Source organism: Caloenas nicobarica, chromosome 33 (assembly GCF_036013445.1).
Source record: "Caloenas nicobarica isolate bCalNic1 chromosome 33, bCalNic1.hap1, whole genome shotgun sequence".
NCBI lineage: Eukaryota > Metazoa > Chordata > Aves > Columbiformes > Columbidae > Caloenas > Caloenas nicobarica.
Genome location: NC_088277.1, coordinates 1,122,496 through 1,192,904, shown reverse-complemented (window position 1 = coordinate 1,192,904; position 70,409 = coordinate 1,122,496). Strand labels below are relative to the sequence as shown.

At 47.0% G+C, this 70,409-nt stretch overlaps 3 protein-coding genes across 4 annotated transcripts; all 3 read right to left on the bottom strand.

Moving 5' to 3' along the window:
• Positions 1-30,812: 30,812 nt before the first annotated feature.
• On the bottom strand, positions 30,813-32,412 carry HOXC4 (homeobox C4). Its single transcript, XM_065654407.1, has 2 exons — positions 31,863-32,412; positions 30,813-31,165 (listed from the first exon to the last, which is right to left on the bottom strand). Exons 1-2 carry the CDS (start codon positions 32,410-32,412, stop codon positions 30,813-30,815), a joined length of 903 nt encoding a protein of 300 aa, XP_065510479.1.
• Positions 32,413-49,584: 17,172 nt separating this feature from the next.
• Positions 49,585-50,982, bottom strand: HOXC5 (homeobox C5). The gene is made up of 2 exons (XM_065654417.1): positions 50,517-50,982; positions 49,585-49,799 (listed from the first exon to the last, which is right to left on the bottom strand). The coding sequence occupies exons 1-2, from the start codon at positions 50,980-50,982 to the stop codon at positions 49,585-49,587; spliced, it is 681 nt and encodes a 226-aa protein (XP_065510489.1).
• A 3,275-nt stretch (positions 50,983-54,257) lies between these two features.
• Positions 54,258-56,123, bottom strand: HOXC6 (homeobox C6). Of its 2 annotated transcripts, none has more exons than XM_065654411.1 (2): positions 55,366-56,123; positions 54,258-54,655 (listed from the first exon to the last, which is right to left on the bottom strand). In XM_065654411.1, exons 1-2 carry the CDS (start codon positions 55,763-55,765, stop codon positions 54,318-54,320), a joined length of 738 nt encoding a protein of 245 aa, XP_065510483.1. In that variant the 5' UTR covers positions 55,766-56,123; the 3' UTR covers positions 54,258-54,317. The 2 variants fall into 2 exon arrangements, with proteins under 2 accessions (XP_065510483.1, XP_065510485.1); XM_065654413.1 differs by having other exon boundaries at positions 54,258-54,631.
• Between the last annotated feature and the right edge of the window lie 14,286 nt (positions 56,124-70,409).

Here is a 70,409-nt window from a genome sequence, read left to right as displayed (position 1 = left end):
CAGTTCCCTGACCACGTTCCTGCTCCCAACCTTGACCCCAAGCTCCCAGGTTGTTGTCAAGGTCCAGGGTTTATAACACATCAAATCCCCGCCAAATCACTTTTTTTTTCCTTCCCCTGAGCTCTGCACCAGAGATGCTGGGCCAGCCCCAGGGCGATCTCATCCACCCCACTGAGAACATCAGCTGGGAAATATTTCACCGGTGGGTGGCAGGGGGCTCTGCAGCTCCCCCCTCCCGAGCCGCAGTTCTTCATCCTGATCGGAGAAACACACAAAGAACAATTCAGGTGGAGTTACCGTAAGGAGATTTACTGCGGTCGGGGAAGCACATGTGATTCGATACCGAAGCATGAATCACGGCGGGACAGCCGGGATGTATTTACATTTGTACCCTGCGCGCATGAATATTGCAAGGAGAATACAAAGTCACGGAGGTGACGACTCTCGGCGGGTAGGGCTGGGGGGGCTGGGTAAGTTATGGGAGGGGGCGGCTGTAAATTTGTGGGTGCACAGGGAATAAAAGGGGTGATCGTGAGTGTAAGGTTGAGCTGTATTTGTGCTGCAGGGATTCTCTTCTCCTCTCCTCTCCTCTCCTCTCCTCTCCTCTTCTCTTCTCTTCTCTTCTCTCCTCTCCTCTCCTCTTCTCTTCTCTTCTCTTCTCTTCTCTTCTCTTCTCTTCTCTTCTCTTCTCTTCTCTTCTCTTCTCTTCTCTTCCCTTCCCTTCCCTTCCCTTCTCTTCTCTTCTCTTCTCTTCTCCTCTCTTCTCTTCTCTTCTCTTCTCTTCTCTTCCCTTCTCTTCTCTTCTCTTCTCTTCCCTTCTCCTCTCCTCTCCTCTCCTCTTCTCTTCTCTTCTCTTCTCTTCTCTTCTCTTCTCTTCTCTTCTCTTCTCTTCTCTTCTCTTCTCTTCTCTTCCCTTCCCTTCCCTTCCCTTCCCTTCTCTTCTCTTCTCCTCTCTTCTCCTCTCTTCTCTTCTCTTCTCTTCTCTTCTCTTCTCTTCTCTTCTCTTCTCTTCTCTTCTCTTCTCTTCCCTTCTCCTCTCCTCTCCTCTCCTCTCCTCTCCTCTCCTCTTCTCTTCTCTTCTCTTCTCTTCATTCTCTTCTCTTCTCCTCTCCTCTCTTCTCCTCTCTTCTCCTCTCTTCTCCTCTTCTCACTTCGCTTCGCTTCTCTCTTCTTTCTCTTCTTCTTCTTCTTCTCTCCTCTTTCCCTCTTCTCCTCAAAAGTGTTTGGATTTAATAGTTGCTGTGGATGGAGAGTTCATTGCAAGGGCCGGTTGCATGTGTTGATAGAGATCTTTTCTCTGGTCCTCCCTAAATCTCAATGCAAAACCCGACACCGTTTCAGGCCCTGCCACACCGGCCCGATCGCCTGGCTTTGCTCCTTGTCACCCAGCTCTTCTCCATGGTGAGTGTGGTCCTTCTCCGTGGCCTGTGCTCAAGTGGACACCCAACGGTGGCCTCGGCCACCAGCTTGTCCCCATCAGTAGCTCCACACCATCTCATTGTGGAGGGACCATGGGGGCTGAGTGTCTTGATAGGGGAATGGTTTGGGGGTGTCCAGCTCAAAGAGGGGGCGTGGGAGAAGGAAAAGGGTCCAGGGTATGGGTCAGACCACCAGAGCCAAGAGCATCCATGGTGCACGGGTGGAGGGTGGTCTCACCATCGCCTCTCACTGATTTTGGGCCCGTTCTGCCAATAAATGGTCCATTCCTGCATGGAAACGGCCAAACCACGACCATGACCTAGCACGGATGCTTTCGTTCTCCATCAGGGCTTCATGGACTCATCGCCCACTTGTGATGAATTAACTTTTAATGGAGAAAAATAGATCACCCTATTTTAAGTGGGACGTTTAAGTGAAGCTGATGATTTAAGCAACTTAAAGCCTATTAAACAAAGGGGGAACCGGGATCTTAGAGTCCCATTCATTTGGAGAAGCGTCTGGCCTGGGATAAACATGACGTTAAGTGGCCACCTGAGCATTGCTAAAACAGACATTTGCCTTCCTAATAAAGTGTTTCTAAGATCTAGTAATGGTTATCCGGAGAGCGGTTCATGTTAAAATCCCTCTGCTGAGATACTTCAGTAGCTGCCCATCAACTAATGGAAATGAGTCATTTAGATGTGAAGACACCGGGAATATTTTGGCCGTATTTAGAGGAGAAGGGGGATGATACAAGGAGCTGGGTCTCTTCCAACCCTCAGACCTTCCTCTTTTGGTCACGGGGGGATGAGATGGAGTAGTGGTACATGGACAGAGGGATGGATGGATGGATGGATGGATGGATGGATGGATGGATGGAGATCAAAACCAGTTGTGCCATAAGAAAGAGCTGATCAGAGATGTTTAGCAGATCCAGTGAGGTCCAGGTCCAGATGTTTAGCATCCAGTGAGGACTTTGCTTTTCTGTCACTGACAAGCGATAGGACAGAGGCTGGACTGGAGATCACTGGGTTTCCATCAACCACATCTGAAGCTGGTCCGTCTAAGTTAGTGGAGATGCTGAGTTAGCTCTAAGGTTAATACTAAAATGCTCATAACTCCTCCCAAATTCAATATTTTGGGGCTTCTTGACACGTTATGAGGAGCCTTGTGATAAAGGCACCAGGTCCTGCCTAGACACAGGGCAGGAGCCTCAGTTTTCCCTCCTCTCATCTGCAGAAAACCCACCTCCGAATCCTCCAAACCAAAGACCCTCTGGAGGCACCAGGAAATTCATCTCCGGAATTTAAAGCAAACCTTTGGATTTTAATGTCTGGGCTCAGCAGAGCGTGGAAATATTTGCTTAACTTTAAGCACGTGCTCATCACCCGTGGGAGCTCGGCACTGCCAGGCGGTTTTTTTCCTCCCCGGTTTGTCCATCGTGGGAGCGGAGCTGGGAAGCGGCATGAGCCAAGGGTCGGACAAACAGGGCTCTGACACCACCGCGAGGTTCATGGGAGGGGAAGGGATCTGCTTGCTTTTCCATAATTAATAAGGAGAAGACAAGAAACCTCCTCAAAGCCTTGGTGGAGGCATTTCCCTTCCTGGTGCCCAGCTTGATGGGGTCATTTGCAGCCAAATTCCAGTGCTATCTCCACTACAGATATGGTTTCCTCGGAGGATTGGAATGTCCCATCCTGCTCGTGGTTTCTTGTGCCTGGAGTGGTCCAAATCCCACCCCAATGGCCACATCTCAGTGGCCGCAGGAGACACCCAGGCTGGGAAACTCTTCTCCGTCCAGCCTGATCCAAACTTTGGTGACCCTGCCGAGATCTTGGGGGGGATCAGGCTGGAGATGGAGGTGGTGAAATCATAGAATCACAGAATAATTTTATTTGGAAGAGACCCTCAAGATCATCAAGTCCAACCATAAACCCAACCCTGGCACTGACCCATGTCCTTGAGAACCTCATCTCTGCGGCTTTTAGACATGAATGGCTGGTGAGGAAGCCCATGAAATCAGGGTCTGACCTCTGGAAAGGACCTGGGGGACGGTTGGTGTCTGCAGACAGGGTGTAGATACCTGGAGATCCATCCTCCAGGGCTGTTGGATCCTCTACTCACCCCTGCCAAGTGATGGCAACCACGGCCAAATGTCCCATCAACGTGTGACCCCAACCTCTCCAAACATCTCCCCATTTCTCAGGGCTGGAAAATCCATCCAAAGGATGGGATTTTCTCCCTCACGCAGACCAAAAGTCCCTCAGGATCCCATTTATTACCACCAGGACCTCCTCCCCTCCATGCACGGGGTGCGTGATGGTCCCAGTTGCCATCAGAGAGACGCGGATGCTCCAAGAATGACTTTCCACGTTGCTCCTCCTGGAGCTGCATCACTCGCAGCCCCATCCTTGCGTCTCATCTGGTCTCGCATCGCACTGCTGGACGTGACGTGAAGGACCTCATGGAGCGGCCACAACTCAGGCGGGCGGCAGCCCAACGTGTGGCTGTGACAGCGAAAGGACAATTCGCCGAGAGTGAGCGCAGCAAAAAGCCCTAACGAAGACAAGACGCTGTAATTTTTACCCTGAGGTTACCCACCAAGCCGCTTTCCCCGGGGACCTATAGATCAACTGAGGGTGTGAATTTAAAGCTGGGCCAGATAAATTACATTAAACCCGCACGCAGACCTTCTCATTCGAAATGCAGCCAGGCTTAATTCAGTTTAGCTTTGCGAATTAAGCTAAACTGAATTAAACCAACTGTAATTCTGAATAAGTGTCCAGTAAGGGGCTTCATGTGCTCCAGCTAATCCACTTTAGGAGTTGATTTGGATTAATGCTGATGAATGTCCCCTCATAGATACATCTTGGTGCCGCTGGGCTCTGCCAACATGCCGTGTGGCGAGGATTTACGGCGTACCAGCTCCCTCGTAACCACCTCCCTCATGGACCTGTTCCAAAATCCTGCTCTTTCCTCCTTCCAGGAGAGGCTGAGGTTGGGGTTCAACTGCCTTCTCCAAAACCAGGATGCATCCAGCTTCACCAGCTCACTGGCACTGGGTTTAGCTGGGTGTTTGATTCCTGTCCGGCCAATGGAAGGAGGGAAAACACTTATTTGGGCGTCTTTTGGGATATTCCTGGTGGATTTGCAGTCAATTTAGCCCTTCTTTAAGACCTGAAGGTGCTGCTCTCTCTGCATTGACCACACAGAGCCTGGGCGTGAAGCTCCTCATTTAGGCACATCTACATAACTAACATTATGCAGACAAAAAAAGTGTCTCTGCAACTAATTAATACCACAGAATCACAGCCCCTGACCCAAAATGAACACAGGCACAGCAAGGAGCCAACCTTTGCAATCCACAGCTCCTTGTGCAAGGAGGCACCGAGAGGAACCTGCAAAAATTCCCACCCTGACAGTGTCGTTCACCCACATCCCACTGCCCATGGAGGCACCAGACCCCAAACATCTTCACCTCTTTCCAAGACGACCTTGGCAAAGTCCCAGCGTCACAGAGGAAAAGCGTTATCTCCTTGACTTTGTCCTTTCTTTAGAGTCTGCTGACGCGTTAACTGCTAATACCGCGGCTGTCGGCTTCATTTCTCTTGCAGAATGGCCAATTGGCAACGGATCAATACAGGGGAAAGTTAGTAGGACGGGAGCAAAATAAATTATTTCTCTTTGGGAGGCAACGTGGAGACAACAGAGCAGAGCACCTCGCGGACCCACCGATGGGTCCGGTCTAGAGCAGCTTTTTGGATGGCGGATCCTGCTAAGATGCATTCGCACCCCATGGCTTTGGCATGTGGCTGTGTGGTGAGTAAATTGGGGGAAAAACTCCGAAATTAGCTCAGAAAATCCCTGTCCTATGAAGGGTTTGCTGGATCCTCTCCATCACCACGTCCTTGTCTTCTGCACCGCCTTGTGCAGGTTGGACCAGCTCTGTGTCCCTCCTTGAAGGGAAGAAAAGCCTGGGGAGGGCTGAATGGCTTATTCCAGCACTAGTTGTGGGGTTTAACTTATTTAAATAGAAAATGTTGGTCTGGGTGGCTTATCTCAGCTCCTTCCAGGGTCAATGGAGAAAGGTGGAGGACTAGATGTGGGTCATCTCTCCAGTCCTGCTCATCCCTTTGGAGGATAGAATCACAGAATCATGGAATAATTTGGGTTGAAGGGCCCTTCCCAGCTCCCCCAGTGCCCCCCCTGCCATGAGCAGGGACATCTGCACCAGCTCAGGTTGCTCAGAGCCCCGTCCAGCCTGGCCTGGGATGTCTCCAGGGATGGTCCATCCACCACCTCTCTGGCCAACCTGGGCCAGGCTCTCACCACCCTCAGGGCCAACAATTCCTTCCTCATGTTCTGAATCTCTCCTCCGTTGGTTTAAAACCATCACCCCTTGTCCTATCGTAACGTAACAGGATGAAGATATGGGCGTGCATCTCTCTCCAGGGATAGAAGAAGGAGATCAGACCCAACACAATGTTTTCGGTCATGGGACAGGAGACGACGCCAACTTGAAGGCCCTTCTTGCAGCTTCAAAGGGCACTGGATTGGATCCTGCAGCGGGGACGTGTCTGCACGGGAACACTCAGGCAGGCGAGTCTGAATTAACTAAGGGTTTGAGTTGAAAGTGCATTAATATAAGTGCATCTGAAGAGCATGCAAAATGCATGCAAAGTGCACTTTGGTCCAAATGAAAGTGATCCTCCGTCAGCGGGAGGTAATTTACGGCCTGTCCCTTGACGTTTCGGTCAGGATCCATCTCTCTTTACCGTAGACGCCCACAGGTTCATTAGCGAAGACGGGCTTCTCAGCTCAGCTCCTCCTGCAGAGCATCTCCCCCGACACGGGTGATTCCCTGCCCGTCAACCGCCGCTTACGGGACGCGGCAAATCGCTTCCCGCAGTTGCCCGTCTTTCCCGGTCGGGGTTGGGAAGAGGTTGGACAACATGTTTTGGGTTATGGTTGGACTCGATGATCTTGAGGGGCTTTTCCAACCCGAACTGACTCTCTGATTCTATAATTCTATGAGTTGCAGCCCTGCGCATCCCGCTTTCCGACGCCAACTGCACCCCTCCCACGTGGGCGATGAGCTGCTGAACATCAAGAGATGCTTGAACCGCTGCCCTCGACCCGGCGGCTCTGCCGGCACCGCTGCCTTATTTACAGCAACAAAATCAACAACTCGCCAGCTCGGGAAGAAAAAGCCCAGCATCTTCCCTCCCTCCTTTCCTCCAGCCTCTCCTCCGCAAAGCAGCCGGCAACGGCTTTGTTTAGAAAAGAAAACTGATGTTTTTATGGGTCCCATGAATCTTACTGGGAAGGCAACAACCCCGGACAGGCGGCTCCAAGAAGCTGAGCCGGAGCCGTGAAGCAAAAGAAAGGTCAACGCAAGGCACTGAACAACCATTAAAGCCAAGGGCTGGATGCCAAAGTCCAGGCTTTTAAGCCCAAAGAGCTGAGCTTAAAGCAAATTCTCTCCTAAAAGCTCGGAGCGAGCTGAAATCCCACAGCTCAGGGATGTTTTTATAGGAAATCAGGATGAAAATGCCTCTTTCTATTTTTTTCCCTAGGGATTTTCGAGAGAAATTCGGTTCTTTGAAGGCGAAAGCCAGGAATACTGCAGGAGCATCCCAAATATTCCGGCAAAGCCCTGGCGTTGACATGCAAAGCCAACGGGCTTTAAAATGATGAGCAAAACCCAGGGTGCGAGCGGGGAAATCAGCAGGGAAAGATGCTTCCCGCAGCGATGTAACCGAAACTCCCGCTTTTCCAGGGCGAGAAAAAGGGCGGAAAATAGTTGAGCTCTTCCTAAACCCCAGCAGGTTTAACGGGAAGTTTAGCGTGAAACTCAATAATCCTCCAGCAGGGCCGAGCCCTCCAAGGAGCTGCAGGGATGAGTCGCGGTCTTGCAAACGAAGCGAGCAAAACCAATTATCCCAACGAGCGGCGGCGCGGTTTTATTTAGGGAGGATTTTCGGGTCCAAGTTCCAGTTTTTAAACGAATCTCTTCCTAGTAAAGGCCGAACAGGCGATTCTCTGTGGTACCCGCTCCCAGTGATGATTTAAGTGCGGTGATGGGTGATGGGGACAACCGTGTCCGTGGCGATAAGCCTGCCCGCGTGGTTAAGCCTCGCTTATCAAAAAGTTAGGCCAGTTCCCAGAATGGGAAGGGACTGGGCGGCTTTGGGGTGTTTTTCTCTCTTTCCCTAATTCGTGCCAATTCTCTCCACTGACTCCAGAGGGAGCCCGGACTAGTGATGCCGACGGGTTTATATCCCAAGTGGGAAAAGCCACACGAATTAAGCTGCTCCACCCAAGCCAGGACTAAACTTCCCCGGGACGCACAGGGTTTCCTCCATCAGCGCCGCAAACCGCAGCTTAACTCGGGATTTACCAGCAGTTCATATACCCCATCCCCAACCAAGTTTAATTACAAGTCCCGACCTCGTTAGCAGGACAAATCCACCTCCTCGGGATGCTGATTGGCCCCCACCCCTGTATCATTGGGGATTTTATCCCAGACAAGAGCTCACGGACCAAGGGGGTGACAGGACCACGAGCACCCACGTCCCCACCTTGAGCCCCCCAAATCTCTTCATTACTCGCAGCGATTAATAAGCGAAAAATAATAAAGGGGGGGGCCAGGAGGGGCATCGCTCCTGCCTGTTGCTAATTAGGCTGCAGGGAGCTCGTTTGCCCACGATGCTTAATGAAAGCAGCACAACCCTGCGCGTTATTTAATTTAATCGGAGAATTAATATCAGGACGGAGGACGATCGCCTCCGTGCCACAAGCCGGGGGAAGATGCTCCATCCATCTTGTTTTATCCTGAAAAGCGTCTCTGATTTCAGGGTAATAAGTGGGGTTTGGGGGTTTTTTTTGTGCTTTTTTTGCGCCTTATTTTTATTTTATTTCCAGTTCAACGGGGTGAAAGGCTCCATCGCTCCACCGGCGACAAATGGAACCCGCGCGTCACCCTTCACCCGGCTCCCTCCGCTGATAAAGTCGCCCCAATCTTAATTCAATCTGTAAAGATTAAGGCAGCAATAAGGAGCATCGGAGGGGCCGACGGCCGCCGAGTCTCCCCGGGGCGGGTGACAAATGACTTTGTGACAGTAATCGCCAAATTAGAATCTGCACGGCGAGCCCCGGCGCAGCCGCCGCGCGGGCTCCTCCCCGGCACCGGGTGCAAGGAAAGGTCACGCAGCGGCTCCGAGCGCCCGACGCCTTGCATGCTAATGCCAGGCGTGATTTCCCATTAAAAATATTCCAAAATATTTTCGAAAATTTAAAAAAAAAAATTTAAAACGGGGCGTTTAGCTATTTAACGTCCATTTTTCGCTCGGCAGCGTCGGGAGAGGGTGCCTGGCGTGCTGCAAAAAATTGGGGCAAACGTCCGTTGTGTGAAGGAAAATATCTGCTGCAGCCAAAGGTTTCCCAAATTTCCCACTTTTTCCCAAATTTTCCCCAAATTTCCCAAATTTTCCCCAAATTTCCCAAATTTCCCAAGTCCCCAGCGCGAAAGGTGGGGGACGCCGAGCCCCGCGTCTCTGCCTGCAGCGTTTCTAATTAAATTAAATTAATAAGGCAAATGTCGCACGTTGGTGTGACGTATATCCCTCTCTATACGGGTCCACCTAGATGCTGCAGGGGGCGGGCTGGTGCGTGTGCAAAGGGACGTGACGCTTTTGCACCGACACCCGGGCCGTGCCAAATCCGTGCGAAGCCACGTGGCCTTCACCTTGCACGTGTCCTCGTCTTGCACGTGCGCTTTGTCCTGCACGTGTCCTCATCTTGCACGTGTGCTTCATCTTGCATGTGTCCTGTATCTTGCACATGCCCTTGTCTTGCACGTGGGCTTTGCTTTGCACGTCCTCGTCTTGCACATGTCCTGTATCTTGCACGTGTGCTTCATCTTGCACATAGGCTTTGTCCTGTACATGTCCTTGTCTTGCACGTGTGCTTCATCTTGCACGTGGCCATCATCTTGCACGTGTCTTCATCTTGCACATGGGCTTTGCTTTGCATGTGGCCATCGTCTTGCATGTGGCCATCGTCTTGCATGTGTCCTGTATCTTGCACATGTCCTGTATCTTGCATGTGTCCTCGTCTTGCACGTGGGCTTTGCTTTGCACGTGGCTGTCGTCTTGCACATGTCCTCGTCTTGCACGTGTCCTGTATCTTGCCCGTGTGCTTCATCTTGCCCGTGGGCTTTGTCCTGCACGTGTCCTCGTCTTGCACGTGGGCTTCATCTTGCACGTGGCCATCATCTTGCACGTGTCCTCGTCTTGCACGTGTGCTTCATCTTGCACGTGGGCTTTGTCCTGCACGTGTCCTCGTCTTGCACGTGTGCTTCATCTTGCACGTGGCCATCATCTTGCACGTGGCCATCATCTTGCACGTGTCTTCGTCTTGCACGTGGGCTTTGCTTTGCACATGGCCATCGTCTTGCACGTGTCCTTGTCTTGCACGTGGGCTTTGCTTTGCACGTGGCCGTAGTCTTGCACTTGTCCTCGTCTTGCACGTGTCCTGTATCTTGCACGTGTGCTTCATCTTGCACGTGGCCGTCATCTTGCACGTGTCTTCATCTTGCACATGGGCTTTGCTTTGCATGTGGTCATCGTCTTGCACGTGTCCTGTATCTTGCACATGTCCTGTATCTTGCATGTGTCCTCGTCTTGCACGTGGGCTTTGCTTTGCACGTGGCCGTCATCTTGCACGTGTCCTCGTCTTGCACGTGGGCTTTGCTTTGCACGTGGCTGTCGTCTTGCACGTGTCCTCGTCTTGCACGTGTCCTGTATCTTGCCCGTGTGCTTCATCTTGCCCGTGGGCTTAGTCCTGCACGTGTCCTCGTCTTGCACGTGTGCTTCATCTTGCACGTGGCCATCATCTTGCACGTGTCCTCGTCTTGCACGTGTGCTTCATCTTGCACGTGGGCTTTGTCCTGCACGTGTCCTCGTCTTGCACGTGTGCTTCATCTTGCACGTGGCCATCATCTTGCACGTGGCCATCATCTTGCACGTTGTCTTCGTCTTGCACGTGGGCTTTGCTTTGCACGTGGCCATCGTCTTGCACGTGTCCTTGTCTTGCACGTGGGCTTTGCTTTGCACGTGGCCGTAGTCTTGCACTTGTCCTCGTCTTGCACGTGTCCTGTATCTTGCACGTGTGCTTCATCTTGCCCGTGGGCTTTGTCCTGCACGTGTCCTTGTCTTGCACGTGTGCTTCGTCTTGCACGTGTGCTTCATCTTGCACGTGGCCATCATCTTGCACGTGTCTTCATCTTGCACATGGGCTTTGCTTTGCATGTGGCCATCGTCTTGCATGTGTCCTGTATCTTGCACATGTCCTGTATCTTGCATGTGTCCTCGTCTTGCACGTGGCCTTTGTCCTGCACGTGTCCTTCGTCTTGCATGTGGTTTTCTCCCTTTTTTCCCCCTTTTTTGCTCTTTTTCCTCCTTTTCCTTATATTCCTCCTTTTCCTTATTTTCCTCCTTTCCTCCTTCTTCTCCTTTTTCTCCTTTTTCCTCCTTTTTCTTCCTTTTCCTCCTCTTCCTCCTCTTCCTCCTTTTCCTTATATTCCTCCTTTTCCTTATTTTCCTCCTTTCCTTCTTCTTCTCCTTTTTCTCCTTTTTCCTCCTTTTTCTTCCTTTTCCTCCTCTTCCTCCTCTTCCTCCTTTTCCTTATATTCCTCCTTTTCCTCTTCTGCTCCTTTTTCTCCTTTTTCCTCCTCTTCCTCCTCTTCCTCCTCACTCCCCCCTCGCCTCGACTTTTATTATTCACCGCGGGCGCCTCTCAACAAACCCCCCCGGCCCAGCTCTCGGACCGCGCACCCAAAGGCACCGCTCCCCAGGCAACGAAACACAAATTATTTAATCGCGACGGGGAGACTGAATTCGGAAGGAGTGTAGACGTCGAATACGTATTTATACCAATATCTATTATAAACGTGTATTAAAAATAGATATGAAGAATAGAAGAAGAGAGCTCGAGGAGGGTTTTGCTCGGCCCAACGCCCAGGGGAGGGTCCCCCGTCCGGCAGCCGCTCGCCGGGGAGGGACCCGCGGTGACGGCGGCACCGGCGTCATTGTGCGGTGGCACCGGCGTCATTGTGCGGTGGCGCGGGGGGGGGGACGGGGACAAGCGGGAGATGAAAAGGGGCCGAGAGGCCTCGGCGACCGAGGGGCTGTCGGGGTGATGAATGGGGGTGAGCGCGGGGTGAGGCCCCTCCCCGGAGCCGCTGCGAGAACAAGGGAGCACTGTTCGCCCTGGAAGCAACCAAAAATAATAATAATAATAATAATAATAATTTAAAAAAAAAAAAGAAAAGACACTTTATTCCCGGTAACCTGCAGAGCACAGGGCTCCTCTCCTCCTTGGCTTGTTGAGGGTTTTTTCCACTTTTTTTTCTCTTCTTTTTCTTCTTCTTTTTTTAATTCCTTTTTTTATTCCTTTTTTCTTCCTTTTTTTCCTTTTTTTCCTTTTTTCTTCCTTTATTCTTCCTTTTTTCCTCCTTTTTTCTTCCTTTTTTCCTCCTTTTTTCCTCCTTTTTTCTTCCTGTTTTTTCTTCCTTTTTTCCTTTATCCTTCCTTTCTTCCTTTTTCCTTCCTCTTTCTTCCTGTTTTTTCTTCCTTTTTTCCTTCCTTTTTTCTTCTTCCATCTTTCTTCCTTTTTCCTTCCTTTTTCTTCCTGTTTTTTTCTTCCTTTTTTCCTTTTTCCTTCTTTTTTTCTTCCTTTTTTCCTTCTTTTATTCTTCCTTTTTTCCTTCCTTTTTTCTTCCTTTTTTTTTTTCTTCCTTTTTCCTTTTTCCTTCCTTTTTTCTTCCTGGTTTTTTCTTCCTTTTTCCTTCTTCCTTTTTCCTTCCTGGTTTTTTCCTTTCTTTTTTCCTTCTTTTTTTCTTCCTTTTTTTGTCCTTTTTTCCTTCCTTTTTCCTCCCTTTTTTTCCCCCCTTTCTTAAGCTATTTCGCCACAACTAAAGAAGCGCGCCGCGGACGCGTCCATGGCAGCGAGACTCGCCGGCTCAGAGCCGCCTGGGAGCTGCCGTCTATTTATTCATAATCTCAATTTACTTTAAAAGAAAAGAACCCGCGGGGAGGAATTAGGGAGCGGTTTTTGGGGACACCCAATTAAAACCAAACCCCGAGATCCGGTGGAATTTTTTTACCAAATTCCCCTTTTTTTGCTAAATTTGTACATATATAACGCCACCTTTGCACGTATATAATGCTGCTTTTGCACGCATATAACGCTACCTCTCCACGTATATAACGCTCCCTCTCCACGTATATAACGCTCCCTTTGCACATATACAACGCGACCTTTGCACATATATAATGCTACATTTGGACATACATAACGCTGCCTCTCCACACATACAATGCTACCTTTGTATGTATATAATGTTACCTCTCCATGTATATAATGCTACCTCTGCACATATATAACACTGCCTTTGCACGTATGTAACACTACTTTTGCACATATATAACGCTACCTCTGCACATATATAACGCTGCCTTTGCACGTATGTAACACTACTTTTGCACATATATAATGCTACTTTTGAACATATAGAATGCTACCTTTGCATGTATATAATGCCACCTCTCCACATATATAACGCTACCTCTGCACATATATAACGCTACCTCTGCACATATATAACACTACGTTTACATGTATGTAACACTACTTTTCATATATATAACGCTACCTTTGGACATATATAGTGCTGCTTCTCCATATATATAATGCTACCTCTCCATGTATATAATGCCACCCTTGCACATATATAACGCCACCTCTCCATCTAAGGACAATCTATAGGGGCCAGCATGTGCCTCTCACTGCCCAGGCCTATATATATATATAATATATATCCCCATCTATACGTATAGAGCCACATCTATAGGGAGCACAAACCCAGCTGTTGCACCGGGGCCTCATCCCGCCCACCTGAACGCCTGCAGCTCGTCAGCTTAATTACCCCCGAGCATTAATTAGGTGCACGCACACACACGCACACGCACCGGCCCAGAAAGCGATTAGCCGCCGCGCTAATTTGCATCTCATTAACATGCCCACAAGGGTTCATTTGCCAGCCAAGGGCGGGCGAGCGCTCGGTGGAGAGTTGAAAAAAAATCATTAAAAAAATGAAGATTTTGGGTGCGGGAGGAGGATGGGGGGGGGGGTGGGGGTGCTGGGGACACGAGGGGGATAAAGGGGACATGGGGGACACAGGGGACATGGGGGGACACGGGGATATGGGGGCACAGGGGACATGGGGGACATGGGGGGACACAGGGATATGGGGCGCACGGGGGACACGGGGGACACAGGGACACGGGGGCGACATGGGGGACATGGGGGACACAGGGGACACGGGGGACACAGGGACATGTGGGACACGGGGATATGGGGGACATGGGGGGACACGGGGATATGGGGGCACAGGGGATATGGGCGACATGGGGGGACACAGGGATATGGGGCGCACAGGGGACACAGGGACACGGGGGGGACATGGGGGACATGGGGGACACGGGGGACACAGGGACATGGGGGACACGGGGACACAGGGGACATGGGGGGACATGGGGGACATGGGGGACACGGGGACATGGGGGACACGGGGGGGAAACAGGGACACGGGGGACACGGGGGGGACACAGGGGACATGGGAGACACAGGGACATGGGGGACATGGGGGGACATGGGGGACACAGGGACACGGGGGGGACACAGGGACATGGGGGGCACATGGGGGGACATGGGGGACACAGGGACATGGGGGACATGGGGGGACATGGGGGACACAGGGACATGGGGGACATGGGGGGACATGGGGGACATAGGGGACACAGGGGACATGGGGGACACAGGGACATGGGGGACATGGGGGACACAGGGACATGGGGACACGCGTTGGGAACCGAGTCACGTTGGGTAATTTACGGGCGACGCTTCTGCGGGTGCCGTCCGGAAACCGTCGGATTCGGGTCCGAACCCGCCGGGAGGGACCTGGGTGGGATTTTTTGTATTTTCTTTATATTTCATTTACAGTTTTATTTGCGTCTTATGTGCATTTGATTTGTAATTTTGAGGGAGATTTGTTTTGGTTTTTTTCGGGGGTGCGTTTTATTTGTATTTTATTTGGGGTTTTTTTTAATATTATATTTGTATTTTTTGTATTTTTTTATTATTATTGTATTTGGGGGGGTTGTATTTTATTTGGGGATTTTTTTTGCATTTGGGAGGTGTGTATTTTTTAAAATATTTTTTTAAATTATTATTAGGGGGTTGTATTTTTTTGTACTTTATTTGGGGGGGGTTGCATATCTTTCCCACATTTTTGTATTTTTTATCATTTTTTTAATTTTTAAAAATATTATTGGGGAGGGGCGTATTTTTTAAATTTCATTCGGAGTTTTGTATTTTTTCTTTTTTTATGTATATTTTTTCCTTTTTTATATATATTTTTTCCTTTTTTATATATACTTTTTCTTTTTTATATAGATTTTTTCCTTTTATATATAGATTTTTTTCTCTTTTTATATATTTTTTTCCTTTTTTTATATATATTTTTTCCCTTCCCCCCCCCCCTCTATCTTATTCCTATTTTATTTGCATTTCCCTCGGGAATTCGGGAGGGGGTTGGGGGGGGTGGTTGGTTCTCCCATCCCCACCCCCACCCCTGAGCATCCCCCTCCACCCCCAAGTGCATTTTTTAGGGTGCTGAACCCCCATAACACCTGAAGCTCAAACCAAAGCGGGGGGGGGCGCAACCCCCCCAGTTTCATTCTCAATTAAAAAACCTTTTACTCTCTGGCGAGGCAGCGGTTGAGGGAGCGGGAGAAGCATTTCCAATAGTCACACTTGTCAAGTGAGACCATCTTTTAGCCCTCAGGAACAGCAAATCCCCGTGAACTCTGGGTGAACCAAGATTGAAGTCATAAATCAGCCCTACAAAAGCCGGCTGGTGGATGGCGGGCTCCTACCTTTAACGCTTTCGCGGGCGCACAAGGAAAAGAGGGGAAAAGATGGGGGAAAAGAAGAGATGTTGGGGAAAAATAGCGAAAAATCAGATATCTGCAGCGTGGAGAAAAGAAAAAAGACAAACGTCAAAAAGTCACGTTGTGTGCATGCTGGGGGAAAATAAAAGATATATGAAAGAAATCAGAAATTCACATTATCCGCGCCCTGCAAAAAAAAAAAATATATTAAAAATATATCCAAACCTCACGCTATCTGTATCCTGCAAAGCAGAAGATGTATGCAAAGAAATATTGAAAATTCACATTATCTGCATCGTGCAAAAAGTAAAGTATGTGGGAATAAAATATCAAAAATTCAAATTATCTGCACCCTGAATAAAATGATTTTTTTTTTTTTTTAGTGGAAATTTCACGTTGTCTGCATGCTGCAAAAAATGAAATAGATTGGAAAAAAAGAGCAAAAAATTCCCATTATCTGCATCCTGCCTGAGGGTGAGGATGAGGAGGGAGGGGGACGCTGGGGCTTTCTGGGGTGAAATGATGGGGTTTTGCTTCTTTTCGATGGATTTGGGTTTTTTTGGGGTGCTGGGGTGGGAAATGGGGTCACTGAGGGGTGATGATGGGGGGGAGGAAGGAAAAGGAGAGAGCGAAAAAGAATTGATTAGCGAAAAGGAAATAGCTGGTGTAATGGATGTGGAGGAGAGGGGCTGGTTGGGCATCGATCCGCTAATGGGAGAAAGAAAATGGGAGGAAAAAAAAAAAAAAAATATATATATATATATAAAAAGCCTATTAAGAAATAGCGTGAGCCGCATATATATGGGCAGGGGACATATGGGCGTATGTGCGTCCCCTGCCCGTACCAGCCTCCCGCTTTATTCTATTTATTTTTATTCTTTTTGTCATTATGTTATTTATTCGTATTTATTTATTTTTATAATGTCTCTGTTGTATTTATTTTTAATTATTTTCTTTCTCATTATTTCTTTGGTGGTTTTGTTTATTTTGATAATTTTTATTACTTTATTTTCTTTATTATTCTAATTTTTATCTTTTATATCTTATCGTTATTTCTTTTTATTATTTGATTTAGCATTACGTTTATTACCTTATTCATTATCATTTTTACTATTTTATTTATTATTTATTTCATTTTCTAATTATTACTTTATTTATTTTTATTAATTTTAATAATTTTATTTATCCTCATTTACTCACATCATTCATTTTTTATCGCATTATTCATTTTTATCACATCATTCATTTTTTTTTTCCTTATCTCGTTCGCTCTCATTTCTCATTTTCTTTCCTTCCACCCTTTTCATTCATTTTTTAACCGCCGCCCCCCCTCCAACCCCCCTCACCCTCCTCATCCCTTCACCTCACAGAGCGCCCAAAAAAAGAAAAAACCCCAAAAATAAAAAAAAAAAAAATTTAAAAAAAACACCCCTCGGGGGAAGGAGGGGGAAACTTCCCCCTGCCCGCGTCCCTTTTTTTTTTTTTTCTTAGCTAATCTAACCTGACAAACAATATGATGGATTTAGTTTCTGTTAATTCGCGCTGCCCTTTTCCTGCAGAATTTAAGTGTAAGTTAATGTACAGCGGAAACTCGGGCCCGGCCGCGCCGCTAATGGGCTGCGGGACGAGCTGCGCGCAGCGCCGCATACAAATGCGCTTGTCTCCGCGGGCTGCCCGAGATTTATGACTTTTTTGCCTTCTGGAGCTGTAAACAAGCGAGCAAAAAAAATAAAAACCCAGTCCCGGCACCGCTCGCTACCTGAAGGAGCCTGGAAAAAAAAGAGGAAGGGGAAAAACTTGATCTGGGGGGATTTTTTTTTTTAATTTCTTAGCGCCTTTGCGGGCTGAAAATTGGGGGGTTTGCAGCGCTTGGATTTGCAGCCGTGGGGGGGGGGGTGGATTCGTCCATCCCCCCCATCGGCAGCACCCGCGCAGCCCCGCGGGGTCCGGGGGTGTCCCCAGGGGGGGACCTGGGGGTGGGGAGGGGGGGACAATGCGCGGAGCTGCGCGGATGAGGGCGGGGGAGGGTTTAGCGCAGCTCAGTGCGGCGCTGAGATTGGATTTTTACTATTTAAATTTGGGGGTTTTAATATTTTATTTGGAGTTTTAATATTTTCTTTTGAATATCTTCTTTTTCTCTTTTAACATTTTATTTTCTTTTTAATATTTTCTTTTTAACATTTTCTTTTTAATATTTTCATTTTTATCTTTTCAATCTTTTCTTTTTTATCTTTTTTATCTTTTCAATCTTTTTTATCTTTTTTATCTTTTCAATCTTTTCTTTTTGATCTTTTCTTTTTTACCTTTTCTTTTCCATCTTTTCTTTTTTATCTTTTCTTTTTTACCTTTCCTTTTCTACCTTTCCTTTTCTATCTTTTCTTTTTTATCTTCCCTTTTCAATATTCTCTTTTCAACATTTCCTTTCAAATATTCTCTTCGGAATACTCTCTTTTGAATATTTTCCTTTTCATGTGGTTTTTTTCTAGAAAGGGCCGGTTCCTCCTCCAGCCGGACCCGCTGCCCCCGGAAGAAATCACAGCTTGAAAAAAAAAAAAAAAAAAAAGAAGAAGAAGAAAGGAGGGGGGAAAAAAAATCCGAAATGCAGCCAAAAAAAAGAGCAATTTCGGTTAAATCTCCGCGTTTTTCCTCCGGAGGCGCCGCGTTTGCAGCAAACGGAGCAGAGCGAAGATGCCGGAGTTTGGGTGGAAATTGAAAAGATTTGGGAAGAGTTTGCAAAACTAAAAAAAATGTGGTTTTTTGAGCGCTGCGGGCTGGTAGGTGAAAACTGCGGCCGTGTCGGGGGCTTGGGGACTCCGGGAGGCCCTAAAAATGCATTTTAGGGGGGGGAAAAAGCCAACTGGAGGAGGGAGGGATGTGAAGAGGAATTTACACCTCGTTTAAGTTTCTAGTTGGTTTTGGTTTGGGGGATTTTTTTTGGGAAATAAAGTTAAATTTTTTGGCAGAGTTGTGGTTGGAAAGTGGTTTTCAGTAGCGGGACTTGCGGCCATCTCTGCGGATGGATTATATGATACATATATATAATATATATTGTATTTATTTTAGATATTATAGATAATATATATTTTTAATATATTATGTTTTATATAGTTTATATTTATATATATACACACACGTGGTTTTTATATCTATATATCTATAATTAGCTGCTCGCGTTGCATCAAGGACAAAAATAAAAATAATAATTAAAAAGCCACAACCAACCAAAAAACTCACCAAAATACTCCAAGGAGAGGTGGAAAATCGCATTTTTTACCCATTTTAGAACCCGGGGCTTCCAGCAAAGTTCACAAACCCTTTCTCTCTTCGTGATTAATATATATATTTTTAAAAAGGCCGCTCCAGCCGTTCCCTCCTTTTATTTTAAAAGCCCCAAATGGGTGATTTTGGGGGGTTGTGCAGAACACGCCTCCTGCTCATTCATATGGTGCCAATTGAAAGGGATCGTTCTTTACGGCCACTTTTATTATTTAGGAGAGAGAAAGGGAATTTTAAAAAAATATGGGGGGGGGAGGAAGAGAGGAAAAAGTTTTAAAAATTAGAGGAAAACAAATAAAATGAGAAAAAAAAAAAGATATGAACATCTTTTAAAAATATAGGGGGGAAAAAAAGAAAAAATAATTAAAAAAAAAAAGAAAAGTTGGCCGGGTGAAGGAAGACGAGTCCGTGTGATGGGTCGGAGCCACATGGTGCTACTTAAAACGTTCACTTGGAGATTCATAAAATATTTAAAGCCCCGAGTCATGCCTCTTTTTTTTTTTTTTTTTTCCCCCCTATTTATTGCGGCGTATAATTCAAAATTATCGTGTATTAATAAGCCGATAATGATAATCTCGGTCGGAGCCGCGCTGGTTGTGCTGGTTTTATGGGCGCCCTTCTCCTGGCTCGTCACCTCTGCGAGCGCCGGGCAATAACTCACCGCCAACGAGCAGCTGCCTGGAGGCTCTTAAATATCTCCCGGGTTTGGCACCGGCCGGACCCCCCCTCGCCCCCCGCCCAGGGCGCCCACGTCATCTCAGCTCCGGCCGGCCGCGGGTTCGAGTCCCCGCTCCGCCCGCTCGGCTGCAGCGCGGGGGCGGGAGGAGGTTTTGGCTTCAAAGTCCTATTTTTTTTTTTACCTTCCCCCTCTTTATTTTATATTATTAATTTTCTATTATTATTACTATTAGCCTAAAAGTCCTTTTTACTTCTTCCCTTTACATATTATCCAGTTCGTATTATTGATGTTCTATTATGAATTTATTGTTACATTATTATCATAGAATCACAGAATAGTTTGGGTCGGAAGGGACTTTCAAAGGGAATCTAGTCCAACTCCTCCCTCAATTAGTTAATAATAATAATGATAATAATGGTAATGATGATAATAAAAATGATAATGATAATAATAATAATAATAAACACGTGTCTATAATATAATATAATATAATATAATATAATATAATATAACATAACATAACATAACATAACATAAAAATTAATACTAATATGTCTATTATTATTATTATTATTATTATTATTATTATTATTATTATTATTATTATTATTATTATTATTATTATTATTTAGACATGTGCACATACATGTGAACATACACTAGGCCTGTGCACAGCACATGTGCACACACGTGTGCACACGCTCCAGGCCCGTGCACAGCACATATGTGTGCACGTACATGTGCACACTTGCAGGCACATGTGCGCACACGCTCTAGGCCCACACGCAGCCCATACGCACACATGTGCACATATATGTGCACGCTTGCAGGCACATATGTGTGCACACACACTAGGCTCATGCACATCACATGTGCACACACCAGACACACTCACAGCATATGTGCATGCACACGTGCACATATACGTGTGCACACACAGTAGGTGTGAGCACAGCACGTATGCACACACGTGTGCACACACACGTGCACACTTGCAGGTAGATGCGTGGGGCACCGAGCTCAGCACCGCCGCATGTGTGTGCACACGCGTGTGCAAAAACCGGGGGGTTTGGCTATGGGACACGTGTCGCACGGGCACACACATGTAGGGGACACGTGAGTGTGCACAAAGGGTCACGCGTGCACACTCGTGTGCGCTCCGGGCGTGTGCAGAGGTGTCGTGTGCAGGCCTGTGTGTGAATACACACGTGCACAGGTGTCACACTCGTGTGCAAACACACATGTGTCACACTCATGTGCACAGGTACCACGCTCATGTGCACGGGTGTCACACGCATGTGCAACCCCCTGCAGGCACACTCATGCACAAGTGGCACACTCCTCTGTGCAAGCACACCCGTGCACAGGTACCGCACACATGTGCAAACACCTGTGCACACCCGTGCACAGGCATCGCACACGTATCATATGTGCACACGCATCCCATTCACATGCACAGGAATCACACTCGTGTGCAAACACGAGTGCACGGACACACGCAGGCGTCCCTTGTGCGCACACATGCACAGGTATCACACACATGTGCAGACACGCATGTTCACAGGTATCACACACGTGTGCAACCGCACGTGCGCTCACATCACACACGACTCCCTCCCCGTGCCCCCCCACACCCAATTATCACAATAATTAAATCAAATTGGTTCTCTCATCCCTCCCCACCCCGACGTCCCCCCCGCACCGCAGAGGTGACACGTCCCAAAAAAAATAACTTTAAATTAAATTAAAACGGGCCCTAAACGAAGCACCCGGGGGGGTGACGGTATTTTGGTGTCACATGTGGGCGTGAAGCCCTTCCGAGTAATAAATTCCCTTTTCTGCTTTATTTCCCCCCAAAACGATGGTGTTTTAGCAAAACCAGGTGTCTCTATGGTGCACGTCCCCAAATATTCCATTTTTTTGCCAGGGCTGGCCCAGGGAAGGTCTCAAATCACCTTTATTTTGGGAGCAAAAGATGAATAATCTTAATTAAGAGCAGCCACACATTGATGTGCCCTCCCTGGCTGGGAGATTTGGGTGGCGGAGCGATGGGGAGGGGGTGGGAAGGGACTTTTTTTCCTTTTAGTTGCATTCGGGCCAGGGAAAAAAAAGTAAAAAATATAAAAAATAATAAGAAAATCATTAAAACCAAATATATATGCAAGGACCAATCTCTCCTTCAGCAGCAGCGCAATCTGGGAGGTGAGCGTTCGGTTAATCAAGATAAATACGGTTTGCATGGCACAGGCCCCGCTAACGAGGAGCCGGGTGCTGGGATGCTCCAGCTCCCCCGTTGCCATGGTTACCGTGCTGGCAGCTGCATCCCCCCCAAAAAACCAACCTTTCTCCCCCAAAAAAACCAACCTCCCCCCCAAAAAACAACCTCTCCCCACCAAAAAACCTCCCCAGGCTCGGCCACAACTCCACGACATCCCACCCATAACGAGGCGGTGCGGGGGGGAAGGCAAAATTCAAGCTTTAACAATATATAGAAATATTTTTTTTCTCCCTTGGGGTGTTTTCAGGGTTTTCTAAAACGGAAAAATATATATATGTATGTATATATTTTTCGTTTTTTGGGGGGAAATGATGGATTCGACCCCAGCGAATCACGTCTAGCCTTTGCACACGAGAATGCGCATTATACGCATCATAATTATAGATATTATATTAAACTTATATGCGTCATAATTATGTTATCGGGGGGTGGACTAAATTATCTTTAAGGTCCCTTCTGACCCAAACTGAGTTCTGATTAAAAAGAAGTGACACACACAATTGGGTGCAGAGGGTGACGTGTCCCCCCCCCTCGAGGGGACACCCCAAGCAGCACCCAAGGTGGCACCCCACATCTGGACAGCACCCCAGGGTGACACCCCACATCTGGCCACCCTCAAACAGCAGCACCCCACACCTGGACACCCCCCCGTATCAACACCCAGACTGTGACCCGCCCCCCCCCACTCGTGTCACCACTGTCACCGTGACACCCCCCCCGAGCACCCCCCTCCCCACATCTGGCCGCCGTCCCATCACATCCCCCCACATCTGGCCGCCCCCCCACGCCCCCTCCTCCCTCCCCGTCCACCCCCACGCGTGTCCCCGTCCCCACGCCCCCCCCGGGGGCTCCCTCTGCCCTTGACCTTTGCACGGACCTTCCCCCCCCACTTATCTCCCCAGATTAGGTGAAAAATGTCCCAAAAAAATCCCTTTTTCTGCCGGGCAGATGATGTTTAGATTAGTGCTGGGAAAAGCCTGAAACCCTAAAGAAAAAAAAGGGGGGGGGGTGGTTTGGGGCTCTGCCCTGACTTCCCCCCCCCAAATCCCTCAGCCCCCCAAATTTGCGATGTGACCCCCCCGCTCACTCTAATTCTCCCTCTATTGATTTCCATCCTGCGTTTCTTTCCCCATTTCAAACCTGGGATGGTTTGATGAAGGCGGGGAGGGGGTTTTATTGGTGAAAAAAAGTGAAAAACCAAGGGAAAAAATCAAGTAAACTCATAAGTTTTCCTAAAGGGATAAATATATGAAGAATTAACTGAATATTCGCCTTTTCCCCCTTGTGGGGCAGCTGGATGCAGAGTCCGAGTGTGGAAAAAACAAGGTTTTTTCCGTATATATCGGCAGATATCGCGACATAAAGACAAGAGCACGGAGGCAAAAGCCACTTTATAGCTGCGCAAATTACCCATATGCCTGTCTAATTAGGGCTCGGCGCAATTAGAGCTCTGGTCCCCATTAGCGCTAAATGCCCCGCGTTATTATCGCTAATAAATATTTCTAATAATTAAAGATGCTCCTGAAAGTGCTGAAGCGCCTTTTCTTTTTTTGGTTTAACCCCAAATCGGGAAAATATGGAAAGTCTCCACACCACCCCCCCAGGCGTTAAACCCACTATTATTATTATTATTATTATTATTATTATTATTATTATTATTATTATTATTATTATTATTATTATTAAGGCCCGTCCTGAAGTGTTTGGGTATTTTTTCCTAATCCAAATGGGGTTAAATAAAACTTTTTAGCATCTCCCCCAAACTAAGTTTGCAAATAAGGTGGAAAATCAAGTCAAAAGAGGTGGAGGGGGTGGAAAAGGGCGCCGGGGGGGACAAAACCCCCTCTGGGAAGGGTAATAAACCCATTTCCAGGTGCAATTAAAATTCCCCCCGAGCCTGGAGAAGCCACTTTTCCTCTTCTGAAATTCACCTTATTTTTTCTTTTTAAGGGGGAAATATTAAAATATAATTTTTAAAAAATTATAAAATTAGAAGAAAATGCGATCGAGGCATAATAGACATATAATAAAAACGTAATTAACTAGAATAAAATATAATTAAATAGAATAAAAATAATAAAAATTCCAAGCACCTCCTCCCTCCCCCCAAAAAAGCCGCTTTTGTCCGTCTGTCCAGAGCTGGGGTCGTGACCCAGTTAATGCAGAGTCAACCTGGACGTAAACACTTTGGGGGCTCTTCTTTAAATATTTAGAAACACTTCAAGGAACCCGGGATGGGGCTGAATTTCAGAGTATTTGAGGGGTTTGGTGTGTTGGGGTTTTTTTATCTCGCATCCTCCTTTGCAAAAGGAGCCCAAAATAAACCCGGGAGCGGGGATAAATAGGAATAAAATAGGAATAAATGAGAGATGAAATAGGGATATCATAAGAATGAATTAGGGATATAATAGGGAAAGTGCAAGGGGGGTGTGTTTAAACTTTGGGGGTGTCGTGGGGTTTTAAGCGAGGGTGAAGCTTGGAGGTATTTTAATTAATAGCAATAAATAAAAGAGTTCTAGCTGTTAATCCCGTGGGTGGGTACCTGGGTGGGTGTCCCAGCTCGGATCCCTCCGGCTGCGCTTCTCTGATTGTCCCTATAAAAACGGGGGGAACCATTAGAAATTCTCATTATAAACGCATCTCGCCGGGTCCCTCTGCCTGCCCATCTCTAAATAAATCCATATGTGCATGGCTGGGCATGGTCAAGCGGAAAAAACACCTTTTTTTTTAGTTAAAAGTGCCCACTCGGGGAAGGAATAAATGTGTATTTGGAGAATTTGCCTGAATTTGCAGTTTTATTTCCAGGGAGCGGGGGGACAGGTGGGAGCGGGAGGGTTTGATCAGCCCGTTTATTCGCGGAAAAAAGAGTAAAATTAATAATCATCATAAGCAAAGCTCCTGGAATTCCCGGCTCGCAAAGCACTTTCAGCTTGTTTAAGTTTCTGATTGCATAATCAGGGAATTAATTGGGGGGAAATGGAGAGCGGAGGGATGGAGCTTGGGGGGGGGAAGGGGGAGTCGCAGCATCTTGGAGAAGGATTTTGGGGAGGGGAGAAGGAATTTGGGAAACGGGGGGTGCCCTGGCTATAAATTACCTCTTGTTTCCCAGCCTTTTCCGTGCTAAAAATTGATATTTTATGGTCGCGGGGGGGCGGGATTTGCTCCTGACCGCTTTTTATTGGAGGTGCTGCTGCTTCTCTTTCGGGATATTTTGGTGGTTTTCACCCAAATCGACAGGATTTGCCAAGCAAAAGGGGAATTTTTTTTTTTCCCCCTCCTTTTTGCCTTTAATTTCCTTGGAATAAGGCGGGGAGGGGGCAGCAAATGTGTCCCCCCTAAAAGGATGGGGTGACCTTTGAGTGACAGCTGTCACCAAAAGCAGCCAGACCCCATGCTCACCGAGGAAATTAATGCAAAATACATAATAAAACCAGATAAACTTGCAGAAATCCTTGGCCTAAAACCTCCTGACATTCCCGGCGGGAGAAATAACAGTTTCTTCCCCAGCAACATTCTATTTTTCTGAGAGGGGGAAGCTCCATCCTCTTCCTCGGACGAAGGGTAAGGGATCAAAAAGTGTCATTTGGGGCAGCAAAGTCCTCGGAAAAAAAGGCAAAACCGAGAGAAAAAGATTTTAAAAGCAACTTTTCTTTGGGGGATATAGATAAATATTCCCACCTCTCCCCTCTGCTGCATCCCAGCTTGGCCATTACACGGCTCGGGAAATTATGCGATACATATGTTGGATTAGAGAGCAAGGGAAAAAAATGTTAATTAAGACATGGGAGGAAAAAGTTAATCATTTGCAAAGCAGTATTTAATTCCCGCCGCAGAAAGAGATGATTTATTTATTTACCTATTATTTATTTTACTCCAGAAGGCTGGAACTTGTCCCATGCACTTCTATTCTTTTTGGGGGGGGGTGGGAGGCGGGAATCCCCCCCCCCAAAATGCCACTAAGACGCCTCTTTACCCCGGAAAAAAAGAAAATAAAATAAATAAAAGAGAGAAGAATCCGGTTGCACTGAAGCAAACACCCAAACAAGCAAGAAAAAGGTGCTATTTGAAAATTACTAACAGCATCCCCACGGCGGTTTGGGAAGGAAATCTGAGTCTTTCACTAGAAAAAAAAATTTTTTAAAAAAATCCCCAAATGTTTAGTTTGGTACCTTGCCCATCAAAATTAATCACAGCGACAGATTAGGAAGTGCATTAAACTATATCTCTGGATAATGATATAGGAGAGCACAATAAATAAAAGTTGCACGTTGGAGGTGCTGGCAGGTCTGGGGCGACCCAGTAACTCACTCGTTTAACCCCGGGTGAGTGTTTGGGCTTTTAATTCCAATTAACGCCAGAGTTTCGAGCTACGAGGGAGTTGAAGGAAATTGCTGGAAGGGCCCGTGATGCCGTGTTAACTGCGGCTCAATGGGAGAGCGAGCCCTGGGGCAAAAAAAAAAAAAAATCAAAATAAAATAAAATAAATACATTTTAAAAGTCTTCCCGCTGCATTGAAACAATAAAATTAAAAAGTTCTCATAACCCCGAGGCTGCTGAGGACCCTCGTCCGCCTGCAGTTATCTCCCCAGAGCATCTCTGGAGCTGTAATTCGCTTTTTCCCCCCTCCTTTTCTAACAGGCAATACAGGAAGCTGATGTAAATTGAAGAGGGGTTACCGCTCTGGATACAAAGACTTCCTCACCTTTTTTTTTTTTCTTTTCCTTTTTTTTTTTTCTTTTTTATTGCCAGTTAAGCCCCACGTAAAGCGACTTTGCGACCCTCTTAAAACCCGAGTCCTTAGCGAAGAGAAGAAGGGCAAAGAAAATAAAGACCGAGCTGCAAAGGGAACCGGTACAAACTTATCTGGGAACTTCAAAACAAATTGGACTCGAAGGACATAAAAGGGATAAAAAAGTGGGGGGAAACAACAAAAAAAAAGCCCTGGCCTCAGATGTTCATTTGAGGCTCCAGAAACACGTTGTTGTTGGGAGTTTTATAGCCCAATAATCAAAGTAAAGCGAATTATCCGAGCGCTGAACAATGCAGCACCCGGGGGGGACACACATCTATAGGTGCCAGGTCTGGGACATACAGCCCAGGGATGAGCAAACCCTGATGCCTCGGGGGGAACATTTACTCCTTTAAACCCTCCATCCGCGGCTGTCTGTCCGTCCGTCCCGCAGCTTCTTTCCACTGGAGAAATTTTTTCTTTTCCATCCACAACCCGCCCCCCGCCCCATCACCGCTCCCATTTACACCCTGGTTTTCATCCCCAAACTTTCAAAGTCTCCTTTTTATTTTTTATATTTTTTTTTTCCTCTCTGCTTGGGCTGATTTATTCTTATTCTTTTCCTTTTTGAATTTTAAAATATCTGTCTTCCAGGTCTTAATAATTTTTATCTTTTTTCCTGGGAGGGGGGGTTACTTACGTGGCTGGGAGCGCCCTGGACCAGCCGGGAGGCAGAACATCTCTGGAGGAAAAGAGGGGAAGAGAAGTTTGGCCGCCACTTCACCCTCCTCTCCCCTTTTTTTTTTCCTCTTATTTTGGCCAGAAAACAATCAAACACAACAAGCATCACATCTCCCCCCCCCCCCCCCTCCCTCGCATACACCCCCATTAAAACGGTAAAAACCTACAAAAGCCTCGAAACAGCGATGGTGCCTCTAAATGTGTGTCCGGGGACACGGAGGGGACAAGGTTGGGAGAGGCAGCGGGTCAGGAGGGCTCGGGGTCAGATGCTGCACAGAAAAGTTGCCCTTTCCATGAACCCGCGCTTTTTTTTTGCCGTTTTCCCCCAACTTCAATAAAGTTCGGATTGGGTTGGTTGGGGGTTTTTTTTCAGCCTCTCTACATGGAGGCGTCAAGAGGCTGAAAAAGGGACCGTGGCTCGGGCTGTTTGCAGCAGGAACAGCGTTTTATCCCCCTGTTTTATCATCTTTTTTCCCTCTTTTTACGTCTTTTTCCCTCTTTTTTCCCTTTTCCCCCCTTTTTTCCTTTTTTTCTCTCCCCGTTTCCCTTTTTTCTTTTTTCCTTCCCCCTTTCTTCCTTCTCCCCCCTTTATTTCTCCCTCTTTTCCACTTCCCCCCTTTCCTCTCTTTTCTTCTCTCTTTTCTCTTTATTCTTTTTCCTTTATCCCGTTTTCCTTCTCCCCTCTTTTCCCCCTTTACTTCCCCCCTTTTTTCCACTTCCCCTTCCCTTTCTTCCTTTTTTTCTCTTTTCTCTTTTCCCTTTATCCCCTTCTCCCCTTCCCCCTTTTTTCCTATTTTCTTTTTTTCTCCCCCCCCCTTTTTTTCTTTTTTTCCTTTTTCCTTCTTTTCTTTTTCCTTCCCCTCCTTTCTTCCTTGCCCTCCCTCCCGCTTTATTTCCCCCTTTTTCCTTCTTCCACCTGCCTTTTTTCCCCGTTTTTTCTCTCTCCCCACTTTCTTCCCCGGGTATCTCGTACATTCACACTCTCCATAGCCCCACTTGTGCCACGGCCAAGGCTGGGGACCCTTTTGGGGACAAGAACCTCCCCCCTGGTTGGTGTCCCTGGCACCCAAGGGACCTGCCACCTATGGGTGTCACCCCCCCACGGGATACACCCAGCCGGGGGGTGGGGGGCACAGCACCTCCCAGCAACCAAAACCACTCAAAAAACCCCCAAAGTCCAACATCCCCCATTATGGAAAATAAAAAACAAGGAGAAATCCAGCTTGGAGTGATGCTCCTTCCTCCCCACCCTCCTCCTCCTCCCGAGGAGCTTTGGGTGCTGCTCTGCCTCCACTTTGGGGTGCTCTGGGCTTGCACCTGGGGCTGCATTTTCCCTGCAGATTTTCCGCTTTTTCCTGCATTAAACCTCCTTTTCTCCCCTCCCTGGTCCCTTTCCCCCCTCTATTTTTCCCTTTTCTGCTTGGATTTCTTGCTTATAGAAGAGGATATGACACATTCCCAAGCCCCCAGGGGATAGGCCGAGCCTTGGGTGCTGTTTACTGACCATCTTTTGATTTTATTTAATTTTTAGGGGTGGGTTTTATGTGGCTTCCCGGCCTCAGCTGTGCGGGCCGGGATCTTCCTTGGAAAAAAAGCCCAAATCCCAGCTGGTTCCCAACACCTTTCCCTGTTCTGTGGAGGAAACATTTAAAGAGGAATAATGGTTACGTGTCCTGTCCATAGGTTTTAACTTTCCAGCCTCGTCCTTATATTAATATCACTAAAGCAGGATGTGAAATTAAAAAAATAAATTAAAATAAAGCTGATGAGCTCTACGTATAAACTCCCTAGGATAAATTAAACCTCATCCCTCCCAGATCCGCATCCCTCACAAAGGGGTTTGAGACTACGATTTGTTTAATGGCAGCTTAAATCGATGTTGGAGGGGGGAAGGGGGTGGGGGGGGAACAACACAAATAAATAGAATAAAACCTAAAGAAAGATGCTTGCAAAGCCTATTCTGTGTCCCAGGGCTGGGGGCTGGAATTCCAACAGGCCTCCCCCTCCCAGCTCCCTGCACTGGGGGTTTTAAGCAGCAAACTTCCCCAAACCAAGGCCTAAAAAATAAAAAAAGGGGGTTCAGCCCCAACCCCCCCCATGCACCCACTTCCCTGCCCTGCCAGGGAAGCACAGACACCCTGAACCAGGCGGGGGGGACACTTAAAATCCTAAAATTTCCCTAAAATCCCCCCGCTGCTGCCAATTCTCAGGCTGCCTGCAAAGGCCAGGAGCGATGAATTACAGTTATTAGCGCTATTACTACCATTATTCTCATTATTGTTATTATTATTATTATTATTATTATTTAACAGCCTTTTCATTGCCTGGCCAAATTCGATACGACCTCTTGGCTCCCACAAGTCAACGCGAGCGCGCCACAACAGTAAGAGAAAATAACGACAATAACAATAATAATTAATAATAATTAATAAAAAGCACCACCAGCAAAGTGCCAAGTGGGGAGAGGAGCTAAAACCGGACAATTTTCTGCGGGATAAAAAGAAAATAAAGAGACGCGCCTGGAAGCTACATCCAAATCCACAGCACTTGTCTGAAACCCCAAATTTCTCTTCCCCCCCCAATATTTACAGGTTGGGAGGGGCTGAGATTTAAAGTCACTGGTCACGTCGTGATGTCATAAAAAATCTGGAGTTGAGAGTTGCCTTTAGTTTGGCTTAAACTTAACTTAAGCAGTAACTGGTGCACATGGGATCCATTGCACATCGTCCCAGCATTTTATTACCCTTCTTATTATTATTTTGGGGCGAGTTTGCGGGGAGATGTGGGGATAAAATAAGTCACCAGACATAAAAGTAAAACTAATTCACACTGACTGGTTTATTGAACACTGGGACTTTCACATACACACTAAAACTCTTTATTGCAAGTTTACAATGATCATGTAAAATCAGTCCAAAAACACAAATAACCACGACAGAAAACCCTATCTACTGACTTTTTAAAACCTCCTTCTGCTTTTATTTTTAAATAAGTCACTCTTTCTCTCTCTCGCTCCCCCTTTTCTTCTCAATTTCTCAGCAAAGACTCGTCCACCCTCGTGTGCTGTTTCGTAGCTGCTTTTTGTTTTTGGGGTTTTTTTTTCCCTCTTTCTAAATCGTGATTTTTTTAGCTTCCCCCCCCCCCCCAATTCCTACAAAAGAACTTAATAACTCAAATTGTGCATTTGTAAGAGGAGGGGGAAAATACCTTAATTCGCCTTTTTTTTTGGTTGTTCGTTTGGTTGGGTTATTTTTTTGCCGTCAATATTCTCATCATTTCTTCATTAAATTCACCCAACAGAACATTTCCCTCTTCCTCCCCCCACCCCGCCCTCCCTCCCCACCCCCCCAGCTTTAAAAAATAAATAAACCCCTGAAATGGCATAAAAACCCCCACCCTGCAGGTACAGACACCTGGCCTCATGCTATCTGACATGCATCTAAAGCCCGTGGTCCTGGGGGAGACCCATTGTTTGTTTTTTTTTTTTTTTTTAATATACGCACAGGAGAAAAAAAATAATAATTATTATTATAATAATTATAATAATAAAACTACGAGGAAAAGGGAGAAAGGACGGGAAGAAAGAACCAAAATATATATATATATATTAGATTCTATAAATAATCCAGAGTCATTTGTGTGCGGGTGTGGGGAGGCGAGGAGGGGGGGGGGCGTTTATAACCTGGTGATATCCTCCGTGCGCGGGTCCTGCGCGGGTGCGGAGGGCAGATCCTCACCCGCGGCCGTGCTGGGGGCCGGGGGGGCGCTGGAGCCGCCGGTCCCCGCGGCCGCCGCCGCCCGTACTTTGGTGTTTGGCAGCCTGTGGTCTTTTTTCCATTTCATCCTCCGGTTCTGAAACCAGATTTTGATCTGCCGCTCGGAGAGGCAAAGGGAATGAGCGATCTCGATGCGTCGCCGCCGGGTCAGGTACCTGTTATAGTGAAATTCTTTTTCCAGCTCCAAAACTTGCTGCCTGGTGTAGGCTGTCCTGGATCTCTTGGGTTCGCCTCCATTGTAATTGGGATTCACTGGAAAGGAGGGGAAGGAAAACAAAAAGGAAAAAACAAAACCAAAAACAAACCAAAAAAAACCACCAAAAAAACCCCAAACCAAACCAAACACAAACCAAACAAAACACAAACCAAACCAAACCAAATCATAAAAATAAAGGAATAAAAGGAAAGGGAAAAAAACCCTCAAAAACAACAACACGGGGGGAAAAAAATAAAATAAAAATAAATTAAAAAAAAAAAAAGAAAGAAAGAAAAAACACACAAGGAAAATCAGCGTGGATGGAGAGAGGGTCGGCAGAGGTGACTGGAGGAGCCGGGGGGGGGAAGTAATAGGCTAAATAGGTAATAAAGAACTTTGGGCAGCTCAAGAGTTTCTATTCTAATAGGAAGGGGTTTCCCTGGCTCAAAAGACTGAATTATTTATGCACCCCTTACAAAGCTTTCGGAGTTTCACACATACATAACAGAACGAGCCACATGGCTAAGGCTGCCCACAGTAGCTCGGCTATAAAATTTATGGTGGGTGTAATTACCCATTCGGAGTCGTAAATCCAGTTCAATTGTGCTAACCCAAAGACTCTCATGGAAGGGAAGGAAATAAAAAAAAAAAAAAAAAAAAAAAAAGGAGAGAGAGAGAGAGAGAGGCGAGAGGGGAGCATGGTGTGAAAATAAGAGAGTGGAGAGACAGAAGAGGAAAATAAAAGTTGCATACCAGTACTGACGTGGATTTTTTTCATCCAGGGATAGACTATGGGCTGTTTGGATGCTGTGCTGGTGGGATGCTCGGGGTTTGGCTGGTTGCAGGCTGGAGGGGCTGGGGAAGGAGGAGTGGTGGAGGTGGTGGGTAGAGCAGCCTGCTCGCAGAGCTGCGGGGGTTTCTCTGAGAGGTGGTGGTGGCCTCCTGGAGTTTGCCCCGGTCCCCTTTGGAGCGTGTTCGGGTTCCCCGGTGCCTGGAGCCCCCCGCAGCCGAACGGGCGGTCGGGGAAGGAGGGTCGTGGCACTGGGTACAGCTCCTGGTGGTGATGCTGGTAGCTGGACTCCCTTGTCCGGCTATAATATTCCGGACTGTGGTCTGGGATGTAATTATTTTGCGAATATTCCTCGCATGGAGGAAATTTCGGATCGATGTAGTTAGAGTCCATCAAATAAGAGCTCATGATCATTAATTTCTGGAGTGGAAAATAATTTTTCTCGCTTTGTCGTTTTTCTGCTCCATAAAGCCCTCCTACTAGCTGGCGACCCCGTAAAGTTACTTTCACCATGTGACATCCCCGGCCAATCACACCCGCCAGCCCAGTCCCCGGATAAGGAACCAAAAGCTTCTGCAAAATGTACCCAAATTGGGGGGGGGGGCGTGGATGGGGAAGGGGGGAGCGTGGGAGTGGGTGCGCGGGGAGATGCGCTTGGGTGCGGGGCGCTGGGACTTGGGGTCCATCCCCAGCACCCCGTGGGTGATGGGGGGGGGACACACAATAGGGGACCCCGCTTTGGGTTGGGGGGGATGTAAGGGGGAGGGTGTACGGGGGAGTTTGGGGGGCACCGGGCATCCCCCCCCCCCCCCGCTTCCCACCGTGATCCGAGCTGGGAACAATGAGCCCCCCCCGCCCTCGGTGTGTGAGTGTGAGCGTGACCCCCCCCCGAGCTGCACTGACCCTTCGGACCCCCCCAAACTCTACCCCCGGCAGCCCCCCCCATCTCCTCCCAAGGCTGGGGAGGGGACAGGGCAGCTTGGGGACATCACCGGGCGGGGGGGGTTCCCTCCACCCCCTCAGCCCGCACTCCCCCATCCCGGACGGGAGAGGGTTAAACACCGTCAGCACCTATTTGGCGGGGGGACACACAGTTACCTGAAGGTGGAGGCGGGGGTGCAAATCCGTTCTTGACCCTGCCTTAAATCCCAGGCGGGGACATTTGTGTGTCCCCCCCCTTGTAACGGGCAGGGCCAGGCTGGGATGTCCTCCCCGCCCCCAGGCAGCGGGGACCCCCCCTTTGCTCCCCAAGCTGCCCCCGCTTTGCTTAGTCCCGGCCTTGGGGAGCAGAGCGGGGTGGGTTGGTGTTGGTTTTTTTTTGGGGGGGGGGCAGCACCCTGCGTGTCCCTCGGCCCTGGGTGCTGCAGGTGACGCACCCACGGGTGTCCCCCCCCCTCCCAGAGCAGCACCCCCGGGTGTCCCCCCCTCCCAGGCCGCTTGGCTCCCCCTTTAAGCAATGACCTCCCCACGCTCAACCTCTGGTGTATATATCTCAAATATATACATATATGTATATAATTTTGGGGGCAAATCTAGCCGGATGCGTTAAAAATGGCTCCCACCACCCCGGCGCAGGTCGGGGAGCTGCAAATGGGTGTCAGCATTTTGGGAGGGTTTTACCTCATTCAATTAAAGCGCTTTTTTAACATTTATTTTTAATCTCCATCTCGCCCTAAAGAGAGGGGCAGAGGAGGGAGGTGGGGTATTCCCTCCTTGTACTTGATAACAATTATAGTTGAAAATCATAGCTTGCAGGGCATTGCCATATTTTACTTGATAACAATAAAAGTGACACATAAAGTTAACTGTTTATGTTTTATTTATTAGACTAAATGTGCCAGCGGTGTCGAAGGCTTTTGGCTGGTTGTTACAGCTTTTTATGGGGTTGTAAAACGCCATAAATCAGTCACTGCGAAATGGTCGGGGCTCTTTGTGCTCTTGGCTCAGAGTTGTGTTTGCGGTGGCTGCTGTTTCTTCTGGAGATGAAAAGTCATAATGGGATTTTATTTTGATTATTATCACCCCTCCACACACCCCAATCATCGCGGTGATTTTGCTTTTTACCTTTTTTTTTTTTTTTTTAATCATCATTATTATTAATTATTATTAACAAGCCCTGGCTTTCGCACTTTGAATAAACTACCTTTAGCAAATGACATCAGCGGGGCTGGAGGATTTAATTAGCAGCGCTGCAATTAAAGGAAAGCAGAACTTTCCAAGGCTCTGGCATCGCCCATATATTCCCCTAGAGACGAATTTGTGACTGGGAGACGCTCACACAAATTCGAGTCTACAGGGTACATATAGGAGACGGGGAGGGTTGGGGGGGGGCTGAGCCCCCCTCGGACACCAGCTCCGCATCTATTTGGCCACCAGGACATGGAATAAGTTGGGGTTTTTTTCTCGTTTTATTTGGCTTTTTTTAGTAGGGGGGGGTGGTTTATTGGCGGGTGATTCGCGGGGCTTCGCCAATTGCTGGCCCGGTGCATCAGCCGCGCCTGCTCCTTCCTAAAGTTGTAAATCGCGGAATCACAGCTAGAAACGCTTAAATATCCACCTATGGAAGGGAAAATCCTTCCTCTTCCCAGCAAGGTTTTGGGGATGGGAGCTGCGAGGTTGGGGAGGAAAAAAAAAAAAAAAAATACATGAATAGAAATGTATTCCGGAACCCAAAACATTGATTTAAATATATCCAATAAATTCCTTTTCTCCAGCTATACTTCATTCTGCCCAAACACCTCAGACTCATGCAGGGCTTTGACATTTATAGTTCAGACTGATGCAACAACTTTATTCCAAGGCTGAGGGAATATTGAATAAAGATGGAGAGTTAATAAAGTAATTTTTACCTACGCACATCCTTCCCCCCCACCCCAGCTCTGAATATATGGTTTGCAATAAGCGTCAGTAGAATAAATAAATATCCACAGGTAGTTCTCTTAAGGCTATGCTGGATTTAAAAAAATAAAATAAAATAAAAATTAAAAAAAATAAGCCGGCAGCAATCAAAGCATTAAAAAATTCAAGGCGTGAAGGTCACAAACTGGGCGGTTCTGGACTCTCCCGCTTTCTCGAGGTGGGGGGAAATGCAACTTTATTTGCACCGTCTGCGGGTCCCCCCTCGGATTTCTGCCCAAATATCTCTGGTTTTGAGGACTCGCTTCTCCATCCTCCCTTTCCCATCTCCCTCCAGCCCCTCTGTGTGTTTGGGGCCGAGGGGGGGCTGCCCTCGAATTTTTTTCAAGTGCACCAAGGAAAAAAATCCACCAGATTTCTCCCAAACGCACCAAAAAAAAAAAAAAATCCCATTTTTCCCTTTTTGATTCCATGTGGATTAATATCCGCCCCCCCCTTCCCCTTTGCTTTTTAACCGGGGTTTAGAGCTGTGCCTCTTGCTGAAGGGGTTGGAATTTTTTGTTTATTTAATCCCACCCCCCCCCCCTTTTTTTTTTTTTTTTCGCTGTAAAATAAGTCTGCAGGGACGTGTGAAGAATAGTTGTACAAGAATCTGGCTCTTTTGTCTATAAAGCCGCCCTCCCACCGCTCTCCATCCCTCGTCCCCCCACCAGTGCGGCGAGAAACACTTTGGGAGGGACAAAACCCAGCGAAAAAACCGCAGCACCTCGGCAGAGAGGCAAAAAAAAAGAGGCCAAACATTTCGAAATATAAAATAAAAATCTCATTTTTTGCTTTATTTCCTTTCCCTGCTAGGCTGAGGGAGGGGGAATATAGATCTGGTTGGCATCGCGGGGAGGTTTTTTAAGTACAAAGCGCCTTTTTGACAGTACTGAAGAAAAATAAGTGTGCATTGTCTCTCCGGATTCATTGTGTTGGCTATTACCATACTGACCGTTTGGTAACCTGTACCTCAGCCCATTAGCAATCTGTGCTTTCCAGAAAAAAATGAAGTACCTATCTACTGGGGGTTTGTTATCCCGTGTTTAATAATAATGGGGAGAGCGGGGGCAAAGCTGAACTCTGGCTCCTGGAGATGCGGGAGGTGGGAATTAATTTTGGAGTGGAGTTGGATTTCCGAGCTTGTTTCGAGGTGATTATTGCACAATTAGTGGTGGGAGAAGCAAAACCCTGGATGTATTTATTTATTATATTTTTTTAAAAACAGTTGTGTTCTCTCTTAATTAATTTTTTTAATTTTTTTTTTTCCTGCCAACTTGAAAGCAGCGAGTGCAAGACCTTTGCTTTTTGTCCCTTCCTAATGCAAATAGACAAGGTCTAATTTATGCAAAGAAATATGCAAATGTTTAATTGATTTTTTTTTCCTTAAATCTGTTGTCAGTAAAAGTAATGAATCGGCCTAAAACGATTTTAATAAGCAAAGCCTGTCACCCAAAGTCCTCGCCTTCACATTTTTCTTTGGAGCCTCTTTCGTCTCAAAGAAGCGAATAATGTAAATATTTATCCCTTCATTTTAACCCATCAAAGATGAATCCCTTGCGAGAGAACTAAAAAAAAAAAACCAAATAAAATAAAATATGCAAACTAGTTTCTCCATCTCCCCCTCCTCCCCTTCTCACCCCACCCAGGAATTCAATTTTCTTCAAATCTCGTTGAAAGTGGCTTTTTAAAAAGTGGGCGCATTTTAATATTGGTTAGACAGCGTGACCTGAATTTCACCTCAACTGTTTGACTTGATCCAATAGGTCACTGCCAAGGAGTTATTGATGGGGGAACTCCATTGAAATTTCTCTCCTCACAAATGGCCTTTAGATCTTCTAGCGAGTTCAATAACTAGTTATAATGTAGAAGGGGAAAAATGAAGCCCAGAGGCAAACTAATTTGATGTTTCATTTTTATGCTGGAGAAATTGTTGGTTTTTGTTCCTCTCAACCTCCCGCTCTGCCCCTCTCTGCTTCTCCAAAAGGGAGAGGGGGGGGGGATGGAAAAAAAATCAAAATAATCTGGTTTGAGCGAAGCCCCCTCTGAGCCGAGGTTCGGCTGGGCTGGAATACCTGCTATTTTATTTATCATTTAATTGGCAGTGGCGTTTTAGCCCGGGAACTCCTCGGGACTCGGCGGAGTGGGGAGCCCAGCAAGAGTCAAACTTGCTGTTTGGTAGAGAATACTTTTTCCTTTTTTTTCCCCCTTCCTTTTTCCTTTTCCTTTTTTTCCTTTTCCTTTTTTTCCTTTTTCTTTTTTTCCTTTTTCTTTTTTCCTTTTTCTTTTTTCCTTTTTTTTCCTTTTTCTTTTTCTTTTTTCCTTCTCCCCCTTTTTTCTTTTGATTTATTTTTAATGCGTTGTTGTTTCCCCTTTTCTTTTCCCCAAGGTTCTGTTTAAAATAAATCCAAGATGCCCGTCATCAAGTTCCACCTCTCCCCTCTCCAACTTCTCCTCCCATTTACCAGGACCGAGCAGACCCCCCCCTCCCTTTCTGCTCCCCACCAAATCAACGCCCCCCCCCGAACCCTCTTGGAGCTGGAACTGAGCGAGCACCCTCGTTTTATTCCCTGAATTTTGATTTGGGTGCTGGGTCGCCCTAATTCATGTGACAACAGCTGGGCTCTCCCTTGGTTTGGTTGCCTTGGGGAGGACTTTTTTCCCTTCAAATCCATTTTTTAGGCTTAAAATATTTATTTTAAGGGGGAGGGATTGGAGTGGGGGAGTCTGAGGGGCAAAGGAGCCAGGGGATGATTTTAAATTTTATATATATATATATATATATATATATACAGGAGCGAAGATTTCTCCTTGACTTTTCATAGACAAAGACCATTTCTACTGAGCCAGCGGATAATTGCTGAACCCTGGGTTAAGTTGAAAAGAAAACATTGGGTTTGTATTGGGGAAAAGGGCGTGTTGGGGCTGGGGGGGGGGAGGAAAGTGAAAGTTGCAGGAGAAAGTGTCCAGGGCGAAGCCATTAGCAGATCTATAGCTGTTATTGTATGGGATGGAAACATATACAAACTTGAGGCTGAGCCCTCTTGGTGGAGAGAGCTGCTGCTTGAGTGGTACTCACTGCTCTCAGCCCGTGGAAATCTTCCTCCGGGATGACAATTTTAATAATTAACATTATTTCCACCCATCGCCCCCCCCTCAGCCTCCTCCCCCAGGCCCCCCTCGGGTTGTAAATCCACTTTTAGGCTCCAGAATCCTGAGTCTTTCTTGATGGCTCAGGCTGGGGAGAAGGGGGTGAAAAAAAGTTTCTATGTACTGAAAGAGAATAAAAATTAAGGTTTTTCGGTTTCTTCTCCAAAAAAACTTAACCCAGCGGCAGCTGTGGGTTTTATACCGGGGCATTTGGGGAGGGGGAGCCCTGACCCGTTATTACTGCAGAGGAAACGTGGCGGAGATGGCCCAGCCTTCACTTGCAGGGATGCAGAGCCCCTGGCCTGGCAAAAAAAAAAAAAAAAGGGGGGGGTGGAAAGGGGATAAAATGAGCGAAAACTCCCTCTTTTCGGTGCATTTTGAGTCCTCCCAAGCGAAGACGAAGCCCAGTTTTTGCCAGGCTGCGATCGTCCCTTTTCAATTAAAAATCAGTCCCCGGGGGGGCTGCCTCCGGGGACGCGACCCAGCACTTTTAAAGGAAAAAACAGCCCCAAAAAATCTGTATAAAAGCCTATTTGCTTCGAGCAAACACATCCCTGAGACACCCAACCCCCGGCCGCGCACCTTGGAGGATGCTGGAAACCCGGATCAATACCCCGCTGTTATTAAAACCCTCGAGTGTCCCTTCCTGGGGATGCGGGTCAATGAGAAGGGGGGTGAGGAGAGCGAAGGACACGCGTGGGGAGTGACACGGGGGGAGGGAACCAGCAGCATCACATGGAAAGCAGATCCCACCAGCTGCAGATGCGATGGGATGAAGGGCAGGATGATTTAAAGACCCGGGTTTATGGCCTTTTCGGAGCCGTGGTTTAAACTCTCGCCACGTGTAAACACGCTGGTTTGAAACCCGACAAAGCCCCAGATCCGCGCCCATGCGCGCAACCCCCGCCCTGACACCTCGGCGGCCAGGCCGGGAAAATGGGCCTTTCCCAGGAATAATTCTGCCCCCCAAAGGGATGAGAGATGACGAGGGATGTCCCCTCCGCGCCCGCTTCACCGCGTGTATTTAAATCTTAATAATAATTCCAATAATAATAATAATAACAATAACGCCCAGGGAAGGTGGTGCGGACACCCTGGAGCCCGGCGGATCCTTGTTAGGGTGGGAAACGAGGATTTAACGCAAGAAAAGGCGCTCCCCGGTTCCCTTTAATGTTTATTTATTTTTTTGCACTAGGGTACTTTCAGTTTAATCTTTCGCAGTGCAATAAACTATTATCTTAGTTAATCCCCAAGGCGAATCCATCAAAACCTTTTAATAAAAACGTTACGTGGCTTCCGCGGGGGCCTCCAGCAACACGGGCTGGGGAAGGGCGAGCCTTGTTTGGTTTGAAATTTTGATTTTTGAGGGGGTCACCCTCAAATTTTCTGCTAGTAAAATGGGGGGAGAGGGTGTCCCCCCCCCTCGGCGGGGCCATTAGGATTCCGGCGGCATGGGGAGCGGTGGGAACCATCACTCACAGCCCCAGGAGCAAAGGGAGCGGGGCTGGAACAAGAGGAACAAGGGATGATATAGAGGAGGAGGCCGCCAGCATCAATCCCGACCTGATAAGAAATCGGTTGCTTCCCTGAAAAAAAAAGAAAAAACAAATCCCAGCCCGCTGGCCTGGGCCGTCCAGGGTGGTTTTGGGGGGGAAACAGCCTTTTCCAAACGCTGAATGTGTCCCCGGTTCTTTAGGTTCGCTGAGAAAACTGGGAAAGGTGAGCTGAATTTTTTTGGGGGGGGAAATTTTTAAAAGGATAAATAAGGGGAAAGCAGCCCTTTGCCCAGAGGACGTGGTGAGGGGCGCTGCAAGGAACCCCTGCGAGGGGCTGCGCAAAGCGCAGCTCCCCCAAAATCTGCTTTTTAAGCTCCACATCCGACTTGAAATATCGCGTTTAGGGCTTAAGTGAAGAATTAGGCGTTAGTGCGGCACGCTGAAAGCTTCCCATAAAATATAGGTTTGTTCATACTCCACTTCTCCCCTTACACATGACCCAGTCACTCCAGCCCCAGCCTATTTTTTAAAGCTTTCTAGTTCGCCACAATATTCTACAGAATTAATTCCGACAAGAGACAGGTACTGAAGAGGAGTAGACACAGATGTGAAGTGTCAGCTTGAGTCTGCAGGTAAATATTTCCCCCCCTTTTCCAACATGCAAAAGGGTTTGATTCTGTCTCGGAGAGAAGGGCAAACAGCAGGAAAATCGGATTTTTCTTTGCGCTGGACACCCACGAGCGCACGCACCCAAGTGGCATTTTTTTGCCCCCCCCCCCAATCCCACCCGTGTGCTCCAGAGGGAGAAGAACCCCCCCCAAGAGGGAAAGGGAAAAGTGGGGTGCTCGGTACACCCAAACAGCAGAGAAACCCCTCATTGCTCCCCAAAAATCTCGCTCAGTATCCGGGGGGGTCGCACGCACCGAGGTGGCTCTTTTCTTGGGGGGGGGGGGGAATTTGGTTAGATCCCAAATTAGGGGGATATTTTGGAGAAATGCTGGATCCCAGCGAAGGGTGTGGAGGAGATGGGGGGGGGAGATGGCACCGGGGAATGGAGGGAACACGAGCTCCTTCCTTATTAATTACAGAAACTCATCAAGCTCAGCCTGCAACCCCCCTAATGGGGGGTCTAACAGAGGGGTGGTGTGTGTCCCCCCTCAAAAGGAGAGGAGGGTTTGAGCTCTGGAGAAGCTGTGACCCCCCCCTAAAGCTGTGTCCCCCCTTAAAGTTGTGTGTCCCCCCATGGTCCACAACGAGGACGAATTTACTGGAGGGTCGAGGGGGCTGATAGCGAGGGGGAAAGGCCTTAAAAATAGAGACAGGAATGAGAAGAAATAGGGGGGGAAAAAAATCCGCCCCCCCGGGTGCCAGATTTTTTCGGGGTGGGGGCGGGATTCCAAGGACGTGGCTTCGGTTTGGGGTGGAAAAGGGGAAGGTGGAGGGTGAGAGGGAGAAGACAGAGAGAAAGGAAGGGGAGATGTATAGAAAGAGAGAGAATAAGAAAGAAACGGGGAAAGAATAAGAGATGGAGAGAAAAGGAGAGAGATGGGGAGAGAGAAAGAGAGAGAGAAAGGAAGAGGAGGAGGAGGAGAAGGAGAAGGAGGGGAAGGAGAAGGAGAAGGAGAAGGAGAAGGAGGAGAGAAAGAGAAAGGGAAAGAGAAAGAGAAAGAGAGAAAGAACGGGAGAAAGAAGAAAGAAGGAAAGAAACAGAGAAAATAGGAAGAAAATAGGAAGAAAAGAGGCAGAAAATGAAGAAAAGAGGAAGAAATGGACGGGGGGAGTGAGGTGTATTCGGGCAGAAGAGCTGGCCCGTGCGGTTTGCAGGGGTTTTGGGGTGTCCCCGCAGCCCCCACCGCTGGGTTCACCCCCCACCGCGGAAAAAAAATCAGTATTACACACTGCTGACTCCCTCCGAGTTGCATTTATTTATTTTTCCTAAACCTACAGGAAATAAAATACTCAAACTCCTTTTTGTTGTTGTTGGTTTTTTTTTCCTTTAAAAAGCTCCTCTCACCCAAACTCCAGTCAACTCAAAAATCCTGCCCTGGACGCGAGTAAATACCAGAGGTCAACAGTAGCCGCTCTCCCTTCCCTGGTGATTATTTTACTGCTGAGAGGGAATCAGAGGAATCTGCTAAGTGCCAAGAAAACATTTAAATATCTCTGTGTCTGTTTACATAAGTGTGTGTGTCTGTGTGCAGCCTCCCAGCCACCTATGGACCGCACGTATACATATCCATACTGATACATGCACAGCATCGCGGGGAAAAGATTAGTAATAATAATAATAATAATAATAATAATAATAATAATAATAATAATAATAATAATAATAATAATAATAATCTGCACATAGACACGGCCCACATAGGAAGAAAAGGGTGAATAAATTGTTCATAGGCGGAAATAAAAATGGGAGTTAGTATTAACGAACCATGTTGCTTTGACCCTTTTTCCCATAAGGAGGAGGAAAGAGTCGGGATAAAGAGATATAAAGGATGTGGCCGGAGAGAAAGCAATTGGTGTGTTTATTTTCTTTAGTCCTTTTCCTTCCTAAAAGCGGGGAAAGTGGATGGGGAGGGTGGATATTCCCGGTCCCTGCTGGGAAAAGGGGTCGCGTCTGGCAGGCAAGAGAGAAATCGCAAATAAACATCTCCCTTAAATAAAAAATAAAATTTAAAAAAATAGGGGGGGGGATATAAATCGATAAGTCGGGATTCAACTCTTGACCGGGAAAACCCAGATCAAAACATCATTTGATAGGAACGCGCTTTGAGGAGTGGATAATAAATCAATAAACTCAATCCATCAGTGGGATGTGCAGGGACAGCGGCTGCTGGGGACCGGGCAGGGGGAGGACGGGAGATGAGGCTCAGAAACTCTTCCCCACCTCGGGGAGAGCAAAAAATTACATAAAACCCAACAGATAACGGGATGGAAACATCGGGCTGCACCTATTTCAACCGGATTTCCTTCGTCCTCTCATCCACCTTCCAAGAAACCCTTTTTTCTTTCCCAGCACCGAGGTGGATGCGAGGAAATTCTATTCCCCATAGTCATTTCCCGGACTTTATTTATTTATTTGCTCCTGTCCAATTATGCAGAAAATTATTTTCGCTTGTTAGGAGAAAGGGGGATTTCTTCTGAACACTGTAAATTGTTTTTAATCCCGTAATTCACACTGGAAGCTCTCCCGGTCGCACACGCAAACGCGAGCGGCATCTAAACTCGAATTAAATGAGATTTAAGCGAAAATTCAAAATATGCAGAAGAAATGTCTTCAACCCCGAATTTATTTTTAATGATCCCCCCTCCATCCATCACGGAGAGGTAGGAAATGAGGGGTCGGAGGGGAAAGAAAGAGTTTCACATCAGATGCAGAAAACCTCTTTTTTCTCCCCAAATCGGGGAACCCCCCCCGTGTTTCTACCTCAACCAGCCTCGTCACGCGTGGGACAACATCCCCTTTAACCCCCCCAAGCTCTGGGGGTACTGTCGCCCCCCCCAATTCCCTCCGTCCTTTGGATGGCCCCGCGTTTTGAGCGACTTCGTGTTGTCCCCAAACAGGTTTTTTAAACGAGTCTCGCAAGGACTTTCCATGGGTTTTGGGGTGACGATGGGGGGGGTCAGGGGGCTCCAGGGACCCCCCCCCGCGTGTTCCCAACTCCCCCCGCTTGAAGCTGCCCGATTTTTGGCACTTTTTTTTTTCCCCTAGCACCTTTTCCCACTATTAATGACCGCGAAATAAAGGGAATAACTGTGATTTTTAGCATTTTTTTCCTTTTTCCAACCCCGCAGCACCCAGGCAGACCGGGGCAGGACCCGCACCGTCCCAGGGAGGGGTGGGGGGGTGAGAAAAAGGTGCTGAGACCCCAGGGACCCCCCCCCAGGAGAACCCTGAGCTGGGGACAGTGGCTTTGTCCCCAACCTTTGGGGACAACTCGCTGCTCGGGGCGGGGTGTAAAGAAATCATTGATTATTTCTGATGCTGTTTTTTGATATATCCTCGGAGGGGGCATGCTCAGGGTATGCCCCCCCCGCAGCGATAGAGCCCTATAGAGCCCTATAGAGCCCTGTAGATCCCTATTTTTGCATAGGGCCCAGGTAGACGGATCTGCCCGGGGCGAGGGGGATCCCACTTTCCCAGTGGGACTGGGAGGAAAAATTAATCCCCCCCCCCCTCCAAATACGCCTCTGCATTTGTTGGTGCAGCCCTCGGCGTTGGTGTCAAAAGCGGGGTGCAAAAAGGGGGCAGCGAGGGCTCGGGGGGGCCTCTGCAGAAGAGCAGCCCCCCCAAATCGCTGCAACCCCCCCTCTAGCCTCACCAAGACCCTCTGAGACAGGGAAATGGCCCCCCCGGGAGGGCTCAGCCCCCCAATACACCCCCAAATGCGAGTCCCGGATAAAGCACTTGGAGAAGGGACCTAAAATCCCCCTCCCTGCAAAAGGACCACAGGTCCCAGGGGGCTGCTCCCTGCTTTTGGGGAGGGGCTTGAGCCCCCCCAGGGCTCTGGAAAGGAAAAGATTTGGGGGTCCCTGGGTGTTTCAAGAGATTGTGCCCGGGTGCCCCCCCTCCTTGAGCACCCCAGAGCGGGGCAGCGGTTCTTAGGGTGCGGGGAGGCGGGGGGGGGGTGTCTGGCTGCAAAGGGGGGTCCCTAAACCTGCAAGGGAACTGCTGGGAGAGGTTTAGCACCCACAGACCCGCACAGCACCCACAGACCCGCCCCCCCCAGTGGGTGACACGCGTGGTGTGTGGGTGCTCGCGTGCGTGCGAGGCCCCGCGTGTGCGCACCCCCGTGAGCGCGTGCCCGCGCGGCCGCGCGTGGGCTGGCACGTGCGCGCGCGCGCGTCGCACGCTCGCGTGTCCCCCCGTGTTCGCGCCCGCGCCCGTGCGCTTGCACGCCCGCCCCTGCGCGCACGCGTGTGCAAGCGGCCGTGCTCGCACGTGCGCTCGTTCACGCGTGGGGGTGCGTGTGCACTCTTGGGGGGGGGGGGACACACACGCACGACACCCCTCCTGAACAATTCATGTCGTGGTGGGAACCTGCAGCCTCTGCTCCCAAACACAAAACATGTGCCCCCCCACCCGGGGGGATCTCCCTGGGATGGGGCCTTGTGAGGGGTCACAAAGCTGAGCATCCCCCCCCGTCCCGAGAACAATAGGGGCCTGGCCATTGTCTGGGAGGGGGTGGCGAGGGGGTGCCCCGTTGTTTTTTGGGGGACCCGCTACTCGTGGGGGGCACCCCGGGGTGGGGAGGGGGGATGAGGTCACCTCTCCCCCCCCCAGCCCGGTTCGCAGCGGGTTGCACCCCGTCCCTGTTCCCCCCCCCAACACACCTTGGGCCACTCCCGGGGTGGGGGGAATCCCTGCGCCTCAAGGTGTCCCCGGGGGGGGCACCCCCAGCCCTGGCTGCTCCTCCCGCCCCACGCGTGGACCCCCACGCGTGACCCCCAAACGCTTCACCAAACAACCCCTGCGAGGCAGCCGGGGCGGGGGGGTGGTGTGGTCGATCCACCCACTTCACAGAGCCCATTCTCTGCACCGTGGGCCCCCCCACGGGTGTCGTGGCCGCGCACGGAGCGACCCTCCCTCCGCACACCTGCCCCGGCCCCGCCCGCCCCCCCCGCCCCTCCCAGCGCCGCCGCTTCCTCCGCGCTCTTCGGAATATTTCCATTTATTCCCTTTTTTTTTTTTTTTTAAATTTCTTTCCCTTTCCCCTCCTCTCTTTGCAAAGCCTAACTTTCCCCTAAACACAAATAAATCTCCCCCCCAAAAAAAACCCCCACCAAACTGTGTTGAAACTTCGGGATGCGCACAGCCTACCTTCAGACTATACCCCCGGGGGGGCCCGGCTGATGGGGAAAGGGGGGGTTTGCCAGCCGAACCAATAATATATAGACTTTCTTTGGCCTTATCTCTTCTCCAGCAGCCCTGGGGATGCGAGGAGGGGGGGGTGAAGAGGGGGGGGTAAGCTGAGATTCATTCCAGATAAGCTCCTTGGCGTTTGCAAAACTCGCATTCCATCTTTAACCCCCCACCCCGCCTTAACACACCCCCCCACGCAGGGAGCGGGATTTTCACAACGTTGCGCCGCTCCTAGAGAGGTTAAAACCAGGCAAAGAAGTAAAAATGAGTTGAAATAAACGAAAACTTACAGGGAAGATGCTGCTCCGGCCGCCGCGCTCGCACTAAGCGCCTTGTCCCACTGTCCCAGCATTAAACAGCTCGAGCAGCTGCGATGGTGGACAGTTAAGATTATATATGATGTAAATATATTGTGGGTTTGTCAGCTCCCCCAAACCATAAAACTTAGTTTAATGACATCACGTGCTCCCTGAGAGCCATTCAGGGCTTTTGCTTAGGGCCATCCACATAAATAACCTTCAAAAGTTTTAAACTACTAAAATCGCATAGAAGCCATGAGTATTTCTGCTAATGTTCTCGGTGAAACTAAAAGAGCTTGGCATTTTCTTTTAAAAAACAAACAAACAAACAAAAAAAGTCCTGGATTGATATCTATAAAAAAAAAAAAAAGGAACTTTGGTTTGTTTGTTGGGTTTTTTTTGGGCCATTTTAAGTTCTCACGGGGTTGACACGGATGACGGGGCAAGGTAAGTCCTTTTCTATTTCCTTCTTGAGTCTTTGGGAAGGGATTTGAGCAGCCGAGAGGGGAAATCAAAAGGTAAATCTCTTCCAGACAGCACCAGCAACAACATCCACTCAACACCCACCAGTCCCGAGGAAAATGCCCCAAAAAGAAGAGAGGGATGAGGGGTACAGAGAGTCCCCCCCGACCCCCCCTCCCCGGGCCGATAATTAATCATAAGTAGCCGCACTCCGCTCCACGGGGTGGAAATGTGCAAGTTGGGAATGTAAAGTGGGGGTTTTGGGGTGTTTCGGGGTGGTTTTGTGCTACTTTCGCAGACAAAACACGCGTGGTCTGGGAGCTGGTTTAACCCTTGCCAACCTCAAGCTGCTTTGACAGCTTCCCGGTTCAAAGAAGCAGAGGGGGAAAAGGTGCGAAATGAGTGCGAAATGTAATCAGAATAAAAAATAATAACCCAGAGACGCTGCAATAATCCCGCTGAGAGGGAGGGGAAGACGTTGCTTAAGAGAAAATTGAACGGAATAACGAGCAATTACCAGTACACGCCAAGAGGGTTTTGTGCCTGAACAACCAGTCAATAGATTTACACAGCATGGGGAGAAAAAAAAAATTAAATAAAGAGAGAAAAAGGAAAAAAATCAAAGAGCAAAAGAGATGATTGGAATCGCTCCAGAGCCCTCCCTGAAATCACCCCAGGCCCCAGAGTGGGGCAGCAAATAAATGTACGAGGCGAGTCTTGCTTGGCTTTGCAGTATTTCACTCCAAACCGACGGGGAAATGACAGTCGAGACAGGGGGAAAAAAAGAAAAAAAGAAAAGAAAAAAAAGAGGATTTTTTATCCGCTGACTGTTAAACGACAGTACAATTAAATATCTTTGCAGCTCTCGACTTGCCAAACAGCCAGAACCCACCATCCACGAATAGCCGACCATCAAATAAAATAATGCTAATGAAAAGCGCGGCCCTCGGAGCTGCCCCATTTGAGCCCGCTGTGCTAATTGTCCCCCCCCCAGGCCGCCCGGAGCCGCTGCCGCAAGAAAACTTTTGTTTTGCAGGTTCAGGAAATTGTTCCCTTGTTTCCCATGTGTAAAGGAAATCCTATAAAGTTTTATGGAGCTTATTGGGCTTCTCCCAGCATTTGTTTTCGCCTGTAAATAGCTGGGAAGACACAGGAGGAGCCACCCCCGCGTGTCTGGGAAATATAGGTTGAGCCTTATGCAAATAACGTATAGACGTGGGGCAGGCACCACACGTGGGTTGGTTTTTTGGGGGGGGGCAGCACCCACCCCACCCCCGTGGGTGGAAAGCACGTAGGGACCCACCATAAAGGTTTTTTTTTCTTTTTCTTTTTTTTTTTTTCTCAGCCATATGGTTGGAGGGTATGGAGAAAGTCCATATGGACCCAAGTGTGAGCCTCCGGGACGTATAGACACCCTATAGAAGGTGGGTTTCCCACCCAGGGGCAGGGCCCATGTGTTCCCTATCAGGCCCCTCCACCTTAGCAGAGACAGAAAACTATATCTATATCTATATCTATAAAGCCATATTTTTAAAGCCCCATATATATCTATATTTAAAAAGCCACATCTCTATTTTAAAGCCATATCTCTATTTTAAAGCCATATCTCTATTTTAAAAGTCATATATATATATATACTTAAAGCCATATATATATATTCAAAGTCCCATATATATTTTTAAGCCATATATATATATATATATAAAGCTCAGCTTAAAAAGCCTCCCCTTCCCTCGGAGCTGCTCCCCTTTGGGGGGGGGTACAGCAGGGCCTGTACCCCCCCGGCTCCCCAGTAACCCCCCCATCCCATCCCAGTCACCTCCAGTCAAGCACTGGGATCTCCTTCCCTCATCCAGGTGCTGCCCGACCTGCAGCAAGAAGCAGCGGCTGGGAGATTTTGGGGCAAAATCATGTTATTCCGAGTATATATTGGGGAGAGAAGAGGCGGGGAGGAGAGAGAAACAGAGAGAAAAGGTGATTTTAATCCGCTGCTCCTATTAAATCGCCATCTGCCAGGCGAGGACACCAGCCTGGAATGAAAAACCGGAGAGAAATAAAGATAAAAAAAGTCGGAGCTGGGACAGGGAGCAGTTCAGCCCTCTCAGGGCCCAGCCAGCGCTTCATCACCAAATTAAAAAGTTAAAAAAGCACTTTTCCCCCCCCGCTTTTCCCCACAATCCAGGCGATAGAAAAAACAGCATGTCCCTTTGGGTGTGGGGAGCAGGACACTCCAGGTTAAATCATCCCTCCACCCCTCTGGAAAGCTGCTTTTTTTTTTCTAAGAAATGAGAATATTTTTCAAAGACGACACTTCGCCAAAGTAGCGGAGGAGCAAAAAGCTGCTCCAGCGAGCACAGAAATATCCGCCCGGCGCACCAACTTTTGCACTATTCACCCTTTATTCCATATGACAAAATAGAAGTTTTGCAGACGAAACAGCAACTAATAAATATCCCGAGCGCATCACTTGGAGCGGGGGTGGGGAATAAAAGAAGTTACTGCGATGGACTGAATTTAGACAGAGATGTACAAATTCGGGTTCGCCTTGGCTTTTTTTTTTTAATATATATCTTAGCATTTAGCAAATCTACATTAACGACGCAACAAATAAATACACAATAATATTTAGTCCTATTTTTTCCCTCCCCCCACCCCTCCCCATGCTGCACTTTCCTGCCTGGAGGTTTCGGAGGAGCCGCTCAAACCGGTGTCCCCCTCCCGTCCCTTTTCCCCCAGTCTATTAATTTCTTTTCTATGCAAATAATAACGATATGATGCGTCCGAGTCCCAACGAAAACACGCAAACACACACCAGGGACCCGCCCGGCTCCTCTCCGGGGCTTAAAAATTGGATGTGAGGGGTTTCCAAGCCCCAGCGAGGGGTAATATTTTGATTTTTCCGACTTGTGCCAGCGCATCTTTCCTGGGCAATCCCCAGCGAAGCACATCAGCAATTTCCTTCTCCCATCAGGGCGAGGTTGCGACTTCACAAAACTTACACGGTTTGTTTGTTTGGGTTTTTTCCCCTTTATTTTCCTTCTTTTCCTTCTTCACCAGCGTTTGGGTTTGGTTATTTTTCATTTTTCCCATGAATATCGCGATTTTTAGAGCTGAGACGGCACGATCCAGCAACGCAGCGGATTTTTTTTTTTCCCCAAGCCTTTTTGGTGTTGTGATTTATTTTTTCTCTCTTTCTTCGTGATTTTTTTTTACCCCAAAGAGCGCACAGGTTAGGACACTTAGTAACAACCTAAAGAGCGATACACTGAATTTTTGCATGAAGCGAACAGCGGGGTGGTGCTTTTTTTTTTTTTTTTTTGCATACTAATAAGAGATCTCCTTTGTCTGAGGGGTTTGTGAGGGTACAGACCAGAGTCCATCCAGCAGCTCCCTCCCCACCCCAAAAATCAAAGTTTCCTCAAGGTAACTTCCACCAGAAGTGATGGAAAATAAAAATAATAATAATAATTAAAAAAAAAAAAGCAGGGGACCCCCCCCCCATCTCCTGCAATCCCACCTAAAGAGCCTCTTTGCTTTTCAACTTGGAATCTTTCTTCCACTTCATCCTCCGGTTTTGAAACCAGATTTTGATTTGTCTCTCGTTCAGGCAGAGGTTGTTGGCGATCTCAATGCGCCTCCGCCGGGTCAGGTATCTGTTAAAATGAAATTCTTTCTCTAGTTCCAGAGTTTGGTAGCGGGTGTAGCTGGTTCGGGAGCGTTTCCCATCCGTTTCTGGGGGAGGGGGGGGAAATAAAATTTTTTAAGAAGGGGGAAGACATTGCATGAAAGCCAAAGCAATTCTGGATGGATTTAATTTTTTATTCTTTTTTTTTTTTTCCTAATGCTAAAACCCGATTACAAATCTAGAATACGCAGAAGTTTGCTGAGGCTCTGGGCACGCAGTAGCCTGAAATCTTTCACTCCCCAACACCTCCAGCCCCCCAAGTGCCCCCCTTTTCCTTTCTAAAGCCCAGATCAAACGCATGTAGATGAGCCAGAACTGAACCTGTTTCCTCTCGGACAATAAATAAGTGTACAAAGGAAGGAAATATCTTTTCTTGGGGATCTTGTCTCTTTTTTCCACCCCCCTTCAGCCATGGGAAGGTGGAGGGGAAAAATCTTTCCACCTTCGCTTCTGGCGCCTCTTTTTTTTAAAGCTCACCCTCCAAGAACATGTGTATTTCAAGTTATTTTTAACCCCCCCTTCCCAAAAAAATGGAATATTGCCTTTTATACACGTTTTGTTTCTATGATCCAATTATGCTGTCATAAATTTGGGCGTATATAGCCTCTAAGCCTTTTAGTGGACAGTTTTACGAGCAATTGATGCCTTAGTCGTAAAATTTACGACCTCAGGTTTTTTATTATTTGCCCCGTATGGCCTATAAAAACCCAAGGCAAAAAAAAAAAAAAAGGGAAAAAAAAAAATCAAGAAGTGAAAGTTTTTACCATGGCTCATGTGTAGTTTGGTCATCCAGGGGTAAATTTGTGGAGGTTGTTGCTGCTGCAGTTGTGGTTCTCCTTGTTGTGCTGTTTGCACGGGTTCAGCTTTGATTTCACCCGAGCTCTTAGATCTCTCCTCCAACGGCGGCTTAACGCTCTTCTGCCTGTAAATCCCGGGATTTAGGGCTCCTTGCTCTAAAGGATGCCCTGAAGAACCCATGACCGTGCAGGGAGGTCGCTGGGGGTTCGCTGGGGGGGTCGCAGCCATGTCCAAGCCGTTGAGGGAGTTGGTGGCCCCGGAGGAGGAGGAGGAGGAGGAGGGGAGGGTGATGCTCAGATCCAAACCAGCGTAGCGGTACCTGGGGGGTGCTGGAACCTCGGGCACACTTCCATAATTTCCATAACTTTGCATGGCATAGGCAGGAACGGGGGGATTTTGCTTATAAAAGGAATTGGCGACGTAAGAACTCATGGCGGAGGAGGGGAGGAAAAGGAAAAAGAAAAAAGGGGGGGGAAAGAAATTCGGGGAGGGGGATTTATTTCTCTTTTTTTTTCCTTTTTCCCCCCCTTATTTCTTCTTTCTTTTCCCTATTTTTTTTCCTTCTTTTCCTCCCTCTTTTTTCTTTTTTCTTTTTTTTTTTTTTTTCTATTTCCACCCCCCCCAACCTCTTTGATTAGGGTGATTTGTGGCCCTTTGAAGTTCAGGGGTGGAGTGTGCGTGTAGGGGGGGGGGCGCGTTTTGTTCCTCCTAAAGTGCAGAATTTATAGGTAGGGGGGATTCTTCTGTCTTCTTCTTCTTCTTCTTTTTTTTTTTTTTTTTCCCCCTATACGCGCTGCCCAAATATGGGATATTTAAGTGGCGTCACGTGACGGCGCCGGCCACTCATCAATTTGCCTTGATGACCCCGGGGCGGGTTATTGATGGGCGCCCGCGGAAGGCGCCGGGGGTGCGCGGGGGGTGCGCGGGCGGAGCGCTCCGCGGGACGGCGAGGCGGCAGCGGCACCTAGTGCTGCTCCGCGGCAGCGCAACCGCCGCTCCGCGTCCCCCCCCGGCTCCCCCCCTCCGCCCCCGCGGAGGAAAAAGGGGGCAGCGCACTCTGTTTTTTTCTGTTTTAAATTTTATTTTATTTTTAACCTCTTGCGCGCTTTTTTTTTTTTTTTTTTTTTAAACGCACTTCACGCCCCAAAATCGCAGCTGCGCCAGTAGGGAAAAAAAAAAAAATAAATTTATTTTTAAAATTCTCTTTTCACTGGGTGAAGGCGAAGCTCGCAGCAGCGCGTTGCCTCCGCATCGTTTGGAATGTCTTTTTTTTTTTTTTTTTTTTGCTTTTTTGCTTTTTTTGTGCCGGCCAGGTGGAAGGAAACACATTCCCCGCGTTGTTTGCCGAGGTTTTGAGGAGCGGAGGCGGTCGGGGAAGCTCCTGAGCCTTCTGCAGAGGCAGCTCCTCCAATGCGCCAAAGTTTACATTCCTGTTACCTTTCCCCCCCTTTTTTTTCCTTTTTTTTTTTGCAATTTATTGCTGGCAGGAGCCTGGATCTTCCTTGTCTGCTGGAGAAACCAGCCCCTCTCTTCAAAGGGCACGGGCGAAGGGGAAATAAAGACCTTCAGATCTGAATTTCCAGCCTTTCCTTGTTCTCCGGAGCAGGGGGGCGGGGGGCCCGGGCCCCCCCAGCCCCATTTCGGGCTTTGCTTTCCAGACCTGAGCGCTTTTTCTTCTTCTTCTTCTTTATTTTTTAATATCTTTTTTTTTCATTTTTTTTAAAATTCCGTCTCCATTCACCAGCCAGAGAAATGCCTTGAATGCGCTGGGTGCTCCATGTCGCCTTCCTTCTCTTTATAGGCGCTGAATTATCTGTGTGTGGTTGTGGATTTACGTTTATATTTAGGTTTGGGGTTGGGTTTTCCTTTGTTTTTTGGCAATTCCAACTGGTTTACACCCAGGGAGCCTCCTGCTCCCTGGCCAGGTCGTTACCCTCTTGCAAAACGCTCTTGGCTCCTGGTTCCTGGTGCTGTTTCCTTGTTTCCTTTCGGTTTATTTTTTAAATTATTTCCTTTTTTTGGGTTGTTTTTCCTCTTTACTGCGCCTTGCAAAAAAAATCGCCTGCACGTTCCAGGCTACAGATGAGCAAAGAATGGGCTGGAAAAAAAACCCACCCTTCCCAGGCTGTTTTGTTTGGTTGTGGTTTGTTTTGGGTTGGTTGGGGTTTTTTTCTGGTCATCCAAACCAAATCCTGATAGTTTCATTTAAAAAAAAAAAAGAAAAAAAAACCTCGGAGGGGACTAAGCTGCTTCCAGGGAAATCTCATCCCTGGTTAAGTGCTACCTGCTGAACAGCCCAGCAAATATTCGAGCAGTGGCAAAGAGGCGAGAAAAATGCAGGTTTTTTTTATCCAGCCTTTGCAATGGGTTCTCCAAGCCTGCGATCCGCAGCAGCAGCGTTTGTTTCCCAGCGTTATATCCACAATTTCCGTCCTCCTAAGGATGAGTTTGAGGAGAAAAGTGGCTCCCCCCCCACCCTGGAAAGCTTTATTGGGTCGAAATAAGTCGGGGGAGGGTTGGGGGGGGTTGGCCAGTGGGTCCTTCCGCAGAGCTGGGGGGTTCTCAGCTGTGGAGAACTCAAATTAGATCAAACTAATAATAAAAAAAAGCGGAACCTTTGACCTGGTGTTTGACTGAGGAGGGTGCAATAAGAAATATATACTGTTTTGAACTTTGGAAATCCATTTTTAATCATGAAGCGAGAGGTATGGCATAGATTCCTGATGCCACCGAACAATACAGTAACAAGACTAATTCAAGGAGACAAAGCAAAATGTAATTTTTTTTTTTTTCCCCTCTCTTTTTTTTTTTTGGAATACTCTTGAATGGGAGAGGTACGAAGGAGGGAGAAAAAGGAGAGAGGGAGCTGATTTTCAGGAACAACACACAAGATAAGTGAACTTCCTAACAGGCTGTTACCAACACGAAACGTTTCAACTGAAGCTCAGAGGCCATTCTATAAACTTTAAAAATAATATTCAGTTTTTATTAAATACTCAACATAGTCCTCTGGACATGACCTTTATACATGAGGAGGTGTAACACAAGGTTTCTTTTTTTTTAGATTTTTTTTTTCCTTTTCTACTGCTATAGAACTCCATTCACTTGATACTGTGGAACATTACAGTGCTAAACATAAATATAAATACAGGTACCACAAACACAGTTTAAAATATTCACACAGAAACTGTCACAGTTTGTCGTATGCAGTGATGAGCCCAGGTAGCTGCTTAAATACAAGGAGGATGCTCTTGGAAATGCGATATTTAGGAGGTTTCTCAGGGAAGAAAATCAGATTTTTGCACCAGGGGAGGAAGAGCTGCTCTGGCTGGGGGGGGAAGAGGCGTCTGGGCAGAGCCCGACCCGGCACAGAGGAGGGTGGGTGCCCAATTTTTTTTTTGGGGGGGAGGCGGAGGGATAAGGAGGAAGGAGGGGAGGGGAGTGTGCGGCTTGGAACAGTCTTATCCCGAGTTAGATAAATAGGCGATGGATGCGTGTGCGGGTGGGGGGGTCACTGGGGAGAGCACGGGGAGGGGAGGGCTGTGTAGCGGTGGGGAGGGGGGTGCCCACATTTCCACTTTAGACCTTATTTTTTTCACCCCCCTCCAATTTTTTTCCTTTTTTTTTTGGTTTTTTCCTTTTTCTTTTTTTTCTTATTTTTTCTTTTTTTTTTTTTTTTTTTTTAACGTAGCCAAACATTGTGCCAGTGATAAATACGGGTCGGGGAGGGGGGCCTGGGGGGGGGTTGCCGCCGAGTTGTCACTTTTTCACTCCTTCTGCTTCTCCTCCTCTGTCTCTTCTCGCTTCTCCTCCTTGGCCAAGCTGTCGGCGGCGGCGGCGGCCGTTCCCCCCCCCGCTCCGGAAAGGGTCGAACTCAAATTACTTTCTTTTTTCCATTTCATCCGCCGGTTTTGGAACCAGATTTTGATCTGCCGCTCCGTCAGGCACAGAGCGTTGGCGATCTCGATCCGCCTCCGCCGGGTCAGGTACCGGTTGAAGTGAAATTCTTTTTCCAGCTCCAAGGTTTGATAACGGGAATAAATCTGACGCCCCCGCCGGCGATCGGCCCCGTAGCCCACTCCTAAGGATGCCGAGAAAAAACAGACTAAAAATCGTCAGCCCGCTAAGAACGCGGAAAATGAAGGGGTTGGGGGGGGGTACGACACCCCGCACCCGCGCAACCCCCTCCGCCCCCGCGCAACCCCGCGCTCCTCCTCCCCCACCCTCCACCCCCGGCCTCCTGCCCCCTCCCCAACCCCTGGAAAAAAATATAAAATGAAATAACTCTATTTTTTTTTTTTAATTAAATGAACCTTGGGCGCGCAGCGTTTTCTCCCGGGTCATTTTCTCCCGGGATGCTGCTCCCCGCCCCCCACCTCCCCCCCCCGCCCCCCTTTGCTTTTTCCCACATTATTTCTGCCAATTGGAGGATTTGGGGGAGCCGGGGGGGGGAGAAGTGGGAGCTTCCCCCAACCCCTCTTGGTGCGGGGAACCCGCCACCGCAGCACTTCCCTGCACCCGTCATTAAAACTTATTTTTACCCCGGTAATATTTTGTGCTTAACTCCCGAGCAGAGCTCGCTGCACTTTATTATAGATATTTTACACTCTCGAAGTCTTTTAATTAGAAAGAGCATAACAAGCCATATTTGCTTGCAACAACTTAACAAATAAAAGGCCTGTAGCTGCAACTGTGAAGGAGCTATATTATTGTTTTTATGGGGCCATAAAAAGTCGCTCAGCCTGTTCTGCTAGGGAGAAGGTCGTAAAGATGGTTCAGTTTATTTAATTTATATCTCCGAGCTGTAAAACTTACCACTGTGGGAGTTCATACGCTGCATCCATGGGTATATTTGAATGCTAGTTTTTTGTTCTTGCGAAGTGTTCCTGTTTTGGTCACTGGTAAAATCCTGTGCGATTGATGTCTGTGTATTATGTCCCATAGAATTTTGCCTGCAGCTAGAAAGCATGTCTTTTTCTTGGTAAAAAGCATTAGATCCATAGTCATAAGGTCCTCGGCTGGAGCTAAACACAACATTATCTTGCGGTGAATAAAAAGGAGAAGAATAAATCCGGTTTTGAGCAACGGCTGCTCCATAAGTAGAAAAATGCCTGACAGGGTCATAGGCAGTTGAATTGAGGGCTACGTTGGGAAGCACCTCTTGGCCACTGGTGAGATGGCAGGATAAAGATGGGTTTGTAAAATAGGAATTCATATCCTCCTCTATACCTGGCTGTGTGATTTCTTTAATATTTATTTCTGTCTCCAGTTTGTAGTCTGAACTAGATTGTTATAGGGAAGGCTCTGCTCCAGGACAGACAAAATGACAAAGTCAGCTGACCCGGGGGGAGCCAATGGGGAGGCGGGTGTCAAAAAGGGAAAAAATTGCTTTTGCTTCTGTTGATTCCCTAGTTGAAACTAAGTGGGCATGGAAAGTAAGTCTTGCACCCCCGACCCCCCCCCCAGCACCCCCGGGGTGCGCTGGGTGCGCTGGGAGCGCTGCCGGAGCCGGGGCTGGGGGGGCTGGGGGGTCCTGCCTGGGGAGGCAGCTGCGCTGGGAGGGGGTGGCACCAATTTCTTAAGCCAGGCTTAACTTTTCCTTCCCCCCCCCCCCCCCCCGCCCCCCCTTTTTCTGCTAATGAGGTTTGGAAGCACCGTCTGTGTGTCTGTGCATTATGTTGCTTGTGTTTTGTTTTGTATGTGTGTGTGTGGATTTTTTTTTTTTTTGGTAAGAACTGTTTGCTTAATATCTTGTAATAAAATAGCTCAGAATTCACAGTAATAAATCTCAGATGTCCACAGAATATTAAGCCATAAATTACCCTCCTTCTTTTTTTTTTTTTTCCCCCTTCCTTCTTGTTCTCATGTAGCATTGGTCAATATTATGGAATCAAATGGTTGTGTTCTTGATGAGAAAATATTACATAAAGAGAGGGGGGGAAAAATGGCGACTTCTGAATTGCTAACGTGTTTCAGAGCCTTCCCAAATTATGTCTTGGGGAGGAAAGAGGGGAAAAAATAAGACATCCAGAAAGCAACACCCAACATTGCAAACTCACGTTAGGCTGGAAGTTGGATTTCTCCTCTAGTTTGACATTTCTCCCCTCCAAGGTTTCCCATTTTCAGTGCTAGAGGATATTTACATTTGCAACAACAACAGAAAGGAAAAAAAATAGGAGAGAAAAAAAGAACCCAAGAGGATTTCTAGTTGTAATGGGCAGCCTGGGCTGGGGACGCAACCTCGTGTTTGTGTTTGCAGCAATTTAGAGTTGCAGATATTTACAACTGATTGGGAAACTTCTACTGCAAATATTTAGTTAGATGAAAAGAGGGATTATATCCTATCTTCTCTGGGTAGATTGCACCTAGAACTAATTGAAATGAAGACAGCTAATCTAATTTTAATTTCAATCTGGAGCCATAAATTGCCCCTTAAATGTAAAACATACCTGCTGATCTGTAAATATTGCGAGGTATCTTTATCATTCTGGTGGCTCGCTGTTTAAAAATTCAATTATGGCAGGGAAACCCTGGCCTCCTCTGTCTGTGTGTGTTGTGTTGGGTGGGTTTTTTTAAAAAAAACCTCCATCGTGTCCACGTTTTTATTTTAATCGTGAGGCTGTGGGGTGCTGGGGAGAGGAAGGTTTGTGGGTGCACACTCCAATTCAAAACTGAGAGTATTTGTTTGTCTTGCCCTCAATCAATAGACTTAATTCTTTTTTTTTAGCGATGTATCCCTGAAAGATTTTAGCTGACAAAGAAGGCTGGGGGGGGGGTGTGTATATTTTTTCCCCAGCTATAACAGGAACCCGGATGCCAACGGATTTTATGCTCTTTTTCCTCTGTGTAACAAAGCAAAGTAATCAATGGTAGCAATAAAACCATAAACGAGACTACAACTGAAAAAAAAAAAAAAAAAAAAAGCTCGTGTATTCATCTTCTATAACGTTAAGGCTTCCCCTGAGTGTCACTAGGGGGAAAAAAATAAAGTTTCTAACCAAAAAGGAGGGAGCTGGGAGTGTGCACCATGTTCTTTAGCTGCTGGACCCTGGGAGGGAGCGCACCTAAGGCTGCCCAACTTGGTACAGGAACCAGCCCCATGGCCATGGGGAACATTTCCAGGCGTTTCCCCCCTCCAAATAAAAAGCCAACTTCAGATTGCTTTCGTTTCCCTTTTTTCTCCCCAGAGCCTGCATGGGGATTTCTGGAATGACAGAAAAATAGGTGAAAAGAAAGAAACTAGGAGATACATGTGATTACTGGGGGTATTTTGATTTTTTGATTTTTTTTTTTTTTTTCCCTCCTTTTGTGGAGTTGTTAAACCCAAAGCCAGGGGCACTCTGGGCAGATGTGGGGAGCCAGGGCTGTGTTGCGAATATTATTGGTAAATATGATGTATGAAGCATGGGCATGTCTCCCCCAAACCCAGGGCTGGGTTACTTTGGAAACCACCGCTGCTCCCGAATCCCAAATTGTTGGGAAAGTCCCACAAATGGACTTGGAGGGACAAGGAGACTTTGCAAGTCTGCAGAAATTAAAAGTAGCTCCAGCTGGAGGGGCCGGACCTTGGCTGGGGCGGATTGACATGGGGACTGGCACCTATGGAAGGGAATTTATAGAATCACATAGAATAGTTGGGGTGGTTATACCCACACCAACCTCGTCAAAGTTTGGAGGAGTTTCTGGAAAAGCCCCTCGTAGGTTTTATGTCTTCCTTTTAATTTATTTTTATTATTATTATTTTGCTTCCCCCCTTCCCTTTTTTTTTTTTTTTTTTTTTTTTTTGTATAGGTGCCCGAGGGCTGTTGTAGCAGAGACCTGTGTGATAACCGTGTGACTAGGAGTCGAGAAAGTTAAGTGTTTTATTACTTCTCTAAACAGAGGGCAAGTCTTAAAAGTCTGGTCGATTTATAGTGAACAGAAACCAGCTGCCGTAAAGAAACTTAAAATAGAATCCTCGCCCTGTGCCGAAAATCAGGTTTCTGGGGAGAAAAGGGAAAGAAAGAGGAGGGGGTGAAAAAAAAAATACAGCACAACCACCCCCAAAACTGCATCATTAAAATCTGTTTTACTCATTGCAATTCCTCAGCCTCACGTTTTGAATGCACTGGATATATGTGTATATATATATATTTTTTGTCCTCTCATTGATATTTTCTAGCAGTTTGGGGATTACTCGAAAGTATTTCATCAAGATATGTCACTACCCAAAAGGTATTTATTTTTTTCCCCCCTGAAAACGCGGAGAGGGAATATGTGGGGCGCTTTCTGGTTAAATTGGTCTGCAAACAATTATGTAAACTCATCAGCAGAAGCAAGAACAGATGTTTTATTAAAAGTGCTACACAGCAGTAGAAATATGTACAAGTCTTCGAGTAGCTCTTTAATACGAGTTGCTCTTTGTTCCCAGAAAAGAAAAGCGCCCATAGAAATCTGAAATAACATCCACCACTCATAAGCCATATTTACCCCCCCCTCTTTTTTTTTTTTTTCATCTCCCCCCACTGATGCTCACACAGAGAGGGAGAAAGAAAATTTGTAAATATATATATATAGGAAGAAAAATATACGAGTCGGGAGATTTCCTCCCCCCTCCCAGCTATAATTAGCGAATTGATGAACTGGTTTAGGGGAAAAAAAAAAAAAAAAAGGGCTTAAAAAAAAAATGCAACCCCAACACATGTGTTTTCTATCCCTCAGTAATTACTGAAAGGAAACGAATCCAAATCGGTGTCCCCCCCCCGGCCGCCCTCCCCTCCCCGCCTGCAGATCCCGCTACTGGCAGCGCTGCTGCCCGGCCCTGCGGCCGCCTTGGGTTTTTTTTTGGGGGGGGGGGGGGGGGTCGGGGGGTTTTGCTCTTTTTTGCCCAGCCACGTTGTGTATTTGGGGCTGATTCCCGCGTGGGGCAAAAGCTGGGGGGGTGTGTCCCCCCCTTGCCCACGCGTGGCGCGTTGGGAGGTGCCCACCCCCCGCCACTACGTGCCCCCCGCAGCCACTTCGAAATTCCAATGATTCGAGCAGGGCGAGAGGGTTTTACTGTAAACTGCTGCCAAAATGGCTCTTTGGGGATGCTCTGAGGGGGGGGGACCCTTAGTCTCATCGCCCCCCCCCAAAAAAAACCCCCACACCTGCGTGTTTAAGGCCAACGCACCCCCCGGCCATGGGGCCATGAGCCTGCGCGCCCACATCGGATCAAATCCTCGAAGCTTTTAGAGGTAAATACAAGTGATGCCATTAAAAGCCTTTTTATTTAAACTGATTTCACCTTGTATCTGGGATCTCTGCCTCCCCCCGTGCCCCCCCCCCCGCTTCGCCCTTTTTTTTTTTTTTTTTAACTTGACATTTATGGCACACGTGAGTCCTAATTATTTATTTGGGTCTTTCGCTGGGAATTTATTCCTGCTCTTTACAACAGGGGTTATTCCTAGTCAAATATTGCTTTTTGCTGTAAATAACGCTGAGGGGGGGTGGAAATAATGATAAAAAATAGGGATAACACCCTCCCCCAAAAAAAGGGGGGAGCAAGGGGATAACAGCAACCAAGTCTCGAAGGTTTATATGGGGGTTTATTTGTCTCTCCCCCAGCCTGAAATGGTTCGCATTGTTTTGGAGCCGTCTCTATTCTCTGTAATTACAACCTCGGAGTCAGAGTCTGGGCAGCTCTTAATTAAAAAAAAAAAAAACACAACACAACAAACCAAGGAGATGAAATCTCACTTTGCCCCGAATACTTTTATCCGGAGCTTCACAGACTATTTCAAGTTTTATTCCACCGCGTTGGGAAGGGGCTGGCCTATTTGGGAGGTTTATTTCTTAATTAAAAGGCATTTTCTGCACCAAGATGCACAAAGCCATTATTAGCGAAAACACCCATTTCCCCCTCATATCTTCCCGAGAAAAAAAGTACACCCAGCGGCGTTTCTGCTATTTTTTCTTAATGCAAACCTTCCCAAACCCCCTTTTTTCCCCCCTAGGTGAATAAAGATTATTTACCACCCCGTAGAGTTACCCAGACGAGTAATTTCTTTGCTTTTTTCCTATGGATTTTTTTTTTTCTTTTCAGCGTGATGGAGGGAAATGGGTTTAAACGTGTTCGTGTTGCTTTTATTTTATTCGCAGAGTTGCTTTAGGAAAGTGCAGCAAAAGTTCAGGGCAACTCCCTTCAAGTGGCAGCGCTCGGCGCGAAAAAAAAAAAATAGAGAATAATAATAATAATGGAGTGGGAAAGGGAAAAAATAAAATGTTTCTCTCGCTTGCAAAACTTCTCGATCGCTGCACAGATTTCCAGGGGTTGGAAGATTTAAAAAAAAAAAAAAAAAAAAAGGAGAATTCTGGCAATTGTCAAAACACATGTCTGCTGAGCAGGAAGCTGGAGGTGTGTGGGGAAGAGAAATTAATCTGTTCCTACTTCTGAAATTCATCCCTCTTCTTTCTGCCGAGGCTTGAAAGCGCTTTGTGACACTTTGGAGCGTTTATACAGATTTTTCCCTGCGTTGATATCGCGACGGGAGGAGGTTTTTCATTTTCTTTCTTTTTTTTTTTTTTTTTTTAATAGGGGGGGGTGATTTATTTCATTTATTTTTTCTCCTTCCCAGATTTATTGGCGAATCTCAGCCCAACAAAAGGAGGCAGCACCGAAAATCTCCCCGCGGAAACGGGACTTCGCTGGGTCTTAAATTACCAAGTAACCACGTTGAGAAAAAAAAAAAAGGGGGGGAAAAAAGAAGGAAAAAAAAAAAAGTTAGCAGAGAAAAAAAAGCGAGGGGACAACCTCCCTTGCTAAACCACCGCAATTAAATTGAATTTGCTGATTAAATGCCCTGCTGAATAAATCTCATCAGCGCTGGGAAAGGGACCCCCACCCCTCAAAAAATAAAAAAAGCGAGAAAAAAAAGAAATCCTGATATTTTAAGGGATGGAAAATCGCGGAGTGGCGCTTTGTTTATAGGGAGGTGTCTGGCGGCTGCGGAATATTCCTGGTGCTTCCTTTGCTAAAAGTGGGATAAATGTTGGTTGGAGTGTTTTGAAAGTTCACTTTAAATTCAGTTAGATCCAGGAAAATACCTTTTGACCCCCAAACCTACTCAGGTGGCAGGTAGCGACTTAACCCGGGGGAAAAAAAAAGAGATAAATATATATATATATGCCTTCCAGCTTTTAATTCGTGTTTTTTTTCCTAAAATTTGGAGTCTCTTTTCGTGATGGAGTGGAAATATTCCCTAAAATCCCCCCAAAATGAACCAAAAATGACAGTGGCGCTCATGACGTCACACCCGTCACGGCCAAGAGTTTGTGGTGTAAAGTGAGGGGAAAAAAGCGACTTTTTGCTGCATCCATGTGTGTTTCTATACGTGTGTCTATACGTGTATATATGTAGAGATGCAATTACTTCTGCGGGGTGTAGAGATTAAAAATAAAAAGGAGTGGGATGTTATTACGTTCTGCAAGGATAACTCAGGAGTGAAAAATTATTGTCATTAACTATAGGCACTTTTATCCTTTATTCTTCGCAGATCTGAAGGCAGAAATTTAATCATAGGTGACTCGGGAAAAAAATAATTCAGGAAACAATAATAGTTGCCTTAATGATTATTTTTTTTTTTAAGAGGCGATCACTTAGGCAGAATTAAACTATATATTTGGAGACAATCTCTTGAGCACTTTGTTGAATTTATACATTTACATCGTCTTTAATCGAGCAACAATTTAATATTTCAGGATTTGCTTAAATACACTCATATTTTCAGGGGGAAAATACCGTTCCCGGGCTGACATGCCTTATCTATTTTTATGAGTTCACGTACACTGGGATGATTTAAACCCCGGTAACACGGAACGAAAGGAATAAAGAAAAAAAATAGGGAAAAAAAAGGGGAAAAAAGGAAAAAAAACCACCCGCCTTGAATGAGCAGAAAGTGCAAGTGAGGAGTTTCAAATGGCTTCGGGAAACTTGAGGAAGTTTATGGGCGGGGAGGGGGCTGGGGGGGGCACACGCCTCAATGTTAAAGGGACTAAAACTTCTTTGTAAAGTGATTATTTTTTTATTTTTCAATTTTTTTTTCAGGCAGGGGAAGCTTTTTCAGGACTTTGCACCCTCACCCCACCGAGGGGGGGGGTTCTAATTTTAACACCCCCCCTATTACACACCCAGACAGAGGGGAGGGGAAAATAAATTGGGGGGGGAAAAAAAAAAAGCCACCAAATTGCAAAAACTTGCAGGTTTCTGTCACTTGGTGGCAGTATACAAAACAAGTAAACAACAACGGGCGGGAATGGAAACGCTCCAAACGGGGGGGGGAACCGCACGGGGGGGCCCCACCTGTGGGACAAACGTTGCGCCCCCGCATCCCTTGGCGTGGTGCGGGATTTTGGGGGGGTTTTTGGGTGGTTTTTAGTGTTTGGTTTTTTTTTTTTCGCTTTGCTCCCAGTCTCCTCTCCCCCTCCTTTTTTATTTCCCCCCCCCTCCCCGCTCCCCATTGAAACGCGGGGTCTTTAGTCTGGGGACAAAGAGTTTTACAGCAAAGGTGTGTCCCGGGTGACAAAGCGGCCCGAGCAGCCTGTCCCCTGCAGACTGTGTCCAGACACCCGCAATTGCGGGGATTTCGGCCTTTTATTGTGTTTGTGTCTGGGGGAAAAAGAGAATGGGGGGGGAGACGGGGCCGCTTTTCGCCTTCCTTCTCCCCAGCATCTTCCTCCTTCCTAGCACCTTTATTTTTTTAATTTAATTTTATTTCTTTTTTAGCCCTGACCTCAAACACTAGCACTGAAAATTGAAATTTTTTTTCCCCTTTTTCCTCCTTTTTTTTTTTTTTTTCTGGAAAAGAGCGAGCTGCAGGGATTAAACCCCCCGCCAACAATAGTAACAAGATCTCCAACTATCTTCTCCAAAAATAAAATTCTTGATCCCTCAATGTTACGCATCATCTTTTCCCAAAGTGTATTTCCCCCCTCTATGACTAATTATTTTATCTCCCCTCGCCTTTTCTTCTCCACATGCCGAGCTCCGCAAATTTCTCTCTCGGGAAAAAAAGAAAGAAAGAAAATAACCAACAACAAACCACAACAACCAACCCAAACAAATCCCTTTACTACACAAAGCTCCGGGTAGAAATACAGCCCCCCCTCAAAAAAAAAAAAAAAATCACATTTATTGGGGAAATAACCACAAAGATACGGATCCCCATCGCAAATCGATCTGAGCATCACTACGTTCCCGGCTCGCACATAATGCCTATATGTATACATATAAAAATATATATTATTTCTGGTGGGTTTGGTTAATTCGTTCCCCAACCCGAAATTCCTTCACACGCCCAACTTGGGAAATCGCTTCTTTCTAATAATTTCTTTGTACTTCCAGGCGCTTTTTTTTTTTCCCCAGGTTCTTACAACACGGCGGATTTGACATAATAAACCCACCCACGCGTTCTTGCTCTGTATTTATATATATTTGATCGTAACACGCGGTTTTAGACGCTGCGATAAACGCCCACGCGCGGGGAAGATCGTATCAAATTATAGTCGGGTATGAATGTGCGCAACGTGTTCACATCAAATATAAATCACTCCTGTTTGCACAAATTCTGTTTACGTCCTGTACTCAACACCTCGGAATAAAATGCCCCTATAAATAAATTAAGAAGCATTTGGGCCGGCGGAATCGCTATTTAATATTTTTCTGTAGAATCCTGGTTTTATTTTATTTTTTTTTCTCTACCGATTACATCTGTCGAAGAAAACCTATTATTTCCTGAAAGTCCATGTCAATAACACGTGGCAATTTTCTTATAATGTTGCAGCTACAAGCAGCAATTTATTTCCTCTGCTTTGGACTGAGATTTAGGAAAAAAAAAAATCTCGCAGAATATAAATCATTCCGTTATTCCAGCTCTACATCCTAAAATTGTTTCTCAGCAATGCGAGCGGCTGAAGGATGACAATACGTCAAGGGAAAGGAGAAAATCAATATATTTTCAAGTTGTTTTGGGGGTTTCCAGGCCTGGCAGGAGGTTTAATGCGGGGAGTGGGGAGCGGGGAGGGGGAGCAGACGGATTTCAGGCTGAAAACAATAAAAGATCCCATTTCTGTAATCATGTGGTTCCAATAAACACTCATTGTTTGCTCATAAAATGTCTTTACGACCAGGCGCGGTCCGGGCTGAGCCTCCACACAACGGGATTTTCCCAGCGAACAAAACCAAGGCAAAAGCGGCTCTTTCCCTCTTTTTCTTTATTTTTCCCCGCATCCCCGAACCCTCTATTTTATTCCACGCTCGGAAAATTAAAAAATAAATGGAGGAGCCGCGTGTTGTCTCAAAGGCACCGCGGTGCAAACCCGGGGTTTCAAATCGCTTTTGCAGCGAAAAGGGGGAACCGCAGCGCTCGGTTTTGTTCGGCCGATAATTTCCAGCCCCAAAGGCAGGAGCGCGAATTTACCAGATTTCTCAAAAGAAAAGCGAAGCCAACTTGGGAAAGTCGGCCTTTTTTCTTTTTCTTTTTTTTTTTCTTTTTTTTTTTCTTAATTAAATTTAGCACGCCGCCACAAGACACCACCCCAGAGCTTCACAAACCGCTTTCGCTAATTAACCTCTGCCAACGCGCGCTGAAAATTAAAATAGAGGAGGCCATTTTTATTTAAAAAAAACCCCAACAACAACACAGAAAGCAACATTTTTCTTTTTGTTTTAAAGCAGGAAGGCAGAAAGTGAGGAGCCCCTCTGGCCTCCAGACCCCCATTTCCTCCCCAAAATCCCCCCTCCCGTAGAAGGCCCAACCAGCCACACACTCAAAACCCCCCAAAATCGCTTATAATACGCCAGAAAATCGCCATCTCCTCCGCCACCCTTCCCCCCACAGGGTTTATTTTATGTCCGCCCCTATATATGTATATACATCCAGCCCTATACGTGCACAGGCTGGCATCACCAGCAGCAAATCTCTGCTCACGCACACGCTCCTTATTATTATTCTTACTTAAAACACAGAGGATTTATCAAGGAAGGAAAAAGAAATACAACCTCGGGAGGAAATGAAGTCACTGCATTTTATATATGTGTATATATATATCTTTACGCGGCAGCGGTATATACAGGGAGATAGATAAGATTAGATGATGGATGGGTAGGTGGGGAGGTAGGTGGATAGATAGGTAGAGGGAGAGGTTAGGAGGGGAAGGGTCACGCTTTAAATCTCACCCGTTAAACCGGAATTAAAGTTGCTGGAGGAAGGGAGGAAAAAAAAAAAAGAAAATAATAAAAAATAATGGAAAGGGGAGGGACTTTTGCACGCAGATAAAACAGAAAAGCCAACAGCGTGTTAACCACTTCGCAGGAAAAACCAGAGCGCTTCTGAAAGTCATTATTGTGATTATTTTTGACGTGACGGAGCTTGTTTCCATTGCTCCTTTGCAAGGGGGAATTCAATAAAATTCCATAAAATTCAACAGAATTCAATAAAATCCAATAAACCCCCCTTTTCCGGCGAACTTCACACCCACCCGGTTGCCAAGAAGCGACTAAAAGGAAGATGCTCTCGGGATGCAAAGAGTTGCTTGTTAATCAGCTGGCGCTTAATATTAATTATTGGCCCGGGGAAGAGGCGCGGAGCCCCGCGGAAGAGGCGCAGGCCGCGGAGTTGGGGGAGGGGTGGGCTGGGGTCGGGGGGGGGGGGGGATGAAGCGGGGGCCATGGGCGTGCAAGGCCTCGCGCACACAATTAGCAGCGCAGCTCATTAACTCCAGCACTACCAGCAGCCTTGGACGCCCCACCCGGGTTGCGCCGGGCCGGCCCCTCCGCGCATGCGCTTCCCCCCCCCCCTTTTTTCTTTTTTTTTTTTTTTTTAAGGAAAACTTCGGAGAATTTTTTTTTCCACCTCTATTTTTTTTCATTTATTTCCACCCCCCCCGCTTCCCCGTCTGCTCCCATTACCCACAACCCAACCCCCCCCCTTCCCCATCCCCCGGCGCCCCCCAACCTGCCTCCCCGCACCCCGAATATGACATCAGCAATAGCAAATCCTATTTTTTTTCCACCCCCCCGCCCCGAATTAACTGCATTTCTGCCGCCCCGCAGCAGCTTTTCCCTCATATCCAAGCTACACCCCTCGCTCGCACAACGATGCATCATTATCCTCAACACCCGGGCTATGGATCATTAGTTACACATTTTAACCAATAAGGGAACACTTACCAGAGGCTCCTGTCTCCCCCTCTCCCTCTCTCTCACTCTCTCTTTTTTTTCTCTGTCTCTCCCTCTTTCTGATCCACTGACGCTGCAGCTCAGCTCCAAAGAAACATTAAAAAAATACCAAAAAAAAAACCAACAAAAAAAAAAAGGCATCAAAAGCAAAATAGTTCTTCTCTGGTTGGGGAAGAGATGGGGGAAGGTCGAAGGAAGAATCTGTCTCTCTCTGGGGTTGTTGGTTTTTTTGGGGGTTGGTTGGGTTTTTTTTTTTTGGCTTTAAAAAAAAAAAAGGTATTTACAACTGCTTGTGCCCCTCAGCATCGCATCCTGCAAAGGAAACGCAGCGCGTTTTGCCCCTAGGGGTGGGGAATAGGAGGCGGCAACCAGACGCAGCAGTAAACTCATTAATGCCAAAATGCCCAAAGCAACCAAGAATTCCAACCCCAAGGAGACGAGGGGAGGGGGGTAAAAAAAAAAAAAAAAAAAAAAAAAAATCGAGATTTTTTTTTTTTTTAGGAAAAAAAAAATTCATAATCATCATCACGCTAATAATTAAGGGGGGGAAAAATACCATCCTACCCCTGGCACTGCTTGGACTGTTAAAGGAAAGACTACTGCGAAAGAGTCATAAGAGAAACCACAATAAAAAGTTCACGTTCATGGATGGAGTCCACATGACTTCCTGTGGCCAATCCAACTTGTGATTCAGTCGTAAACTTTTATTGCTCAGCTGTAAATTTTCTGCAAACAACCAGGAATGCGTTGCATTTTTTTGTGACGAGTGCAAATGCTCTCGTCTGTCGCCATGTTTATACAATTCTGCTTTAATATTAGGATTTTTTCCCCCCCCCCTCTACGCCCCCCCCCCTTCTCTGTCCCCCTTTTTTATCTTTTAAGCGATCGCGTTAATATAAAGGAGGGTGGGGTTTAATTTTTTTTTTTTAATTTTATTTTCAAGACAGATTCGGTTTAGTGCGATGATTATTAGCTGCTCGGTTTAATTTTCAGCGCTTTTTTTTTAACTAAGGAGACTTGGCCTTTAGCGCTGAGCCTTATTAGTCTCCGTGTCGCTAATTAATTGGGGGACACACACACACACACACGGTGAACAGGAAAACATCGAGAAAGAGAAGCAGTGGAGATAATGGAGTACACTGGATTGGAAAAATAAATACAATAAATGACGAGGGCATGTTAATTTTAAAAAGCATTTAATGAATGAGCAAGGACAAGATGCTCGAGGAAAAAAACAGGGGAAAATGATGAATTTCTGACCACCCCGGATTTCCCTGCCAGGCAGCTCTGCAAAGGGTGTGTCCGCTGCAAATGAAACCGTCCCCGGGCAAAAAAATGGCTCTTCCCACCTTTTTCCCAAAAAAACTCCCCATTTCCACCCCCCCCAGCCCCATTCCAGCCCCGCGCACCCCGGGGGGCACCTGGAACTGCCCAAATTCCCCCCCAAACTTCAGCCAAAGGCGCGATATCGCCCCAAAAACTCCTGCATCCCCTATACTAAATTCCCGAAACCCACCCAGCTTTCTGATTTGCTGCTGGGACACCTACATACACGTTTTTTCAAACACTTTTTCTAATTATTATTTTTTTCCTATGCTGTTTTTTCCTCCAGCCTTTTGTTTTACCGCGCCACAGTGTCGGGGATGCGATACCTGATAAAAAGCGGATTTTTTTTGCTTTTTTTTCTTTTTAAGCCCTTTTTTTTTTTTTTAATTTTTCTCTCCTAACCCAGAGGGGTCCTTGTAGGCTGCTGGAAAATATTGATTTGGAAGGGGAGCGACATTTTTTGGCCGTGTCGAGGCCTGCAATGGAGGCACCACGCGAACCACAACCGGTGTAAATAGGCGACCGCAAAGCCCAGCTTAACTCAGACCGGCTCCTGCACATTAAACCCTGCAAGGAGCCGCCTTTCTGCTCCTCTTCTGCTTATAGAAAGAAATATCTATCTATTTTCCCCGCTCCCCAAGCCCAAATTTCAGCTCACACGCACCGCACTCCCGCAACCGAAAAAATCAGGCGGAGAAAATGGGGTTTTTTGCCGCAATTTTCCCCACCCGTTTCTCTCTGTACCCGCACGTTTGCAAGCCTTGATTTAATTTTACTTGAGGAAAATACAACAAGGGGGTGTGTGGAGGAGGAGGGGGGGGGGTCTCACTCCCTGCCTCTTGAATTTATTTATTTTTTCTTTCTCCCCCTGGCTGGATGCGTGTCTGTCTGCCCAAACAACACAAAGGTTGTAATACAACCGGATGGAAGGGAAATTACTTTATTCACTTTACAAACCACCAATAAATTTTATAACAGGTAGTTAAAAGTTACGAGGGGGGAAACTACGAGCACAACAGCTTCCCGAGCACAATAGAGATCCCATTTTTTCCAGAGAGCGGACAAGATAATAAATTCCATAATGTGAAGAGGAAATTTTGATCCTGGCAGGCAGAGAGTAACCTGGGCGCACATTTACTAAGGAGAATTTCGGACGATCGTTTCGCTCCTTCTATCACCACCTCCCCATAAAACCACCTCCCCTCTCCTTGTATTAGCGAGGATATTTTCGGGAGGGGAGAATAAAAGAATTTGAGGCGGGGGCTAAGTCTGAGAGGTAAAAATAGGACCAGCTTAAAAAATAATAATAAAAACATAGAGCAGAATTGCCTTTTTTTAACAAAACTAGCTCAGAAAGTTTTCCCCACCTCCGCCCCCGCGCATTTTCCTCCCCTCCCTCCTTTCTCGCCTCCATCCGCGCAAAAAAAAATTTAATGCCCGAGAAATTCGTTGTCTCTCCAACAGAATCCGCGCCCATTTCGGAGTATAAAACCTAAACGAATTTTTTCGCCTAATGGCTGCATTATGGCGCGGCGGCGGCTGTGATTAGAATAATAAATTAAGGGAAAATAAGCAATATGCTCAAACTCAGCTTTTCGAGGAATTATATTTTTCACAAATCACAAATGGGGATCCGAAGGAAATTTGATTGGCTAATAAAAAGCCTGGAATAGGACGATATTTCTTACTTCAGGCGGGTAGATGAGTCTAATTTCAGTAATACCGCAGCTATGATCATTTCTGAATAAGCCACTTTGTGAAGAGCGAATCTTCTTTCAAATTACTTTCCCCCATAAAATGGTCGCTTCTCTTTTTCTCGGGAAATGATGGAGTGATTACAGAAATAACTGGATGTCATCTGAAGATGCGACTCTCTTCTGTTGACTACAAGAGCATAAACATTTACCCCAAAACGAACTGCTGCCGCTGTACTTTCCATAATTTAACTCCAGACCCTTTTGATAGATAAATGTCATTCCGTAGTATTCGTTCGGAGAAAACTACTTAGATTTGGGGATTTAAATATGATGGATAGAGTGCGGATGCAGCTTCTTTTTTATTATTATTTTTAAACACTTTGATAAGTTCTCCCTCTCCTTCCCCCTTCGTTGGGAGGATATTTTTTATGCAAAGCCTTTATCGCGATTTTTTTTTCTCAAGTAACGTAAAAGAAAATGTATTTTATTTTCACCGATTTTTGCGGATTTTTGCATCCCTGGAATGAATGAGCACACATCCATCCTATGATAAGGGGAGGAAAAAAAATCCCTTGTAAACACTGGATAAATAACCCCCAAGGAAAAAAAAAACAATTTTTTTTTTTAAAAAAGCTCTGTTA

Excerpts from the sequence above, each read along its gene's own strand:
- HOXC4 (XM_065654407.1), bottom strand. The coding sequence starts at position 32,412 with ATGGTGAAAGTAACTTTACGGGGTCGCCAGCTAGTAGGAGGGCTTTAT. Across the intron at positions 31,166-31,862 it reads AAAAATCCACGTCAGTACTG|TGAATCCCAATTACAATGGA; the intron begins GTATGCAACTTT and ends CCTCCTTTCCAG.
- HOXC5 (XM_065654417.1), bottom strand. The coding sequence starts at position 50,982 with ATGAGTTCTTACGTCGCCAATTCCTTTTATAAGCAAAATCCCCCCGTT. Across the intron at positions 49,800-50,516 it reads CAAACTACACATGAGCCATG|AAACGGATGGGAAACGCTCC; the intron begins GTAAAAACTTTC and ends CCCCTCCCCCAG.
- HOXC6 (XM_065654411.1), bottom strand. The coding sequence starts at position 55,765 with ATGAATTCCTATTTTACAAACCCATCTTTATCCTGCCATCTCACCAGT. Across the intron at positions 54,656-55,365 it reads GCGTATGAACTCCCACAGTG|TCTGTTTTTTCTCGGCATCC; the intron begins GTAAGTTTTACA and ends GACGATTTTTAG.